At 46.8% G+C, this 70,548-nt stretch overlaps 4 protein-coding genes across 13 annotated transcripts; 1 reads left to right on the forward strand and 3 right to left on the reverse strand.

Moving 5' to 3' along the window:
- Positions 1–26,220: 26,220 nt before the first annotated feature.
- On the reverse strand, positions 26,221–26,976 carry LOC119275408 (signaling peptide TAXIMIN 1-like). Its single transcript, XM_037556232.1, has 2 exons — positions 26,719–26,976; positions 26,221–26,628 (listed from the first exon to the last, which is right to left on the reverse strand). The coding sequence occupies exons 1-2, from the start codon at positions 26,850–26,852 to the stop codon at positions 26,505–26,507; spliced, it is 258 nt and encodes an 85-aa protein (XP_037412129.1). The 5' UTR covers positions 26,853–26,976; the 3' UTR covers positions 26,221–26,504.
- A 677-nt stretch (positions 26,977–27,653) lies between these two features.
- On the reverse strand, positions 27,654–31,001 carry LOC119275409 (uncharacterized protein HI_0077-like). 7 transcript variants are annotated; one of them, XR_005135672.1, is made up of 8 exons: positions 30,511–30,900; positions 30,185–30,426; positions 29,932–30,028; positions 29,586–29,769; positions 29,421–29,502; positions 29,295–29,340; positions 28,937–29,227; positions 27,654–27,970 (listed from the first exon to the last, which is right to left on the reverse strand). XR_005135672.1 is itself a non-coding variant. In XM_037556236.1 (8 exons), the coding sequence occupies exons 1-7, from the start codon at positions 30,898–30,900 to the stop codon at positions 29,165–29,167; spliced, it is 1,104 nt and encodes a 367-aa protein (XP_037412133.1). In that variant the 5' UTR covers positions 30,901–31,001; the 3' UTR covers positions 27,654–27,970; positions 29,134–29,164. The 7 variants fall into 7 exon arrangements, 6 of the variants coding, with proteins under 6 accessions (XP_037412133.1, XP_037412135.1, XP_037412132.1 ...); XM_037556236.1 differs by having other exon boundaries at positions 29,134–29,227; positions 30,511–31,001; XM_037556238.1 differs by having other exon boundaries at positions 27,654–27,925; positions 29,134–29,227.
- Positions 31,002–31,324: 323 nt separating this feature from the next.
- On the reverse strand, positions 31,325–38,810 carry LOC119275411 (transcription factor GTE3, chloroplastic-like). Its single transcript, XM_037556240.1, has 5 exons — positions 37,411–38,810; positions 37,238–37,328; positions 36,954–37,076; positions 36,756–36,831; positions 31,325–31,795 (listed from the first exon to the last, which is right to left on the reverse strand). The coding sequence occupies exons 1-4, from the start codon at positions 38,665–38,667 to the stop codon at positions 36,770–36,772; spliced, it is 1,533 nt and encodes a 510-aa protein (XP_037412137.1). The 5' UTR covers positions 38,668–38,810; the 3' UTR covers positions 31,325–31,795; positions 36,756–36,769.
- Positions 38,811–41,015: 2,205 nt separating this feature from the next.
- On the forward strand, positions 41,016–49,561 carry LOC119275412 (aarF domain-containing protein kinase 1-like). Of its 4 annotated transcripts, none has more exons than XM_037556241.1 (16): positions 41,016–41,216; positions 41,296–41,379; positions 42,116–42,256; positions 42,342–42,412; positions 43,157–43,250; positions 44,259–44,336; positions 45,119–45,185; positions 45,640–45,725; positions 46,181–46,231; positions 46,482–46,529; positions 47,003–47,123; positions 47,342–47,522; positions 48,377–48,514; positions 48,604–48,716; positions 48,890–48,958; positions 49,061–49,334. In XM_037556241.1, exons 1-16 carry the CDS (start codon positions 41,067–41,069, stop codon positions 49,177–49,179), a joined length of 1,611 nt encoding a protein of 536 aa, XP_037412138.1. In that variant the 5' UTR covers positions 41,016–41,066; the 3' UTR covers positions 49,180–49,334. The 4 variants fall into 4 exon arrangements, with proteins under 4 accessions (XP_037412138.1, XP_037412139.1, XP_037412140.1 ...); XM_037556242.1 differs by having other exon boundaries at positions 44,265–44,336; XM_037556243.1 differs by lacking the exon at positions 48,890–48,958 and having other exon boundaries at positions 49,196–49,561.
- Positions 49,562–70,548: the final 20,987 nt, after the last annotated feature.

Raw genomic sequence — 70,548 nt, forward strand, 5'->3', positions numbered from 1 at the left:
TCGGTGACCCGAACACAACTTCCAGTAATAAGGAGCCTGCGCACTTGGCGTAAGGGCCTGGCGTCACTCCTTTAAAGGAAGTGCGGCTATGTCGAATTTTAGTAAGGTCTATCCCCAACTTGCGGATTGTGTTCGGATATAGCAGGTTTAAATCGCTGCCTCCGTCCATCAGGACTTGTGTAAATTGTAGTCCGTCGATTATAGGATCCAATATCAGGGCAGTCCATCCTGCATTTCGAACACTTCTGGAATAATCCAGGTGGTCAAAGGTGATTGGTTTTGACATCCAATCTCGAGGTTCCGCTGGGGTGGACCGTGCGAGACCCATCTTAGCGGGTGCCGCATTGTTTTTTCGTATTATCACATGAAGTGAGTTTACTGCTTTGACTTCTTGTGGGAAAGTCTTTTGTTTTCCGGTGCCCGACTGGTGGGGTTCGTCATCGTCCTCGCTTGGTGCGTCGAGCCCCTTGTGTTCGGCGTTGAGTCGGCCGGACTGTTTGAAAACCCAACAATCTCGGTGGGTGTGGTTTGCAGGCCTTCCGGAGGTACTGTGGATTTGACATATCCGATCCAAAATTTTGTTTAAGTTGGATAGCTCGTCACTGTTGTCCTTAAGAGGCAGTGTTTTGTTGTTTGGCCGCGAGCTTTTGAATCCGGCGTGGACTGCCGTGTTCTTTGGGCTTTTCTCTTTATTTCGGCGCTGATCTTTTCTGCGCCATGATTTTCCATTTCCATCTCTGGTCTCGGATGTACTTGGGTCGCTGGTGCTGCATCTTGCTAGCCAGCTATCTTCCCCCGTGCAAAAGCGGGTCATGAGGCTTGTTAGCGCGGACATTGTCCTCGGCTTCTCTTGGCCGAGGTGTCTGGCGAGCCATTCGTCTCGGACGTTGTGTTTAAAATCTGCTAAGGCTTCGGCGTCCGGACAGTCGACTATTTGGTTCTTTTTAGTAAGGAACATGTTCTAGAATTTGCGCGCTGACTCTCCGGGCTGTTGAGTTATATGACTTAGATCGTCTGCATCCGGAGGGCGGACATAAGTCCCTTGAAAATTTGCTCTAAACGCGTCCTTAAGCTCTTCCCAACTTCCAACAGTGTTTTCTGGGAGGCTTTTGAGCCAATGCCGAGCTGGCCCTTTGAGCTTGAGGGGTAGGTATTTTATGGCGTGGAGGTCATCTCCTCTAGCCATGTGTATGTGTACTATATAATCCTCTATCCAGACTCCAGGGTCTGGTGTTCCGTCGTAAGCCTCTATGTTTATGGGTTTAAACCCTGCTGGGAATTCATGATCCAGCACCTCATTGGTGAAACATAGTGGGTGTGCGGCGCCCCTGTATTTGGGTGTGCCGATGTCTTTGAACACTTGGCGTGTTGTGTTGCTTCCTGGGGCCCTCTTTTTGGCCCGTAAATGGACCTGGCTGGGCCATCTGTTTTCCCAGGATCATGAGTCGGCTTGTGCGCGGCGCCGCTTGTAGATTTTGGCCTATCATCTGGCCGTCTATCCAGCCAGGCGGCCTCTTTGTTTTTTGACTGTGGGGGCTCTACGGCTTCCTCGTCAAATTCTGGCAGCAGCTTGCGCTTCGGGTAGCTCTTTGATTGATGGCCATTGCCGTATTTGTCTGCGGTTTTGAGCACTTTGCTCCACCTCACTCTGAGTATGTCTTCTGCTGTTTTGAGCTTCCGTTTTTCCTTCTTCAAACTTATTGCAGTGGCGACGAGTCTTTTCTGAAGGCTCTTATTCTCCGGTGGTGTGTCTGGCGTGAGGTCGTCTGGACTGTTGGTTTCGCCGGGCATGGATTGATTATCCAATTCGTCCTGTTCGGACGGTTGCTTGGCTGCATGTTCGTCGTCCACTGGTTTGCCCTGCTCTATTGCTGGGTCATTAGGAGCGCTGTTGTTGTCGAGGCGGGACTTAGGGCAGCGTCTGCGTCGCTGTTTTGGTTGTTTATCGGCGGGGTTATCCTTTTCCGTGCCCCATTGGTCCTCGTTATCGCTTCCTTTTGGGGTATCCACCATGTATACATCATGGGTTGGGGTGACCTTCCAGTGCTCTGTGAGCGCTGGTTTTTGATCATCTCCGGCATCGTCGTCCATACCGTCGATGTCTTCGGAGTCGTAGTCTAGCATGTCGGTTAGATCGTCGATAGTGGCTACGAAGTGGGTGGTGGGTGGGCTTTGAATTTCTTCGTCATCCGCATCCCAACCATCCTGGCCATAATCCGACCAGGGCTCTCCGGATAGTGAGAGATGTTTTAGCGAATTTAAAATGTCGCCAATGGGCGAGTGCTGAAAGATGTCCGCAGCGGTGAACTCCATGATCGGCGCCCAATCGGATTCGATTGGCAGGGGCACAGGAGGTTCGGAATCCGGTAGGGAGTCCGGCACCTCAGAGTCACGAGCTTTACAGGGGACAAGGTCAGTGTTCGGCTCTATCACCGTGGAAGGCGCAGCTCCCGAGGAGGTGTCCACCCACCAGTCCTCGGTCTGCGCGATCGGCTCCGAACTATGGGTCGGAGCGGATTCATGTGCGGCCTCCAAGGCACTGTCCGGCGGCAGAGCTAGATCGTGCCCATCGCGACAGTGCGGCACGCTCGGCTGCGGATCGGATCCATCGAAGATCAAGTCTCCGCGGATGTCCGCCGTGAAGTTTAGGCTTCCAAATCTGACCTGACGGCCAGGGGCGTAGTTTTCGATCTGCTCCAGATGGCCAAGTGAATTAGCCCGCAGTGCGAAGCCGCCGAATACGAAGATCTGTCCGGAGAGAAAAGTCTCACCCTGGACGGCGTTGTTTGAAGAAGCCATCGAGCCTATTGGTGACGACACAGAGGAACTCTCAATGAAAGCACCAATGTCGGTGTCAAAACCGGCGGATCTCGGGTAGGGGGTCCCGAACTGTGCGTCTAGGCGGATGGTAACAGGAGACAAGGGACACGATGTTTTTACCCAGGTTCGGGCCCTCTCGATGGAGGTAAAACCCTACTCCTTCTTGATTGATATTGATGATATGGGTAGTACAAGAGTGGATCTACCACGAGATCAAGGAGGCTAAACCCTAGAAGCTAGCCTATGGTATGATTGTTGTAATCGTTGTTGTCCTACGGACTAAAGCCTTCCGGTTTATATAGACACCGGAGAGGGCTAGGGTTACACAGAGTCGGTTACAATGGTAGGAGATCTACATATCCGTATCGCCAAGCTTGCCTTCCACGCCAAGGAAAGTCCCATCCGGACACGGGACGGAGTCTTCAATCTTGTATCTTCGTAGTCTTGGAGTCCGGCGGACGATGATAGTCCGGCTGTCCGGACACCCCCTAGTCCAGGACTCCCTCAGCCACGGTAGGGAAGCAGAGCAATGTCCGATGTATAGATACAATTGCTTCTCATAAATGGTAGTAACATTGTGTCAACAGCAGCTGGATCGCCTTTCACCTCATTGGATAGTTTTGTCCAAGTAAGAGTGAGTTTCCTTCAAGACTATCAATACTGAACCAGTGAGCAGGTGTTGGCGCTAGCACACTAGTATACATCCCGAATACCCTGCAATGGATGTTGGAATAGGTCTGGAGAGTGCGACTATGCGAGGCAAAACCTGCTTCCTTAGTATCATCAGTAGTGACCTGTACACAGACAAGAAGAGGTGATCCATCAGAATAAGTTGCCAGGCGCCACTGAGTATATGGGTTCTCGTGCTCGTCCTCATGCTCGCGATCATCACCATTGTCATCTCCCCCTTGGTATGAAAATTTTCAAGTATAGGTGGTGGAATGTTCACAGGACCTTGGAAACACAAGAAGGTTAATTAGTAAACAAAAACTAGCTAACCCACATGCATGTGGATGAAACAATTATAATTACGGTGGAAGACAAACGTACCGAAAGCATAAGGATCCCATGCAAAAACAGTGCCACAAGTGGTGGCAGCAAACATAAGACCCTTGTATTGAATTGCATCACAGTACTCATCCGTGTACAGAAATTATTTTTTGAGCAATTTCCATCGAGGCGTGGAAGTAAGGATGGCAACAAGCTTGTCGAAGATAGCAACAACTTCATAGTTCGTGTAATCCCAAGAGCGGTTGGGAACTCGACAAATTGCTATCTTCCGTAGACGACAGTCACCATGATCGTATTTGAATGTGCGTAGAATACCGGTGTGCTCAACCTCTAGGCAGTCTGAGATTTTTGGAAGTAGAATTCGGTGACGAGTGTACACATTCACAAGTTCCCACTCGCAGTTGGACCCAATATAAACAACCCAATCTCCATTTGCGCCTGCCCAAGCCTTACCCTCAAGCGATGGCATCTTAACATTACACGTATCATTATCAAGCGGCATCAACTTACACAAGGCGAGGCCTCCGTCGTCCGTGCGCCAGTCAGTAGGGTCACGGGGAAGAAGATAGGGGAGATCGAACCGCTCCTGGACCCTTGGGTTCCTTGTAATGATGTTATTAGTTCAGTCAAGAATGGTCTTGAACGAACCTGCCATGCTAGCCAAGGTGATGACGTCACACTGAACAATGAGTTCATCCACCACGTCATCTTTCAGATTAGGGCAAGAATAACGGGGTCGTTTCTTCCTTGTTCCCTCCATGGAGAAGACGATCGAACAATGGCAGAAGGAAGGGTGAAGGCAAATGGAGGAGGGAGGAAGAGCGTGCGACATCAGTTCCAAATCGAGAGGGAAAGTCCAAGAGGTGGTGGACGGTTGCCACGGTACACGAAGAGGCGCCCCGGCCTACATAGACGTCTGCTAGGAAATTGTACAAAAGGACTCTCCATCGTCTCATTGACATGTTGGAACGGGACCACATGTCAACGAAACATGGTGTGTAATTTCTCGTGCAAAATGCGATCTGGCCGCGTTGGCCCGAGGTGCCGCATTAGTTATCGACCTTTATTTTTTTAACATACAATCTGAGTGGATAGCTCCTGTGGTCATCACACGTGAGCGGATATATAGGTGGGCTAGGTGGGCAGGTGGCAACAATCTGAGTGCTAAAAGAGTTGATCCAATGCTTGGTTTTCTTTGGATTTTCCAACTATGACCATTGAATAGAGTGAATCAATGGCTTATGTTCAAAGTTATTCTCATACTATAGAATGGTATAGGAACGTGGAGAGATTTGGTTGATTTTATATTGCTGAATAATATAAAATATTATGAGTGCAGACGCTCCACCACGAGGTTTGTTGCTTCTTCTCAGTCGTCGAGAATCTATGTTCTTCCACTCTTTCATTTAAGACATGAGCTTTGTTCATCCTTTTGCCGACACGCGGGACATCTAGCATCAAGGTGGACGTGTCATGAAAGAAAATGGAGATTTGCAGTGCGTAAGTGAGTCGTGCACTTCGATGGCACCTAGTACTATGCATTTTTTCTCCTCGATGGCACGTGAATAGTGCACGTACTCAATGACAGAGCACGGGATGGTAGCCATGGACATGGTCAGCCCTTTTTGAAGAGAATACTAAATAACATTGATGTGTCCCGTCAACTCGACGATAAGCTTGCTTACTATGCCTTCTCCCTCGCCAACACGTTCGCGGTGGCTCGCAGCACGAGGAGAAACTTTTGCTTACAAGCAGTGGATGTGCAGCAGTTCATTTAGTGTCAGATTACTAGAAGTACTACTGTAGTACCATCATTATTGTTCGACTTCTGGAAGAGGAGAAGAGCCAAGCGCAAGGTGACCTACTAACCTAGTACAGTGTAGTATACTATAGCCAAAGCTGGTCCACCTTTTTAGAGCATGGTTAATTAATATAGGCGGCTCTTGCAGCGGCACATCATTTAGAGCAGTATAAAAAAGATATATAGGAAGTTACAATGGCGCTCCCACCCCCCACCACGGCGCTGTCCCCCTATCTGGCGATCTCTCTCCTCCTCCACTAATCCGTGGATTCTCTCCGATCAACATCTCCGGCGTCTTCTCTGGATCAAGTAAATACCCATCTTCTATGGGTTCTTCTGGTGGATCTACCCTTGGCTTGGACTTCTCCAAGGGTAGGGTTTTTTCTGATGAGGTTTTCAAATCTACTGGGCAATCGGTTCATCCTTTGGGACATAGAAGGCCTTTTATCTTAATTGTTTCATTCAGCCGCCATGCCTTCCGTCTCTCGGTGGATTCTGTGGCTGCGGCTTTCGAAGCTGCAATTGGAGGTTCGGCAATTGACCTCCATGTTGATCACATCAAAGGCAAGGTTTACTCTTTCCTTATTTCTTCCAAGCAAGTTGGTTTTATCATCATGGACCTCCGCTCCTTTGATTGTGATCTGTTCAAGTGTTATTTTCATTTGTGGGGGAATGGTGGCCCGAATTGGATTAGAGAGCTCAGGATCTGGAGGAAAGAATGTGATGCTGAATGGATTTTAGTTAGTCCAACTAAGCGTCGATCATCTTTAGGTCTTTTGGCCATGCATAAACCTCCCGTTAGATCGGCTATCAAGTCTGTTGCTTCTTCTAGGAAAAAACTTTCTTTTGCCACGTTTGAGCGCTATTCTGCTTGCAAGGGATATAGATATCCGGCTACGCAAAAGTGTATTGACACTATGAGGGATGTTGGGTATGATCTTCCTATTCATGAGCGTGTAGTCATACATCAATCTCCTCCCATGGACTTGCTCTGGACGGTGGCTTGTCCGCCCATTGTTTTTGGTTCAGTCACTCCATTGCCGGAGTTGGGTCGGCCGATTTCATCTGCTCCGGCGACTGATCTGGTTTCTGAGGAACTACCCTCCGTGCATGCGGGGATTACGCCCGCAAGTTTCGCTCAGGCGGGATTGCCTCCGATTCAAATCAATTGTCAGGTTTCCGACCCAGTTGATTTGGAGGCCTGCCAAGTTTCAAGCCCACCTGAGCCGATTAGCCCAATTGCTTCTGGGCCTTCCACGCCTCCGGATCTAAGCCCGTTGAACTTTGGTGAAAATATGCCCTCCTCTCAAGAGGCTGCGAGGCAGTTTGAAGCTATGGTCGATGACATGGTGGACCGTGTGATCACATGCACTATTTACTCACAGAGGGGCCACTTGTCAGCGGCATGTGGAATGCGAGCGGTCTGCTCGGCTTGCTCTCGCCCAGGTCACTCTAGCCGCGACTGTAATGATTTCGCACGCTCCAATGGATTGGTTTGGAAGCCAATTTCGGTGCACCAAAAAACGATTTTATCGGAATCTGCTGCCTGTCATGGGAACAGAGCCGGAGTTATTGGGATAGACTGTCCAGTCCCATCACCACCGCCCCCATTGCATCTTCCCTCTCCCCACGCCAAAGAAAAACCACGGAAAGCTTCTGCCTCTTCCATGGTGAACTACGAGCTTGATCCTCAGCGCTTTGTGCCTGTTGGCCACCACATCATCGATGGTGGCGATCGTCGGCTTCCTCGCACCTTCTTCACGCCTGCTGCTCGTCCGACCCGTCGTCATGAGGACTACATGGTCGCAGAAGTGATGCCCGCACCGGAGGGGCCACTTGGCCCGGTGCGTGAAGAGGTGGTTCAGTTTCTGCAAGATACAGGTATTATGGTTCGATCTGCTCAGCCGTGGTTCCATGGGGTGGGTTTGTTTCAAGTCAGAGATCCGTCAGTTAGATACACCTTGATTCAGCATGCACCTTTCCCGTTGGGCAACGATCGTTTTGTTAGATTTATGAAGCATGATGAGGGGGGAAATTTCAAAGGAACACATGGTTTTCGCAAGGGCTGGTTAATGTTCATTGGGATTCCTCTGGATTACCGCACTACTTAGTACATCTCGCAGGCTGTTGGTACTTTCGGAAAGTTTATTTCTTGGGACAGTGAGGATCCATACCTCATCCGGACTATGGTTGAGACTAGCTTTCCATATATGTCGTTAGTTCCAAGGGATGTTGTTTTTGGTGATTATGCGGAATGGGGAGGTGCTCAAGTGTCCTGGACTGCTGCATGCTATGTTCTTGGTGCTGACTTTGCTGATCAGATGCCAAACGATGAAGACCCAATGCCGCTAGATGGAAACCCCCACCCGTTGCCTGGTAATCTGGTTCCGGATAACTTGTCGTTGTTCTACCACCGTACCCAATGTTGGGATGGAATGATGCTCCTGTCGTTCCTCCCCCTCCACCTATAAATGATGATGCTCCTGGTTGGGGTAATGCAATGTGGGGAGATGATGCTGAGGATGAGCAGGCCTTGCAGCCGGCTGCTCCTGAATAGGATCAAGTTTCTATTGTGATTGACCAACCAGAGGGATCAGTTTCTGTGGACCAACCTGAACAGGGCATTCAACATGTTTTGCATCCCCCAGATCTTCAGCAGCATCCTGTCTTCAAGGAGAATCAGCTAGCAATTGTGCCTTACCAACCTCCTGTGATTCAACATCATGAGATATTCATTGGCATGGCACGCATTGTGCTGGCCCTCCTCTCCCCCCGGAAATGATTTGGAAGAGGTCTTTCCAGAACCTCATGTTTGATTTTTCAGTTAAGGAGGTGCCAAGGTCTATCTTCTTCAAGCCGATGGGCACAATCATTTATTCCAAGAGGACTTGGTCCATTGCTTTTGATGTGTCCAGGCAGATGTCTTGCTTGACTGCTTCTTTACCCATGGTTGCTGCTGTCAGAAGATCTGTTATGGTAAAGAGTCCTGTGGCTAGAGTTTTATTTGATAACTTGCCAGCGGATTCTCCTTCTGCTTCTGAAGATGTTGCACCTGCTAATTCTGTTGTTTCTGTTACTGTTGCGTCATCACCTGTTTCTGTCTCTGCTGCATCATCACCTGTGGTTTTCTCTGTGGAACAAACTACTATGAGAAATCGGAGAGAAAAGAAGAAGCCTCATGTTGTTGATACATCGCTGAGACGCTGCACTCGGAGCGTGGCAAAGTTAGATGGCTTCAAAAATGTGGTTTTTGAGCAGCTCTCGCTTCAGCCATCAAAGAAGCGCCCATGTGCCAAGCCCATGGAGGACAAGGCCCAGCCCACTACTGCGGATGACTCTGAAGATGCTCCGTCTGCTGCACCACCACACACACCAATTCATGTTCTTCAGGCGGTGGGCGTGGAGCTGGAGATTGAACCTTCCCTGCTATCGGTGGACAAGCTTATAGCTAATCCACAGGAGGATTCTTTTGCATCTTCAGCTTAATTATTATGTTAACCTATTTGCCTTGGTCTCGAGAGCCTGTTATGTGTGTTTTCTTTATGGTTGAACTGTGTCAGTTTAGGGAAATGGCACTTTGTGGCTCTGAACTATATTATCTTTTGGGTGGTATGGCATTCTGTGTCATGCTATATTTGCTTATCTACTCCTCGGTGATTAATGAATCGTGTCACAACGCGTAGTTGGAAAGTTTTATGTTGGAATGTTCGCGGTCTGAATTCAGATTTTAGGTAGCGTTCTGTCAGAGAGAAAGTGACTGAAAGTCAGTGTTCGATGGTTTGTCTTCAAGAAACTAAGCTATCCTCATGCTCGCGGGCAACTATGAAAACCATCTGTCCTCATGGTTTTGATCAATTTGTTGAGTCCCCATCTAGAGGTGCCTCTGGGGGTCTTTTAACTGCATGGCGATCCGACGTGTTTCATGGCACTCTTCTACAAGTTAAACCATATGCTCTTGTTATGCAGTTTACCTCTGTTCATAACAATGAACAGTGGTTTTTGGTAAATGTTTATGGTCCTTGTCAGGGAGAGCTGTAGGATGAGTTTGTTTCATGGATCTACAATTTGGACATCGACCCTGACCAAATGTGGATGTTGATGGGGGATTTCAACTTTATTCGATACACTGAAAATAGGAATCTCCCAGGTGGTGACATTAATGATATGTTTATTTTCAACGAAATTATTGGCCATTTGGGACTGCTCGAACTTCCTTTAAAGGGAAGAAAGTTTACTTGGTCTAACATGCAGGACATGCCTCTTTTGGAACAACTTGACTGGGTTTTCACCTCTGCCAGTTGGATTAACATATATCCCATGACGCAAGTGACTCCTTTGGCAAAGACTGCGTCTGATCATGTGCCTTGTCTGGTTACCATCAGTACATCAATTCCAAGGGCGCATATTTTTCAGGTTTGAAATTTTTTGGGTCCATCAGGCTGGTTTTATGGATTGTGTGCAGGAGGTTTGGACTCGTCCTTCTCGTAAAACCCATATTGCAGCAATTATTGTGGATAAATTAAAGGCTTTGTGGTTTGCTTTGAAGAAATGGCAGAAAGGTTTATCACATATTAAAGGGTTAACTGAGAAGTGTAACTAGGTTATTCTTTGGTTGGACAATCTGGAGGACATGAGATCTCTTTCCAGACCTGAGAGCAATTTCAGAAAAATCACCAAACTGCACCATGAGCATCTGCTGCACATGCATTATCTATACTGGAGGAAGAGATGTACCATCAGGTATATCAAAGTGGGAGAGGAAAACTCCAAGTTCTTTCAGGCCATGGCAACTGAGAGATACAGAAAGAATTCTATTGCTAGCCTGTTGTTGTCTGATGGATCTGTCACGTCAAATCATGAGGAAATGGCCAAAGAGTTCTTGATTTCCTTCAAAAACAGAATGGGGACGGTTCGGCCAATAGCTTTGGATGAGAACATTTTATCTTTAATACCTAGGGTTCAGGGCTTGGAGGTCCTTACCAAAACTTTTGAGCTTAAGGAGATTGATCAGGTTATTAAAGAAATGCCTACTGATAAGGCACCTGGGCCTGATGGCTTCAATGGACTTTTTCTAAAAAAGTGTTGGCACATAATATCTGCTGAATTTATTCAGCTGGTGCATAAGTTTCATGATGGCATAGTTCGGCTAGAAAATCTCAATGATGCTTACATTACACTGATACCAAAGAAGCAGACACCTGAGGGTGTTGGAGACTTTAGGCCTATCTCTCTCACTAGTGTTGGCCTGAAATTCCTTACAAAACTCGCTGCTAACAGATTTCACCATGAGATCATCAAATGTATTCATAAAAATCAATATGGCTTCATAAAATCAAGAACAATCCAGGATTGTCTTGCTTGGACCTTTGAATATATCCATCAGTGTAACCAGTCTAAGCAGCCCATACTTTTGCTCAAGTTGGATTTTGAAAAGGCCTTTGATTCTATACAGCATGAGGCTATATTAAGGATTCTTGTTGCAAAAGGTTTTGACAATAGATGGATTACATGGATTAAGCAGTTGTTGTCATCAGGCACTTCCTCTGTCTTACTCAATGGAGTTCCTGGGAATCATTTCAAATGTAAATGTGGAGTTAAGCAAGGAGATCCAATCTCTCCCTTGCTCTTTGTTATTGCTGCTGACCTCTTGCAGACTTTGATCAATAACCTTCTTCAGCAAGGTTTAATAAGCAGGCCTCTGCCAACCCATGATCCTGATTTTCCTATGGTCCAATATGCTGATGACACACTGCTTTTCCTAAAGGCTGACAAGGATCAATTGGGGGCACTGAAATCAGTGTTATATTCATTCTCAGAGGCAACTGGTCTTCAGATTAACTTTCATAAATCCTCCATGTATCCCATTAATGTGATTGACCAGGTTGCTAATGATCTTGCTTCCTTTTTTGGTTGTAAGTTAGGCAAAATGCCTTTCACATATCTGGGTCTGCCTGTTGGGACTACCAGGCCTAAGATTGTGGATCTACTTCCCTTAGTGGATTGTATGGAGAGAATATTGACAGCAAGTTCTTGGTTTTTGCCTCAAGGGAGCAGGTTGCAATTAGTAAACTCTGTCATTTCTTCTTTGCCTATCTTCTTCCTTTGCAGCCTGTCAATCCCTCAGGTATTTTGAAGCAGCTGGAAAGGATTCAGAGGCAGTGTTTATGGAGGAAATACGGTCAGGAGAAGGGCCATTCTCTGGCTGCTTGGCCACTTGTTTGCAGGCCTAAATCGAAGGGGGGACTTGGAATATTAAATCTGGGTTTGCAAAACAAAGCTCTTCTTCTGAAACATCTGAATAAATTTTATAATAAGATGGATGTGCCTTGGGTTCAGTTAATCTGGGATTCTTACTATTTCCAAATAATTCCACATGATACTGTTCTTTGTGGTTCTTTTTGGTGGAGAGATGTCTGCAAGTTGATGGATAATTTCAGAGCAGTTACTGCGGTTGATGTTCATAGTGGAGATATTGTGTTATTCTAGTCTGACTATTGGCAAATTGGAAACAATCATGTCCCTCTTCAAGATCGATTTCCTAGACTCTATTCCTTTTGTCTCCACAAAAACTTATCAGTCAAGGAAGTCTTTCAGGCTGGTAGCTTGCAAGATCTTTTTTCCTTGCCTCTCTCTGAACAAGCCTTTCAAGATTTACAGCAGCTTTCCTCTCTAATGGGGTCTTTCCATATGGACACTAGTTGTCATGGCTCTTGGGGGTGGAGGCATGGAAAGAAGTCCTCTTATACTTCAAAAAAGTTTTATGATTTTGCCTACCAGCCAATGGTAGCAAACCCCATCTTGAGGTGGATATGGAAGAGCTGTTGTACAATGTCGATCAAGATGTTTGCTTGGCTTGTTATAATGGACATGGTTAATACTAAGGACATGATTCAGAGGAGGCACTTGAAGATTAATGAGGGGGCACAATGTGTTCTCTGTCCAACTGGGATTTTGGAGGACAGAAACCACCTTTTTTCCAGTGCAATTTTAGTGCTCGCGTGTGGATTTATCTGCAAATTGTATGGAAAGATAGTGATGACATGGTGGAGATTGCCTACCATGCTAGAAAGGAGTTCAACAAACCTTTCTTTGCGGAGGTGGTTTTTACTGCCTGGTGGAATATTTGGAAGGTCGGGAATGACAGAGCTTTCAGGAACATCAAGCCATCTTTCAGAGCATGGAGAAATGGATTCATTCATGATCTCACTCTGATCTCTCGTAGAATCAAATGGAAGCATAGAGAGGCCTTACTTAAATGGATTGATTTCCTTCCTCCTTGAGGGGAGCTGCTTCTTTGTACTTTTGTATTTATTAGGTATAGTTCACTTGTATAGCTTTCTTTAGATGTTTCTTCCTCTACTCTTTTGTTTTTTCCTTTTCCTCACCTTGAGGAAACTTTGTATTGCTTCTGTTTCTTTTTCATTATTAAAATGTTGTGGGGTGCAAGCCCTGTAGTCTTCAAGGTCAAAAAAAAAGATATATAGGTTGGAGCTTCAGCGCTATCTTGCTAAGGGCTGCCCACTTGCTTCTCACACTATCACCCTCTCTCTAGATCTAAAAAAGACAGCCTCTCTCTCCCTCCTCACTGGTGGTCACAGATCCGCCGGGGAAGAAGAGGACGTGCAGCATTGACGCACTCGTCGGCGGCGAGCGAGGTCATGCACTAACGACAAGGCCGTCCTCTCAGACCTAGCACCCGTGCGGGATGGCCTCCATCCCCAAGCTCGCTGCCGTAGTGTGTGCGGAGGACGACGACCACGAGCGAAGCCACTTCCCACTGACCCTCAGGTATGCTACCTCTTTTCGAACCATACCCTTGTTTTGTTGCCCCATCTGCCACATCGCTGCATGTGGATCTTTTCCCACTCCACCATATTCCGAATTTGCTATCCTCTGCTCTGCTGGTCACGCAGATGAAAACCTTAATTTTCACTATTAAAGGAAACCCTACTTCATGCAGACTAATCCATGTCTGGGTTGAATAAGGAAAGGAAGGGAGACTATACTGTCCAAGAGAGCAGGCATCAAACCCGCATCCAGGTTGAAAAGGGGAAAATCAGTAGCTAAGGAACGAGTCTCGTGTCTCTTGGTTGAAGAAGGGTATAAAGGCATGACAACGCAATAGAGAATGACCAGGTCGATCGGTTTGTTGTCTTCACATAGGGAAAAGGTGGCTAAAGAGAACAAAAATGGGACGTAATCCACATATGTTGCCTGGATATTTGTTGTTGTGGGCAACCATACCTCCCTCACCACTCTATGCGTTCGTGGAGGTACATCGTACTAGTGCACCCACTGTCCGAATGGGCCTCCCATGTTCTTATTGCCACTTTTTTGTTGTTAGTATAATGCCAGCGGTCAAGTCAAGCAATGCTACTACTAAAGTGATGCCACATTTAACTAATGCTGCACTCAGTCTAATGCCATCGATAAATTTAAGCAATGCCATTTGATGTCACTGGATTATTTCAGGGTTAGCTATTGATTGTGGATGTATTAAAGATTTTTCAGCTAAGGCATTCTAATGTTGTTGCACAGTCAGTATACCAACGATGAATCTTGTTACTACCTTCAGATTTTTTGCACTCTTAATGCTTATGTTTGACCGCACAGTCTAATACCTCACTTTCATGAGATAAGTCAAAAAAAATTGTACAGTGTCAGGAGGAAAGGTCAAGAGTGGGCACCTCCTCCTCCGGCTGTTCTCTTGATTTGTTCGATCAAGTTTTTATGTTTGACCGATTATCAAGACTGGGATAGCAATTTTTAGGTCCCCTCGAGTTCGAAATGATATTTACCTTGAAGGTACATGGTTTGCAAATTTTTTATATTGACATTAGTTAATAATGCTAGTTACCTTCAGACTTTTGTATTTGGTTTAATGCTCTTCCATAGCTAGTATACAAATGCTGAAACTTGTTACCTTTACATTTTGTATTGTTAATTCTTATAGAAATCTTCCAGTGCTAGAGCTTATGGAAATCTGTTCAGTAAAACCATTGTATTGTACCCTGTAATAAAATGACTACTCTACTATTGCATTAGCCACTGGATTAGTGTATATTTGTACTTTCGAATGGTGTTGCATTAGCGTATGGACATATATAAAGTGTGGCAAGCTTTCCCAGATATGTGCTCAAGAAAACTACTACCTGTTTTTCTGAATACTTGATGTTTGGGTACTTTAAATTGAACTGTGAAAACGTCTTATATTAAGGAACAGAGGGTGTAGAGTTCACTCAAATTATCCCGGTAAAGCTAGTCACACCTTTGTTAAAATTAATGTTCAATATGTTATCGGAGGAGGTTTGTATGTTTGTCTTTAATGTCTGTCGACTACATACCTGACATCATGATGTAATGTTAAGTCATTTCCTTTTGTACAATGTCACTGAATTGTCAAGGCGGTGATGGCATTTCATTTTAGTCGAACTGCACAAAATATGCTTAAAAGAAGAGGAAATGTCTGGAATAGCTCAATTTTTCAGAAAAAACTATGTATGCCTTCCTGACATCAGCCGTTGTTGCCTTATTTATTCCTTCAAACAGGTGGTTAGAAACAGTCTTGCTACCTTTTCCCATTAAGAAATTGGAATGCTTATATTAGTGTGTCTATGCTTCAACTAGTGCCACTTTTATAGTAATCGCACTTTCAATATCTATGCAAATAGGGATGCTCGATTTTAGTGGAACTGCACAAAAAGTCCAAATGGTTCAACATTAGGAGCATGTTTTCTTCCAAACCTTTATATCCATGGTGGCACTATGAGCTATTCATTATGAAGGTACATGGTTTGCTACTATCTTGCTACTCTTTTTGTACTATAATTAGATAGTAATACTAGTGGTTTGCATGTGAATTTATTGGCAGGGTGAACCTACATTGGAGGTGTAGGACAGGATTCAATGATTGGGTGCTCAATTTCGGTTGTATCGATTTCACCTCTTCCATCACTGGAACATGGATATCCTTGGTCTGATGAAGAATAGGCGCCATATTTCTGCTTTGAACCAGCAAATTCAATATGAAATTGTCCAGGGCAAAACATGACTGTAATTGTCCAGTGCAAAACATGACAGATGCTAAGCGGAAGAGACGTGTTTAAACCAAAAATACAAGGTGGGGTATATGTTTACTAGCTGCTTGATATTTGTGCTGACAGAGATGTCTGCCCGTTGCTATTTGGCAAACAAATGAAGTGACCACAATTTTGGTTGAACTGCACAAGAGAATAGTATAGTCACTGCATGCAGTGCCATTTGAAACTAGACACAGAAAGATTGGATAGTCACTTCATGGACTGCAGAAATGTAGTATTGTACTATTTATTGGCCAACACTAGGTGCTTCATTGCTTTGGTCTGATTATACAATGGGCATCATTTTCCCTAAGTTAAAGTTTGTATTCTGAAAATAGTCTCCCTGTGTGATTGAGAGAAGACCAAATCATCTTGCAGTGGATGTTCCTCCATCATGTGTGGTTCATTCTCATGGTTCCAGCTGTTGGTGAAACCACTTACATTTGCAAGAGGAATTGTAGAGTTCACAAACAAATTTGTCTTTCACTCTGTACTGAATGTTGGCCAAGAGAAGCATCCATGTTAGTAGGAAGAACAGATGTTTTTTCTAGATCTTTGCTTTTGGAGCTACATATTTGTATATGATCTATGAATAATTGAGATGCATTAACATGTTGATCTTATGTATGGGAATCGTACTAGTTGTTTTTGAATTTGGGCTACTAATGTGAACATATTACAATGCCAGGCCTATGAGTCTCGTGTGAACATTTCGAACGGATCGACTCTTACTGTTGTGCACAACATGATCCTTATTTCTGTGTTCTCAGTGTTTACAAGTTACTAACAGTTCCTCATTTCTGTTTTCTCAGTGTTTACAAGTTACTGATCGATCACTAGCTAGCCTACTAATGCGCTCCTGGCAGTTTTAGTTGCGACGCAAGATTCAAAGTGGCAGTTTTTTGAATAAAAATGCCTACCTCTGAAGAAACTGACAAGCTGCTCTGAAGAAAATGCCATGCGAATCTGAAGAAACTGCCAGCAAAAACGTTCGCAAATGCCTTATCTCCCAGCGAACGTTCATCAGCTAATGCGATCGTACACGTACACCATCCGACCTACTCGATCCTACACGTACACTATCCGACCTACTTGATCCTACACGGATAAATAGCGGATCACGCATGTACTACCTCCTTTCCGGTTTGCAGGGCTCAATTCAAAAAATGACCTACTTGATCCTACACGAATAAATAGTAGATCACACACGTACTACCTCCTTTCCGGTTTGCAGGACTTAATTCAAAAGTCTCACCAACCTGCTTATGCATTCAATTTCGTTGACTGTGATGACCGTCCCGTTTCCCGCGACAGGCTGGTTCGCCTACCTTCCGGCGGACATGGATCCTCTGACTTTGTAATCCCTTCCATACCCTGCCATTGAGTCACTAACAGGTGGGCCACATGCTCTGTGGGACCCATGTGTCAGTTACTCAAAGGTAGGCTAGGCCACGGCAGGGGATTCTCGTCCCCTTCCGCCTATAATTACTGTTTCCCGGCCTTCTCCGGTGGCACCATCACCCAACTCGCCCTATCCTCATAAGCCCCCACCGGCCTGACATCGCTCACCACTTATCCTCGCTCTTGCCACGTCCACCATGCCCCCGCCCATCCGCGATAGGCGACGCCGGAGGCGGTCACCGCCGGAACTAGTGTTCGGTTTTTCACCGAAAGGCAGACGAAGGGAGGTGATACGTCCATTTTGCATCATGCTTTTATATCGATATTTATTGCATTATGGGCTGTTATTACACGTTATGTCACAATACTTATGGCTATTCTTTCTTATTTTACAAGGTTTACATGAAGAGGGAGAATGCCGGCAGCTGGGATTCTGGGCTGGAAAAGGAGCAAATATTGGAGACCTATTCTGCACAGCTCCAAAAGTCCTAAAACTCCCTGAAAGTCATTTTTGGAATTAATAATAAATATTGAGTGGAAGAAATACCTGAGGGGGGCACCCACCGTCCACGAGGGTGGGGGCGCGCCCTACCCCCCCTGGGCGCACCCCCCTGCCTCGTGGGCCACCTGGCAGCCCTACGGTGCCCATCTTCTGCTATATGAAGTCTTTTACCCTGGAAAAAATCATAAGCAAGCTTACGGGATGAAACTCCGCCGCCACGAGGCGGAACCAATCTAGGGCTCCGGCGGAGCTGTTCTGTCGGGGAAACTTCCCTCTGGGAGGGGGAAATCATCACCATCGTCATCACCAACGATCCTCTCATCGGGAGGGGTCAATCTCCATCAACATCTTCACCAGCACCATCTCCTCTCAAACACTAGTTCATCTCTTGTATCCAATCTTTGTACCCAAACCTCAGATTGGTACCTGTGGGTTGCTAGTAGTGTTGATTACTCCTTGTAGTTGATGCTAGTTGGTTTATTTGGTGGAAGATCATATGTTCAGATCCTTAATGCATATTAATACCCCTCTAATTATGAACATGAATATGCTTTGTGAGTAGTTACGTTTGTTCCTGAGGACATGGGTGAAGTCTTGCTATTAGTAGTCATGTGAATTTGGTATTTATTCGATATTTTGATGAGATGTATGTTGTCTCTCCTCTAGTGGTGTTATGTGAACGTCGACTACATGACACTTCACCATTATTTGGGCCTAGAGGAAGGCATTGGGAAGTAATAAGTAGATGATGGGTTCCTAGAGTGACAGAAGCTTAAACCCTAGTTTGTGTGTTGCTTCGTAAGGGGCTGATTTGGATCCATGTGTCTCATGCTATGGTTAGGTTTACCTTAATACTTCTTTTATAGTTGCGGATGCTTGCAATAGGGGTTAATCATAAGTGGGATGCTTGTCCAAGAAAGGGCAGTACCCAAGCACCGGTCCACCCACATATCAAATTATCAAAGTAACGAATGTGAATCATATGAGCGTGATGAAAACTAGCTTGACGATAATTCCCATGTGTCCTCGGGAGTGCTTTTCTCATTACAAGAACTTGTCCAGGCTTGTCCTTTGCTACAAAAAGGATTGGGCCACCTTGGTGCACTTTATTTACTTTCATTGCTTGTTACCCGTTACAAATTATCTTATCACAAAACTATCTGTTACCTACAATTTCAGTGCTTGCAGAGAATACCTTACTGAAAACCGCTTGTCATTTCCTTCTGCTCCTCATTGGGTTCGACACTCTTACTTATCGAAAGGACTATGATAGATCCCCTACACTTGTGGGTCATCAGGAGGAGGCATTATATCGGTCTTTAGATGGCAATGCGGAGTATGCTGTCGGGCACGCACGCGTTCGCGACGCCGAATTTTACTACCAGCTCGTCAAGTGTGTTTCCCGCTTAGAAGTTGAAGCTTCGATGGACCACGCCGGCATGGAAAGGGCCAACGCGCGCGAGCAACGCGCCCTATCGCACCTCTGGCAAGTCCGAGGCGAGGCGGAGGACGCCGGTGCTGGCGTTTAGCGTGTACCGCATATGGCGGCGGCATCGTCTAGTTAGCTAAGAGTAAGTTAGTACTTGTACGCTACTAGAGTATTAGTGGGAGTAGATAGTTAACTTGGCTACGATGGTTGTCAATGTGGAAGTTCAGTACTCTATATCTGGATCAGACCTGTTACTTTACTCTAAATGTTGAACTTTCCGTCTGAATGTACGGAATGGGTTGTTATTTTTTTAAATGGGTTGTATTTGTCCGCCACAGGTTTAGAGGCTGACTTGTGGGCCTACCAGGTTGACGCGTACACAATCAGGACATGATTGTACGTGGGGAGGATGACAGAGGGACCTACCAAGGTCATGGCAATACACAAGCAAGTGCCTCCTTATTTCAAGCCAATAAAAAAATGGCTCCTCCTAATGGATTTCTGACATCTGGGTCCCATGCCATTGTCAACGTAGTCAATAAACGAGAGAATTGCACAACGAGCGGCTGACACCAGGGACCCAGCAGCTCACCCAATTATTTTTGTTTTGGGTTAATTTGATAGATGCCACTCAAAATCTGGTGATTCCGAGAAATGCCACTGCAATTTCCAAACTTTGAAAAATGCCATTTCATGCCATTTCCAGTGGCATTTTTTGAAGTTTGGAGTGGCGTTTTTCGAAGTTTGCAAATTGCAGTGGCGTTTTCAAAGTTTACAAAAATTGCAGTGCCATTTTTCAAAGTTTGGAAATTGCAGTGGCATTTTTATGAATAGTCATAATTGGAGTGGCATTTATCTAAATTTTTTTGAGATGGAAGCAGGGTGTCAACTAGGTTGTGTGGGGCACTCTGGCCTGTCTAGATAGCCTTTTCTTTTATGTTTACCAAAGACCAGCATAGTATTTTTTTTCTTTCTGAAAATAGCTAGCCCAATTTTTTCGTGATTTGTCAAGTAAGTCGCTTTGTCAGGCCTGTTGGGCTACAAATCTTTCAAGACGAGGAGAGCTTCATTCAGCTGGCCGAGAAAATGGCCTATCAGTAATGAGAAATGGGTTGTACATTTTTAAAAAGCATCAAACCGGTAATTAGTTTCAAATTTCTTTTTTTCATTTCGAGATTTTAAATTGATTTGATTTTTATGTGTGGACAATTTGTTGGATTTTATATTGATATACATTTATTTTTAAAATCAGTCTGAGTATGACTCGAAATTTCAGGATTAAAAACAATTCGGACCACACCGAAATATGCAAAACTTCATATAATTTTTTAACCGTGGCCACAATATGAGCTGTAATGCTAACAAAAAGAATATGGGCTCCAAAAAAACCTTAAGAATTAGCAAATGGGTTGTAAATTATTAGAAATGATGGCAGATAGGTTGTATGATGTTTTCCACATATTTGAGGCTTTCCTAAAAAAAGGTTGATGCACAAGCAGTGAATGTTGGATGTCCATCCAACGGCCGTCGTGCTTCTTCAATCTCTGCTATTCTTGCTCCAGCCGCTCAAACAAGCGCCGGCGGGACTGCCTGCTCCCTCCTCCCGTGGCCGGCTGTGCTGCTGCGCAGACCTCACCGCCCCACCGTACTCCCATCGCTGATCTAGCCATCCCTCTACTCACCCACGTGTTGTTATTCTCCGGCGATGGCAGACGAACTAGTAAACCCTCGTACAGTCGTACTCCCCTCCGCGTGGGAAACAACTATCGAGTCTTCCCTGGCTCCGTGTCATTCCCTTCCTAGGCCTCGCCGTCGTCCACCGCCCTGGTGCTCTCAGCGCGGCATGGTCAACGTGGTTAACCACCGACATGCATCTGAAGTGGACTATACATGGAGAGGCTGGCAGCTGCGTCCACTGCCGCACGTAAGGAAATGCCTCCTTATTACGCATAAAATAATGATTCCTCCACCTGAAATCTGGGACCCACCAGCTCGAACCCACCAGCTATATTTCACGAAAAAAATGTTCTTGCCGCTGACAGCTCGAACCCACCAGCTATATCTTCGCACGCAAGGAAGTGCCTCCTTATTACGCACACAAAATGAATAATCCCCCTGCTAGCTAGGGCCTAGCATAGTGGGAGGCTGACTTGTGGGTCTACTAAGTTGAAGGGGATGGAGGGCTTTTTCAACCGAGTTAATATGAACGATTCTAGCTCCAGTGACCGTACGATGTCCATCCAACGGCTGTAGTGCTTCTTCAACCTCTGGTCTTCTTGCTCCAGCCGCCCAAAGCAGCGCCGGTCGTACCGCCTACTCCTGCCTCCCGTGGCCGGCTGTGCTGCTGCGGAGGCCTCACCATCCCCTACTACTCCCACCGCTGGCCAGGCCATCCCTCCACTCACCCACACCCTCTGTTATTCTGCACCGACGGCAGCCTCACATCGCAGCCGAACCAGTGAACCCTCGTACTCCTCTCCGCATGGGCATCCACTGCCGCGTCTTCCCCGGCTCCACGTCGTCCCCTTCCTAGGCCTCGCCGTCGTCCACCGCCTTGGTGCTCTCAGTGCGGTGTGGTCAATGTGGTCAACGATCGACTTTCATCGGAAGAGTACTGTACGTGGAGAGGCTGACAGCTGGGTCCACGGCCGTAGCAAGGAAGTGCCTCCTTATTATGCGGAAAATAATGATTCCTCCACCTGACAGCAGGGACCCACCGGACGGGCCACCGTATTTCATGAAAAAAATGTTTCCCCCTCTCCATGACTGCTGGGACCTACCAGCTACATCTTCGCATGCAAGGAAGTGCATTCATATTATGCGCAAAAAACGATTCACCCCCTGACTGTTGGGACCCACCAGCTACATCTTCGCACGCAAGGAAGTGTCTGGCAGTCGGGACCCGCCTGGTCGAAGCGTACGTACCGTTTTCATTCTGGTCGCGAACGTGTATGTACATACTGGTCAAGGAAGAGGCGCACACGTGTCATGGTAGAGGCGCGCTCGTGTCATAGTAGAGGCGCGCACGTAGCATGTACACGTACTACAGCGGCCTGGGTGCAAGAAAGTAAATACGGCCACGTACGTACATACGTGCGGGGTCTTGAACGCCTACTCGCGCATACGTGCGGCTAGGGCTCATGTACATGGCTGGGTCGGAACGGAGAAACTGCGTCGTCATCGTGTTCATGGGGAGGCAACAGAATGCGTCGTGTTCATCGGGAGGCAACGGAACGCATGTTGTTCATCGGGAGCCAACCGGCGGCTTGGACGGAACAGCCGATGGAAATGAGGCCTGGTGTACTGCAGAATGGAGGAAACGGCCTTGTGTTCGACCGGCCACGGTCGAAAAGGGATCCTGTTCATCGGGAGGGGTCTGGCGTACCGCAAAATGGAGGAAACGGACTTCTGTTGGACCTCCTACGGTCGAAACGGGGTCCTATTGATCGGGAGGGGTGTGGCGTACCACAAAACGGAGGAAACGGACTTTTATTGGAGGGCTACGGTCGAAACGGGGGTCTTGTTCATCAGGAGGGGTGTGGCGTACCGCAAAACGGGACTCCACGGGATACTGTTTGTCTCCACCGTCGACCTCCTCCAGCCTCCACGGGGCTACTGTTCATCCACCGTCGACCTCCTCCAGCCTCCACCTGCGACTGTTCATCCACGGGCTCCTGTTCATCTAGCCTCCACCGCACGCTCCTCCACCGGCTACTGTTGAACCAGCCCTCTCCACGAGGTCCTGTTCAACCACCCTTCCACGGGCTACTGTTCATCCAGCCCTCCACCAGCTACTGTTCAACCAGCCCTCCACCGGCTACTGTTCAACCAGCCCTCCACGGGGTCGTCCTGTTCATCTAGCCCTCCACCGGGTCCTGTTCATCCACCCCCAACCGGCTCAATCGGGGTCCTATTCATCTAGAGGCAACACCACAGGGTCCTGTTCATCCACCCACATCAGGAAATGTTCATCCAACCCCCCCCCTCCCTCCAACAATGCTCACTGTTCATCAAGGGAAGGAGGCAGCAGGGTTCGATCGGCTTCAGTTAGCAGCAGTAGCGAAGGAATCACTCGGCTTCAGTTAACAGCAAGGGATCGATCGCTCGGGTTCAGTAACGTAGCTAGTGCAATCGCTTGGGTTCAGTTAGAGCCCAACGCCTCGCTCGGGTTCAGTTATAGCCCAATGCCTCGCGCACCCCCGACCACCCACCGTGACCGGGAACTCCTCGAAATTTTCCTCGCCCTCACTTCTACCATGGTTTTTTTCGTCATGGACGGCCCAAAGAATGTCATGCAGTTGCGTCTCCGGCCCGCTCAGGACGAAAAGCCCATTTTCTGTCATGATTTTTTGTCATAGAGTAGGAGCCCACCACATCTATGATGATACTCGGTTTTGTCACAATTATCGTCATAGAAGTGTCATAAGCATGACAGAAAAAAATTCGTTTGGCCCAAAATGTCACGGATGTGTCTTTTTTGTATGCTTCTTCTTCTTCTTCTTCGGAAGAGGGAGCTCGCCCATTGATTGGATCTCTCTGTTGGCTTCTGTTTCTCGCACTGTTTACGGAGCCCTTCGTCGTTTCTTATATTCCTGGAGATCCGTAAGTTTGATTGACTGAATTTTTTTTATCTGGAAATTATCTTTATTGCAACGAAACAAGGGCTCCAACCGACCTACGAGGTTCCCATAAGGCAAGGGGACGCACCCATAGGGGTAGGGCGCGCCCTGTTGCCTTATGGACCCCTCGGGCACCATCTTGCGTTGATTCTTTTCCCCAAAAATCACATATATTCCAAAAAAATCTTCGTAAAATTTTACTGTGTTTGGACTTCATTTGGTATGGTTTTTCTGTGAAAGAAAAAACATGCAAAAAACAGGAACTTGCACTACGCACTAGACTCATAGTTTCAAATAGCCGGCTATAGCCCCGCTATAACTGTTTGAGCATGTTGCCACTAAATGATTTCATGTACAATTTGCCGCTATAGCCCGCTATAGCTGTTTTTAAGGGTTGCCGCTATATGCCATATCCCGCTATTTAAAACATTGCTAGACCAATAAGTTAGTCCATAAAAATTGTATTAAAGTGCACCAAAACCATATAAAATTATTGTAAACAAGGCATGAATACTTCATAAATTATAGATACTTTGGAGACGTATCAGAGGACCAAGTCAAACTCCTATACCGGCGGCCAGTCCACGATGTCGGCCAACTGCCGACCCATTGCACCCGGGAAAGGCGGACGCCACCCCACCAGATTTGGGCATCCCAGATCGAGACGAGGAACCGCTCATGGCAACCGACAACTCGGCTGCCGAACAGCCGCATCTGAGTGAGCCCCTCTCACCCCATCGACCGATCTCGTGAAGCCCCGCCACCCCTGTCCGAAGCTAGAGACGCCACCAATGACCACAACCCCGCTTCCACACGCCCGCGGGTAGGCCGTCGATCACCGCCGCCTCCAACACCCGCCGTCCGACGACCCAGGGTCACCAGGCTGCACGAACCACAGCCTGTCGTGTCGTCGCCGCACCAGCTCCACCTAACACGCCCCCACGACGCCATGCCACGGAGCTCGGCGCCGGCGCAGCGCCCCAGCCGGAGGGAACGGCCCGCGTCGCGCCACTACGAGCTGAAGAATGAGAAAGCCCCGCCTCCGTCGGCTTCAGTCAAGCTTTGCCCGGTCGAGCCCCTTCACGGACGAGGGAGGAGGGAGGAGGAGGGGGCTTGACGCGGAGAAGGCGAGACCTCCCATTTGCCGCGCAGGCAGCGGCACAAGAGGGGATATGGTTCGGGAGGGGGAATTGGGTCACGGGAAAAAAGTAAAAAAGGAAACCCACCTCCATTGCCTCAAACAGAAAAGAGAAGAGAGAAAACAGAAAAAAATAAAACAAGATTTGAAAATCAAGCCATTAATGTGCAATAAATCAATTATGAAATCGAGTCATTATTGAAATTAATTACTTAGTCATACACTTAATTCGGGATGCAAATAATTAATAGTAGTAAGTTTTTTAACCGTGTCTCTACCATTAAAGGAAAGTTGGGGACTGCACGTGGTACGCCAAACTCCCCTCCACTTGATCCCCTCTACAGAAAAAACCACCCCCCCTTCCCACACGCACAAAGAAAACCCACCTTCCTTGCCTCATGCAAGAAAAAAAGACACCATCTGCCCCTGTCTTTTTCTTCTTCGCGGCCCCCTCGACGAGAGCCGACGCCGCGGCCGTAGGTTTCCTAGCTCTGTTGCCATCGGCGGGAGCGGCGGGAGGGCAGCCGACAGTCGTCGAAGAGGCAGTGGCCACCACGGCGGACTTGGTCGCGGTTGGAGCAGATGCTTCTGACCAGTGAAGATTCCCCAACCTCTTTTCGGTGCGGGCAACAGCGCAGGGTTGGTTACCGGCGGGGACAAGCTGGCGGCAGTGGCCAGCGGGGTGGCGAAAGGGTCTTGGCAACCCATTTCGGCGACGGGACAGTCATTAGTGGCGACGGTGGCGCGTGGGGCAATGACGGCGGGAAGGAAGCAGCAGCGAATGCGGGAGAAAGAGGCGGGCCAGTTTTTACTCAGCAGCGCGGGCATCGGGTATATTTAGACTCCAGCTAAGTGCGGAGTGAAATTTTATTTCTCTGTAGACCTTTAGGGATCAGAGACCTTTAGGGGATCGACTAGAGTTGCTCTTGGGATCGACTAGAGTTGCTCTAAAAGAGCAGGATTGGGGGCCGGATTTGCGATGTCCGGTTGTAGATACTCTTAAGTAGTCCTGGCCATCTGAGGCACGGCCCTGTCGGCCCACCCAGGCCCTGCCCTAAAATCCAGGGCCTAGGCCCGATGGGCTTGCCCGTGGGCCAGGCTTGGGTCTGAGTTTTGAACCCACCAGCAGGGCCTGGACGGGCTTGGGCTTGGCATATCAGCATTTTAAGGAAGAGGCCCGGCCCACTACCCTAAGCCCTAATGGCTTTTTAGGGCTTATTACCAGATGGGCCGGGCTTGGGCTTGAAAAGTAGGCCCGATGGTAGGGCCTGGGCCTCATTTTTTTGCTGTGGGCTTTTTTAGGCCTGGCCCAAGCCCGGCCCGGCCCGGCCCATGGCCAGATATACTCTTAAGGCAGAAAAGCCCAGTGATCAACATCAAGAGAGCACACGGTAGACATCGTGTCCATAGCAATCGCCGACAAATAACAGCCGAAGAATCTGACGGAAACAGAACTACAGGCAGTCGCTAACAGTCACGAGAAGTAAAGTCACAATCATCAAACATCGCGGAAGGGATCACAGGAACGATCGAACCAAGGGGGGAAGCTAGCAGGAATCATCAGCCATGGTACGAAATATACGCCGATCAATCTGCGAACATATGTTTCGAGGTGAAAAAAACAACAAGAATCTGCGGACATGTGCAAGGCCGACTAAGCCATGAGCGAGGGGGGCGAGCGAGCGGTCCCTGATCAGCGAGGAATCAGCAGGGTATCTTGGAGGTGAACCACGTCATGACGTGGAGCGGCGCCTTGACGAGCTCCACCGCCGCCTCCAGCAGCAGCGTCACGCACAGGCAGCACGGGCAGATGCACGAGATGGGCAGCCTGTGTTACAGCACGCACCAAACATCAGACCAACAGCCAGGTTGGCGGTGGCAAATCGCGCGGAACGAGGAGGAGGAGGAGGAAACGTACCCGATGATCCAGATGATGGCGCCGACGATGGAGACGAGGACGGCGAGGAGCGCGAAGGGCAGGCCGAGCAGGAACCCGAGCGGCCGACAGCCGTGCTCGTGCTCGCGGTCGCCGCCGCCGCAACAGCAGCACATCTTCCCCTGATCCTCTTCCCTTTTCACTTTCCCTTTCCCCGGCGCGCGTACGAGGCAGGCGAAGCGAGGCTGGTCAGATCGGCGCCGGCGGCTGTCACGCGTCGGGGTGGTTAGGCGTGGGGAACACAGTACGAGTAGCTATATAGCGTCAGGGAGGAGAGGAGACGGGCCGGCTCTGCGGTCGCTTTCCGGCGCGGCGAGTTTTGATTTATCCGCGTGCGGCAAGGTCGGCAATAATGCGCCGCAGTGGGCAGGCGGCAGCGAGGAAATCCGGCAAGGGCGATCCCGGGCCGTCGGTAGGCGAACGGACGACCGAGATGGCCACGGAAGCTGCCCGGAAGGACCCTTGGGCAGCTGCAACGGCCCGGTGACGCGATGCGTTGGTGCGACGTCAGTGTTTGACCACTGAGGCGGCTCTATTTTGGGGGATAACGTGACGACGCCGGCGACCGGAGACGCGTGCCGGCGCGCGACCGGGTGGGTTTAGTCTGGGGGCATTGGACTAATCACAGTATGACACGGCGGGCGGGGTTGGAAGAACGGGCGGCGACCGATCGCCCGTGGCGGTTGCGCCACCGGCTCCCACGTGCCCGTTTGGTCTCTCCAGCCGTCAGCCGGTACACACGGCCGCTGGCCAGTTCATCCCAACTCAATAATTCCGCTTCCTTTCCAGACAGATACTACTCAACAAACTCAAATGCTCCCTGACAACATCGGAACACTACAAAATGGCAGAGGAAAGCTCAGTGAGACGGGATTTCAGGACTGTAAAGCTTGAACTTTCAGGGTGACAAGGGATCAGATCGGATCGACAATATCCTATATATTGATTTAATAGCATCGTGGTCAACTGTAACACATATCCGCTGATACATCACAGAATGTGAAACGTTTGGCCTTCCACTGAACTGTAGCTGACATGAACTGGTTACACTTTGTCCATTGTTCTTCGGCTCTTGCAGCTCAGGCCAACAACACCTCGCCTCCCAGCAGCAAATTATGCCTCAAGCAGGTAAGAGTCTTGATGACTACTGTACAGGTCACTACCGTGCAAATTTGAGGCGTTTGCGCATCTGTTGCCTTGGGGCGGCAACTTGGCAAACACCCCTCCAGCTATCCTGATCATTCACCAAAGTAAATACACAACTGAATCATCATTTTTCCGAACTGAAGACAGAAATTGGTGTTTAGCAGCACAAGTCTACGATGATTTGTTCAATTGTGTATCGTGTCATCAACTCATTGGAGAAACAGATGTGTACGTGACACGGAAACAACAAAACTGGATTTGCTTTAAGGGGCAATATTGCTCGGTACCATTACAAAGATCACGGAAGAGAATATCATCCATGGTGTCACTAGCATGTGGCCTCAGGCCCCACATGACGTCCTTACATTGGATGGTATTGAGCTAATGCTTTCTATTTTTACCACGAAAACATTAGGAGAGTTTCCTACTGCAAATGCTTTCTTACTTTAGTGAAGACTCAAACCTATATTGAGAAAAAACATAAGAAAAAATTACTACATGAGGTCTGCATGTTGCGTGTTGTGGAATGCGTATATACATAAAAAAGAATATACAAGTACATTTTGTCCTTGACGTTTGACCAGGTGTATATTAGACTAATTTTTTCAGGATCGCTATTCTGGCAAAGGGGATGAAAGTGGCTCAATCAATACATCCATCCATTTCATTCAATTGGTAGTATACTTCCTGCTAATTGCTGTCCATAGTCCTTGTATTAGTTGTGACTTGTGAAGCAAAATAACTAGGATGGCCTGCCCAACTTTCCTAATTATGGGTTATGGCCCATCAAAAAATTTGAGGCTAAGGAAACTTTGTGCGTCCCTAATCCCTGGCTTGTGAAGCCAACTGGCAGGCAGGACCCCACTGTCAACAACTTGAACACTTAGTGAGGTTTGTTTCCTACAATCATTCAAAGTGCACATATAGCTCAATCAGCTGATGCATACTAGCATAACAAAAAAAAAGTTTCTTATCTTTTTCATAGATGTGATCATGCATATCAAATTAAAAAGGTCCAATAAGTAGAATATAGGCAAAGGACAAGGTGACCAACCTAACCAAGGTTAGTCAGGGATGTAAGCAGCTTGGTGGCGGTTGGCATCAAAATAAACCAAGAAAAAGGTATCAGTGTGCTAGAATATCTGTGTAGTATCCATCCGTTCCAAAATAGATGACTCAACTTTGTACTAACTTTATACTAAATTTAGTATAAAGTTGAGTCATCTTTTTTGGAACGGAGGGAGTACCTACCAAGTCTCTCAAGTATTCGTCAGGTGAGATTTTAGCCATTCAAATTAGCATTCTCTTTCTCCATCTCAATAACACATGCTAGCCTATCATGCACCTGTGAGGTACATACCACAAGTTAGATACATCAAAACACACCGGATAAACAATAAATGGTCCCTCACCTCTGAAAGGTTGCTTGCAACTTCAGGTTTAAGCGTCTCATCATACCTGAAAAACATCAACAATATGACTTATTCATATATACACGCAAGACTTCAAGATTCAGTCACAGTTTAGTCAAAGCTTACCATTCTCGAGGTATACCAGCTTCATCACGAGACTGATAGTTAAATGGACCCCTCATTACAACATCATGCTCCTTTATCAGATCTGGGATGTTAAAGAGAACAATCCATGAATCAACATAATTTCATGAAATTGTATTTAGGTGGATCATAAAGAAGCAACCTAACCTCTAAAAGCAGCACCAGGGACACGGCCCATCATTTCGCACACTTTCAGAAACCAATATAAACCTACAGAAACATGTGCAAGCTCTTCCTCTGCTACTTTTGCCACAATGTCTGCAGATCTATGGTCCGCAAAGCCAATTAACTTTTGGACTAGTCTCGGTCCAGCATCAAGGCCTCTAGCTTCCTATTAAGGTTCTAATCATCAACATATTGGTCAAGTGTACTAAATCGAAATTCTTCACCAAATACTGTCATCTAAAAAGATTCGGAGACTCATGGTTCAAATTGAGCAGGTTATGACAATGTATTTTTGACAGTGCAACAGAGAAGGAAGATGATCTGGCACCTGTACTAGAGGTATAACTGCCATCCGTGCAGAAACATCACTTGAGGATTTTGCACACTCCCTCCACAGAAGATTGTGGACAGGCATATCACCATATCTGCCCACAGAAAACTGTTACAGATTTACAACAATCTGACATAGCTCATATAGAAAACTATGACATATGACAAGTAGACAACAGGTAGAACTATCAGTGGACAGAGATTTCGCATCAATTCAATATTCACACTTCCGCATTCTCTCTGCTGCTCACCTGAAGCCAAGCTCGGCAAGCCGCTGTGAATACCACCGAAAATGCCGGCTCTCATCGTCAGCCACACGCGCAAAGTCCGCAAAGAAGCCATCTCCCAGGGTGTCCCGGAGCGGCGAGAACCGCACCACAGTGTCCCAAGCAAGGTCGATCGCATTGAGCTCGACATGCGCCAGGTTGTGGAGCATGTACGCGTTTAGCGGTACCCCCATCGCCTTGTGCGTGGGGACCTCCTTCTGAGTCACCTGCAGCAGCAAGAGCGCCACACACCCAACCTGCTCGATGAAATGCCTCGACGAAGAGAGCAACAAGGTGGATGGAGCATTTACCGCGAGGGGCTTTTCCGGCCTGGCGGGGTGGTCGGGGGCCCGGGCGAGGCCCACGGGGAGCCCGCCTGCCGCCCACCGGGAGAAGGCGGCGTGGGTGAGGTGCGCCTTGGCGAGGGGGTCGGCGGTGGACAGCACGAGGGCGCCCATCTCGGCCAAGGACGAGCCGTCGCCGACTCCGGCGCCGGCTTCTGGCGCGCCCGCCTTGTCCGTGTTCGGGACGCAGGGGCCGTTGGGGCCCCACGAGCGGAGGTCGCTGGGAGGAGCCCGGCGCCAGGTGTGAAGGCCCGGCCATGGGAGCGGTGAGGCGGCAGAGGCCCCGGCGGCGAGGAGGCGGCGGCGCGTGGAGCCACGCGCTAGCGGCAGCGCCGGAAGGCGCCCAAGCGGGACCATTTGGCCGGTGGAGCAGTTTCGAGCTTTGGAGGTGTGGTGTGGCGTGTGGGAGGTTTACGGCTAGGATAGATAATGAGATGGATGAACAAAGGCCATGTCAAAGGCCAGGTCCTCCGTGAGTTGGGCTATTTTGCAGGAAAACAAACTAAAACCGGGTTGCATAGCACCACTTATTCACCGCATAAAGTGAATCAATTGGAATTGTGGGGAGACAAACTCAGAACCATGAGATCATCCTAGACGGTTACTGTTGAGAGCCAACAGTAAAGAACCAGTTACTCAGATCACTTGTTCACTGACGTGTAGGCTTCAGAAAAGCAAAACGACTGTGCTACTTTTCTACTGCCCCCACATTGAGGTAAAATGTTTCAGCTTCACCCGCAAAAAAAAAAAAAAAAGTTTCAGCTTAGAGCAACCAGAGCAATGGGGAAAATGAATTATCCATGCTATTCCGACGCAACATAAATTACAGACTAGCTAGTTCCAAAATAAAACAAAAGGAATTAACCAACTATAACAATTTTACAATCTTACAACAGGGTGAGGTCTCCAGGTTCCTGGTCTTCACCGGCTGTCTTTACTTGCCCAATTTGCAGGTGTCTTCTATCCAATTGTCAGATAACTTCCAGCGAATGACTAAGTAAACGCAGCACTCTACAATAGTTACATAACTGCAAATAATGGTACAGACGCATGAAATGCATGCGTGATCTCCGGCATCCACTATTTTGAGGCTAAAAAGACCAAACAGCAACACGGACAGCAGCAGTTGTCGTTAGGCTTCCCTACATGACCAAAATTTACAGACGGCAACATTGAATCGTGTCGGCAAATATCATGCCAGAATCTTTGGTGAACTTACAGGTTATCATCATCTTCTGTCTGACGTTAAGATCTGCAAACATTAAGGAAATCGGAGATGTTAGGTTCAACATTTTGGACCATAAGATTTCTATCGATCTAAAGACTGCACATAGGGCTAGATACATTTTAAATAACAAACGACACGCACTTTGTTGTGCTTGCGTCACAACATATGTTCAAAAAAATTAAATGCTCTGCTCAGATGTATTTTTGGACATTAATCTCGACAAAAGGGTTGAAATATGAAATAGATATGAAGAAGTAACACTAATTGCCAAGAATATTTGTTGTGAGATGAATCTATGAGCATGAACCATGTCATGATATTTTCATACAAAATCTCAAAAAGCAAAATTTAGGTGTCGTTTTGGACGGCACAAGTACGTCAATGCCACAGTTTCAAACTGTACTCCCTCAGTTTATAAATATAATAGACTGCACATAGGGCTAGATAAATTTTAGATAACAAAAGGCGTGCACTTTGCTGTGCTTGCGTCACGACATATATTCAAAAGAATTAAATGCTCTGCTTAGATGTATTTTCAGTAATGCAGTATGTTTGCCCTTTTGCAACCAGACTGTTTGGACTTTGGAGCACTAGTGTAATACTACCTCCTTTCCAAATATAAGAAGTTTTGGCAGTTCAATTTAACTGCCAAAACGTCTTATATTAGGTATTTTATATAGGATAATGAAAATCTCAAAAAGTATGCAAATTATCTACTCCCGCCGTCCCACAATATAAGAGCATTTTTTACACTAGTGGTAGTATATTATATATTTACATATGGCTTGAAAATAGTGTTCCATAGCACATGCTTTTTATCAAAATGAAGTAGGCCCACACCAAAATTGTTGTACTTAGTTTTGATGCCAGGTTTAGTGATTTTAACAAATCATATGCAGGCAAATTTGGATACATTACTTATTCTAATGCATCTAGGCTTTAGTCTAGTTCAATATATAGAAACAAGCCGAACAAAACAAAATGTGCCCTAGCTCAAGAAGATTCAGATAGTATGAAAATTATCCCTGTCTACTTTAACTAATGGGAAACGCTGCTCATCAGCCGGTCGATAATCACGCCCGCGTCCGCCTCCTCGATTCTGCGCCACGCGTCCCCTGTGCCCCCACCTCTGCGTCTTTTGCAACAGTGTCGTACCTTGTCCCCATCTCTCTCAATCCTTTCGTCCCGAATCAGCACCACATGGAGACGCTCGCCGCGTGCCAGTGCTCGCCACCGGCCCGCTTCGGCAGCCATCGTTCGCCGGCAAGGCCGGCCTTCACCGCCCCACTTCCATTCCTCCTTTATTTCTTCGCCGCCTCACTTGTCGTGGCTGGGCAGCCGGCTGCTCTGCCGCTCACATCTCTCCTGCCCTGCATCTAGATCGGGCGAGCCGTCACCCGACGTCAGTGACTGAGATCTGCACGGCCCGGTCGTCGTTCCAGCGGCGCGTGGTGCAGCGCACAGCGTCTTCGTCGCCGCTGTCGGTGTCGGGGAGCCCTCCCTGCTGGATCCGCCCCAGCCTTGCGCGTCATGTTTCCGAAACAAAGCTCTTATTGCAATATAGTCAACGATGTTTCTGAAACAAAGCTCTTGCTGCAAAGAGGGATCATAAGCAGAGATGCTTTGCAACGTCACCAATGTTTCTAAAACAAATCTCTTGTTGCAATAAGCACCGATGTGTTTCTGAAACAAAGCTTTTGTTGCAATAGTCACCATTGTTTCCAAAACAATACTCTTGTTGCGAAGAGGGATCCTACGTTGAGCAACCTAGATCGGACGGCTCGCGAGGCGGCGGATGTTTTAAAAAGATCCGCCGGCTGACGCATAGCACAGCCTTGAATAATTTGAGCAACTTCTCAAAAGTTCACCCGCAAATTAGGAATGTTTTATTGCAGTAGTCCAATACCAGTATTGAATGATCAAATTAACATTGCATTGATGCGCTTGTGACAGTAATTAGTGAATCTGCAGTGTGAATATCACAGCATGTTTCCTTTGGTTGCTACTCGAGACAAACATCGCCACAAACACTACAGCTGGATTCATAACAGTTTAGTCAAAGTTTACGAGTAAATTTATATTCTTGGTCCACAGTAGAACTGCAGAACGTAGCCACCGAAACTGCAAAACTAACTGCCACTTGGACGATACTAATGACAGCCACTACAACTATACTAGTAACAATAGGCTGGACCAACATGGCCATTTATAGAAAGCTCATGAGAATAGGGAAAAACATGTAGCTATCTCTATGTTATTTCGAAAGCCATTATCCATAATCAGCAAAGCTGGTAATGTTAAATGAACTCAATATTAATCCCTCCAAGTATTTAAACTGTATCCTGCAATTTCCAATGAGGACATTTTATAGTAGTTTAGAGTTTAACAAACAAATGAACTGGAGCCCCAGAAGATAACTGCTAATTAAGTTTAACAGAATAGTTAAAGACTGATACATGTTCGAGTATAAGCATTGTAATATGTGACCACTGTAATGTATAACTTGGACAGACTCATCCCAAATAAGCACTGTAGAAGTACTAAAATCCAACTTGTAGAAAAAAGCGTGCCATATTTTTTTTGTAAAAATTAAATCATTTTCAAACATTTCTAGTTGGAAAAGGAAAGAGTCCATAGCAGTAGACTATAGCAGAAACACATGGGAAATGAATTATAACTCTAAATACAATTTATACTTAAAATCATGTGATGGACTTGACACTTGACACCACTATTCAAGGCAAGTGATTCACATCAAATATCCCCCTTTTCAATAGGTGTTTGGGGATTGTGCCCTGGGCCACACTAGCCTTGCCAGAACGTTGCCAGGAGCGAGCCTGGATCATGTTTGGTTACCACCCTAGTTTGCTCCCCACCAGGCGCAGGCCACCAAAAACGGACACCTGGGGGCATGCACCATCCTTCCTCTTTTCGGATGGCATTTCCTCCTGCTAATCACACGGGTGAACTTTTCTCCTCCTTCGGAACTAGTCGCAGATGCCAACACCAAAGTCCCACCAAAATGAGTCGTCGCAAATGCAATTGAGAAGGCGTCAGAGTTAAGAAGTCCCTATCAGAATCGCTAGCCCACTGCCGGTGCAGATGCAATGGAGCCACTGCAGGTCGAAATCAGGCATCTGTGTTTGCAACTGAGAAGCCATGAGTCGCAACTCTGCAAGCAAACGACTGTGATCCTTGGTGAAGCAGATATCAGTGGCCGGTCTTGCTGTACTCGCCCGCTCATGCTGGCTTTGTCCAGAGGCAGGCAAGGGAGAGGGATCCATGCTCCAACGCTACGTCGAATGCGTCGAGAAGCTACCTGATGAGGAGCGCGTCCACAGGAGATATCAATTTAAACTACAGCTTTCTTTCTTTCGTCAAAGAGCATGTCATGTGGTTTCGCTATCTAATGTACATGCATTTAGCATAGTTATGCTTCCTCACCAACAACACACAGTTATGCTCTTTATGTGTTTTTCTCAGGCCAGAACTCTAATCGAACACCACAACTTCAACAGCGCAGGAATAGGCAAAAATCATTTGATTTTGGGGCTACCTTTAGGTACCTATTTTTACCAACCATGGAGTTGCATGGAGTCCAGCCCGCAAACCAAACAAGCCATAAGACCATCTGCAAACTTCTTCGACTTTCTAAAAATTATCAAGATGCCTCTTTTATTGAAAAGGAATGATTATTTCTTTCACTAATATACCATAAATTATTACGTGTCATAGATGATTTAAGATATATGAACCTTCTCAGCTAAATAATAAGATATATGAACCTTCTCAGCTAAATATTCTGCATCATTGCATGGCAATCCAATAATATACTTGTGATCCTACCTACTCCACGAGCATGTAAGGAAAGTTACTGCATCACGTCTTACCTATGACCAAGAGCAAGGTCATCCTCTAGGCTCTAGCATATCCATTTTATTTCTAACCTACAAGCTAACAGCAATAACGCAAGACTGGTATGGATGATGCCTGCTGTTTGTACAATAGGTGGTCTCAAATAGTACATCCAGCTATCTGCAGACATCAAACCATCACATTCTGGTTCTTCTTACTTGTTTCAAAGATGCACATGGCCCGAACGTCGTGAACATGATGAACTCTTGCGGCACGCGCTGCAACCACTTTGACATGTCTACCTTCGCCATCCAGGAAGGATCACCTGTGCTGGGGAGGAAGTGGGGATGTAGCTGTCCAGACTTTTGCATCGGGGTGGAAGGAGGAGGACTGAGGCCAGAGCCTGTTTATTGCTTGCTGCCACTGCCACCCTCCCGCATGCACTTCTGGCGCTGCGGCCTTCGGGGAAGGCAGCCGCCGCCCCATGGGGAGGGGTCCGGGACCATCGCGTGGGAGAGCAAGACCAGTGGCGAAAATAGACGTGTCAAAGTGGTTGATTTGGTCAGATTGATGGCTAGTGGCATCAGGGTAGGTTTTGTGCAAATAGGAGGGCCACTAAATTAGAAGAGATGGCCTTTGGGGGTGGTTTGTGCGAAATGTCACCGCATGGCAGTAGTCAACCTGCCACCCGTGCAAGTCAAAGCTGATGTAGCGTGGATAGGACTGCGAGTGACACTTAGCAAACTTTTAGGACCCAGATATGCATTTTCATAGTATTGGGACTAACTTGACACACCACAAATAGTTTGAGGACTTGCGGTGTAGTTTACTTAATATTGTATTATTGATAGTTAAGCCTAGTACAACACAACCGGTTATACTGGCTTGATCTACTTAGCTGCTTATTTATCAGTAAGTTAGCATCCTCTGCATGTCAGGTAACAAATCTAAGTCAATATAGTGTTTCCTACTAAACTAAAGGTTCAAAAGCTAAGCAACTTGCCAAAGCATGGATTTTCTCATTATGCTTGTTAATGCTTTGTGGCTTGGGTGTGTTTTGCATGCATTTCAAGACAAAATACAAAAACAAAATTATTGGAAAACAAACGTGAGGAAATATAAAATATACCTGGCCTATAGATGTTACGATTTGGGTGACTGTGCAGCATCAGATCCATCTGCTGATGAACTATCAGAATCCGTATCTGCACATGCTTCTCAAGGTAAATACCATGTGTTTTGCATATACTTCTAAAGAAAAGCTTGTATAGAATCTTGCACAGTTTATTATTCTTGTTATAAATTTCTGCCAAACGAGAGTGTTTACCACTGGAGGAAGACCCTGATTCACTGCTAGAGCTTCCAGAACTACTTGATCTACCGACATTGTCTCCTTTCTGATCTTCCAAATGAGCAGGTGATGATGAACCCATATATCTCCCATTGTCATCTGATAGGTGAGAAAACTTATGTGTTACACTTACACTGCACAAAAATATGCTACAAACAAGTAACCATAACATTTATAGTAGTAGCCGACACATTTGTTCTGATCTGGAAGGCAACAATAATAGTTACAAAAATGCTCTAAGGGTGTGTGTTTAGTCTTGCCTGCTGCAATTTCCTTATGTGGTTCAGCTTCAACCATAGGTGGTTCAACATCAACCACATCAACTACATCAACTGCTTCTGGTTCTGGGATCTGTAATTGCAGGACACTGGTAAGTACCCATATTGCTTAGCAATTCACAAACACCTATTATTACTATCTATAAAAAACATACCGTATTGTGTACTGTGCGCATCTGATCCTGCTCTTCCTCATCATGCCTTGCATGCTCAATCTTCTCCAAATCCGGCTCATGGTCGGACTCATCCTGCCTTACTACGGAAAGCTCGGCCTTCCGCTTATTCTTGGTTATACTTTTCTTGTAGTTTGTCACAAACCTATCAAGCTCCCATAATGTCTCAACATCAAAGCTATCTATATCAACCTCAATCTCATCGTCATGCTGATTGAGTGATGAGTTCCTCTTCTTTATGATCTGTACAACATTATCGAGCTTCTCAGCTGGCAAGTCCTGGAGGTCGTTACTAAGCCGCTGCTTCTCCCAGAACGTCATCTCCCTCTTATTAGGATCCCTTGCCTTTGGCTTCTTTAAAACTGGGGGTCTGGCGGTACCAGTGTGCGGCTTCGGGGGAGCCTCCAATGCTGCAGCATGCGCTGTGGAGTCAGACCTCTCTAGTACTCTAGCATTATCCATCTCCCTCTCTCTCTCCCTCTCCCTCTGCTTCTGCTTCTTGGGTGGGGCAGATGATGGTGTGTGTGGCTGCGGTGACAGCTGTGCCATCTCAGCTTCAATCTCTGGCCACTTCTCCTCGAACATATTTAGAAGCTGCTCGGCCATGAAATACACATCCTGCCCCTTGGGGTTGTACTTCATGGCGTTCTGAAAAGTCAGACGGACTTCTGTTGCGAACTCCCGCGGCGACTTGTAGTGCCCGGCGGCCAGCCGTGACTTGACGGTGCCGAGGTCCATGGGCTTGGTGATGATGGTGTGGTAATCGTGCAGGCCAAGCGCGCTGGCGTCGACCGGCACGTTGAACACCCAGCCGTGCTTGTGCTTCATCAGCCTCGCAAGCACCACGGCGCAGCTCCTGAACACGGGAGCGTAGAGCTTGCGCCGCGCCTCCGCCGAGCCGGACGGGTTCGGGGGACCCTTCTTGGACTTGTGCTTGGAGACGGACGGGTGCGGCGGGAGCGGGGTGGAGGGGTCAGTGGCGGAGAGCGCGGAGGAGGGGGCGGGAGCGGGGAGGGAGCTTATGCGCTTGTAGGCGGCGCGCACCTGTGCGAGCTCCGCGGAGAGGCGGCGCCGGAGCTCTCGTCGCGTGGCCGGCGTCGAGGGGAGCGAGAAGGTGACGGTGGGGATCAGCGGGCCATTGTGAGCGTCGAAGGAGCGGGCCTTGGAGGATTTGGGGCCGGGGCCGTGAGATTTGCGGGAGTAAGCCTTGCCGGAAGGCGACGGCGGGCCGGAGGTCATTTGCGCGGGTCAACGGCGGCGGCGAATCGGGGACGGCGGCGGATCGGGGGCTGCGATTTGGGGATTTGGCGGAGGACCGAGGCGAGATGGGAACACAAAGCCAAGGGGTTCGGTGAGGGCTTGGTGTCGTTGGCCGCAGGTGGTGGGGGCAGCTCCTCTCCTGCTACTGTGGGAGGGAGGGGTCGGCTTTTTTCCCAGTCCAAAACGTTTTTTCTTTTCTTTTGCTTACTTATTTTTTTCTATTTTGATTTGGATGAAACTCCATTCCTGGCTGGAGTGCTGTTAAAAAATCGGTTATTTTTACCTCGTTTTTGGCGTGTGCCGCAGTGGATGAAACGAGATAAGTGCGGATTTTGTATACCACCCGAATTTCAGAATAAGAAAAATGGGACCATTCGTGCATCATGTAAGTAATCACCCATATTATCTTGTGTAATTATTTTACTAATAAATATTGATTAGTATTTTGTTTGCGCGTAAAATTTCATGATGAAATGCCATCGGTTTTGTTAAGCTATTAGAGCATCTCTAGCAGACCTCTTAGAGCAACTCTAGCAGACCTCTTAGAGCATATCTACGGGTTCGCGATGCGTTTGCGGGTCGAAACCCTATCCCCCGCCGCCGCCGAGCTCCGCAATTTCCCACTCCCCTCCTCACATTTCTCGCCGTCGGCGAGCCCCTTCCGCCTCCAGCCGCCATGTGGGGCCACATGTGGAGCTCCGGACGTGGCTCCGGGAGCAGATCCCGCGGCGGCAGCGACCCCGAGCGCGAGTGGCGCGTCCGGTTCGGACGGCGCGAGGAAGCACGGAGCGAGGAATTGGACCAACCACGGCCGCCGAGCTTTCGCGTCCGTGAGACGGACGAATACGACCGTCGGCACGGCCTTACGCCGTCCTCTGCAGCGAGATCTTCCTACGCCAGGAGCTCCTCCTCTTCCGGCGTGGGCCTTCTCCCCGTGAAGAGGGAGTGGTCGGAGGAGCCGAAGGAGATTGAGTTCGTCCCCATCAAGGAGGAGACCGAGGAGCTCGGTCGCCGCGGAGTCGTCGGGCCGGAGGACTTCGTCGCCGATGTCGACGCGGTCGCGGCCGCCATTGCCGAGCAGAGCTTGCGCGAGGAGGCGGAGTGCCGGCGCCATCAAGAGGAGCTCGAAGACCTCGTGTTCTAGCAGGCGGTCGCGGCCAACCTCACCGCCAAGGAGAAGGGCGACGAGTGGCGGCACATCCACGAGGAGCAGAGGGAGAATTACATCGACCTCGGCAACTCCGACGAGGAGGATTGAGCTCCTCCACGGCGTCGTCCATGGCCGCGAGCTCGCCGCCGTGAGATCCTCACCCCCTCTAGTACTAGTACTGATGTAGTATGTAGTATGAACTAGTGTTTGTAGTGTTTGATCATGTAAATATATGTAGCATGTGCCGCGAAACTGTTTTTTCAAATTATGCAGTTTCATCTACGGTATCTGTTAAGCCGTGCTCGTTCTCGACCCGCAAACTGAATCTTCGTCAAACTACAAACGCGTTTTGCACGTCGGGATTTTGCGGGGTCTGCTAGAGTTGCTCTTATAAGGCTAGCCCTTATAAGGGGTTTACTCGCGATTGCCCTCTCACAACATCTTAGCAAACCCTTTATATCGCGCCGACTCGCGAAATAACTGCCAGTTTACGATTTTGGGCGAAAAAAATGGTCCGAACAGCCACCGTATCGGACCGCGGCCTATAAAAAAATTTGCGGGGCGCGCAAATCTTCGCCCTCAACCTTTAGATACACGAGATGGGAGGCCGACCCGAGCTTGACCCTATCGGCAGCGATTTTTGGCGGGACAAACATTTCCGCGCGGCTGTGCCCGCTCCCCCTTCCCTCCATCGCCATCGACCTCCCTCCGCCCGCTCCGGACCACCTTGCCCGACTTTGTATTACTGCCATGGAAGCCTGCCAGCCGTCGCCCGTTGCCGTTGAAGTCATCCATGCGCCAACCCCTCCGGCAGATCTCGTCGTGGGCGATGTCGCGCCCGTCGTCCTTCAAGACTCCACCGCTCCACCCCGCAAGCACGGGACAACGTCCTCGTCCAGGGAGGCGCTCCCGCAGGCCCCGTCGGGAAGGCATGCGCACCCACCGCCGCCGCCGATGCAAATCTGGTCCGACTCGCGCTGGCGAAGATGGGGGAGGGTGTGAAACACAAAAAGCCCACCGCAAGAGCTACCCCGACAACACCTCCCCCAATTGTCGCGGCAAGAGCTACCCTGGGGGTGCCCATATGAAGCAGATGGAATCACACCTGCTAGTTTTTTTTTTTTTTTTTGGAGGCAACCTGTTGCTCCGACCTTTACCAAAGCTAGCTTGGATCCAAGCAACCCACCCAAAAGGGGCAAAACCATAATAAATCCTGCTGCTCGCCCCGATGCTCCGCCGCCGCCGCGCCCCACTCCTCCTCGCGGCCGCGGCGGGCGCGGCCCTGGCGGCCACGTCCGCCACCTCCCCTTCCGCCGACGGCCTCGGCGTCGCCTCCACGCTCCACGGCGTCGCCCGCTCCTCCCGCGCCATTTACACGGTTTGCGAAATGCCACGATTGCTCTGGAACTGCCAGCGGCTGCCCATGCTCACTTTTGCCGACTGACTGGTTGCTTCAGATTGGCTTCGTGGCCATGGACTACAAATACTCGCTGCGGGGGCTGCTTCCTGGGTCGGCAGATTACCGGGGTAAGCTGTCCGAGGTATGTATTCTGCACGGGATGGTGGCGTGCCGCCTGCCTGCAAGCTTGTTCCAGGCGAAGGGCATGTGCAATTTCGTTTGTTCTCATGCTATGATTTTCTTAGGAAAAGAAACTGATTTAGGATTGGTACGTTTGCGTTAGATGGTAGGCTACTACAGTGATTACATTTCTTCAATCTCCCAGCCAAATAATTCTGGTTATATTGTTGAGAACAGGACCCCATTTCATTTTGATACGACATAATACTTTGGACTAGCAATTCACCATATGAATGTTACCGCTGCTGCTGTTCAGCGGGCCCTTGAGCCCTCTTGGTTGGTAAAGGAAGGTGACTTAAGATGGTTTTGTGGGCAAAGTATGTGTTGCCGCTTAATTGCGCTAGATACCCACATCATATGAGCTGTTTGTGCACCACTTGCCTATTTGGGCCACGAATTATCACTTGTGCCAAACAACATCATGAGGTAGCCATGGGTCATTTCAAATGTCATCGCTTATTTTCCCTTGGTTTTGGATGAGCTATCATGACACAATTTTAGTTTTTTCTTACGCAAATGTTTAGTTGCATATAGTATTTTGCTATATGTGTAGACCTCTTCCTTATCTCACTCAATTTTGGAAACCAAGTTGCATAATATGGTGCACTGACGCCCATATGAGTAGACCATGTATTATGTACTCGAGTTTTGTCAGATTAAAGTTACGTGATGTACTGTATTTTCCTTGCCTGTTGTAGGTTCACTTGAGGTCAGCAAAAAAGCTGCTTAGACTATGTGAAGCGAATAGAGGCTTTTATGTAAAAGCTGGTCAGTTTGTTTCATCACTAAGACAAGTACCAAAGGAGTACATATCAACTCTATCCTGCCTGCAGGATCAGGTTTACTATAACTTCTACCCACCTTATTGTTGGTGCATGGTCATATATATTCACTTTTATATTTACATTGTTTTTAATAACTCAGGCAACTCCATGCAAATATCAAGATATCAAAATAGTGATCGAACAAAATTTGGGCAAGGATTTACATGGCATGTAAGTACATAAATATCATGCTTTTTTAGTCGTCAGTGCTGTGATCATTGGAAATTGCGTTGTGATCTGTTTTACTTCAGAAGAAAAAATGTTGTATTTGCTCACATTGTTATTCAGTTGTCTATTTAGAATGATTATGCAGGCTCAAGAATTCTTGTATGCATTATGCATAGCTGAAAACACGCTTGAGCAGAAAGGGTTTCACATCCTTTCAATGTAACCTGTGATGACTAGCTGGCTACTCTGTTGTGGGTCTCTGTAATCAGGATAGAATGTGCATGTGCTTGCCACTGTGTGATTTGCCTGTTCGAATCTAGCCATGCTGGGAGTTCTACTGTTCACTTACTGCCTTTTGGCCAGCCTGTGCTGTTGATTGATTGTTTCTAGCTTGTGTACAATCATAATTCAGATGCTCAGACAGCGATAAGTATGCCTAGTGTTTACATTAATTTAGTGTCAGTATCAGCTTCGTGCCATTTGCATCATTTGATGACTGCAAAATGCACTGAATTTATACAGTGCAGTCGGCCAATTTGGCCGTGTTTAAATTAGTGATGTTGAGTTTAGTGAACCGTCCATACGGACTAGATTAATCTTTTAGGATAAGCTTGTGTAATTGTACAATCTAGATTTCCCCTGGGCTTCCAATGACACCAGCTCTAGCTCATGTTTGACTGACATATTCTGTTTATTTAGCACTTAATTTTTACAGAAAATGCTTAAAAATTAATATGTGAGTACCAGATTCCTGGAATTTGATGAACATCCGATCGCTGCTGCATCAATTGCTCAGGTTCATCGAGGTCGGTTGAATAATAATCAGGAAGTAGCTGTAAAGGTTAGATTACTGTTGACACTGCACTTGTTTCCTGTTTTGCTTTTGTTTTGTTTGAACTGTGTAGTTTATTTTAGGTCTTACAATTGGTGTATTTTCCTTCCAAATGAAGTTCAGTGTAATGCCCTGTCGTCCACATGAAATACCAGTTATGTAAACAGGTGAGCTATGTCCAGAAAGACATCATCACACTGTAATTCTCATGGTTCCAACAGTAACTAAGCAGAGACATAGCATTTGTGCAACATGCCCACCATCCAGAGTTCTAGCTTGTGTATGAACCTGCCAAGTTTATGCCCGCCAGCAAGATTTCTTTCTTGCTGAGGCACCTACCATATTTAGGTGTATTGATGTGTACGAAATTCTGAACATGAAATCGCTGCAACGACAGCCAACTAATTAACAACTTCTCACTTTCATCAGGAAGTGGCAGCTTACATATTGTATTTTTTTTGAATCTGCAGTATTCATATTGTAGTCATTTATCCAACGTTTATCTAAGCTTAAATTCATGCTTTCAAATTTCTCACATTTAAAAGTATAATAATGATGATCAGATGTGTCAAGTCAAAACTATAATTGTTACATTAGGTCATAATTTCTAACCTTTACCTCTATGAAACTTTTATGAGCTGGTTTTCCATGTAAGCAGCTAAGGACATCCAATGGTATAAACATGAATAATTGTTAGTTGTCACAGTTCTTTTTTAGTCAAAAGATAAGTGTGGTATGCTGATTTCTTGCAAAACAAAAAGAGTTTTTTGTTTTTGTTTTAACAAGTCAGTAAGAATAACAACCTAACATAGTTTTATAATGGAATGACGAAATATGCTGCATCAAATATTTGTCCTCTTTTTTAGACATATCCTGCTATTACTATATGCCATTTTTAGTTGATTTCGAACTTGCCCTGTAGAAGCTGTAAAGCCTGCATCGATCTAAAAAGTTATCTTGGTTGATTACATGTGTATTAGTATGTTTGAGGAATTTCATCCTAATTTTGACATCTAGGTTCAGTATCCTGGGTTGGAGCGGCGAATGAAGCTAGACATAATGACTATGTCCCTCTTGTCAAAATATGTCTCTTTGGTATGTTACAGATATCAACTTTGGGCTTTCATTTTATTATGGCAAAGAGAATATTTCCTACTTGGGGCCCTGTATTTGACTGGCTTAGTTTATTCACTTCTGTTTGTACCTAGTGTTAAAGAAGGCCTGGGCTCTGCCTCTGGATACATTTCATCCAGAATTGTAATTCAACAGCTGGGTTTGTTAACGATCAAGATTGTTGTTAAAAAGCAACCTTACTTAAAGTGCTGCTCCGTGTAGCAAAGTTCTTGTAATGGAAGCGAGACTTAACATAGTTTGCACTCCAGTGAAGTCCTTGATTTTCGCCGACTAGCTTTATGCTAGTATTTCATTAACTGTTTCAGAGGGTAGTTGCCACAATTGGATAACTTAAAAGCTCATTGATGAAGAAAGACATGTGCCGCTGCATGTTTTAGGCCTGACATGTTCTGCTGCATGTTATAAGGAGGGATGTATGCATCAGTTTCTTTTGTGGCATCATTGATGAAATAAAAGACAAATATATTCTTCTATTCAAATCAAGTCATTGCTTTTACCTTGTTATCATGCCGTTATTATGCATTAGGCATCATTGAACCGTTGGTGGTTTGCCATAACTGGACAACTTAATAAGGAAATGGTTGAATGATTATTGTTGGCACCATCATTGTGCTCTCCATTATGATTGGATTTAATTATCATGCTTGTCTGTTTTGTTCACGTATTTAGAACAATGTGTTTTCCTTGAAATACTTTATTAGTGTCTCGTTGTTGAAGTCTAAATTTGAGCTTTTTTTTGGCAGATCTTTCCTGATTATAGGTTTGAGAAAATATTACTTGAATTTGAGAGAACCATGTCAATGGAACTGGGTAAGTGCTTGAACATTTCCTCGCTCACAGTTCTGTGGGGGCATTGTTGTAGAACCATCAAATATTGCATTCATTAAAAATAGCTACTGTTGTCTATCCGTTAGTTCTCGATTCTCTCATTGAATCAAAGAACAATAGTCTAGTTTCTCCATAAGTGGGCCTACTTACATAAAAAGGAAAATTTCATGGTATATAACATGAGTTAAAAAAGGAAACATTCATGGTATATAACATGAGTTACCTCGGTTAACTGCATTACAAGTTTCTCCTTTCAATTCTTTAACTGCAGCATGATAGATTAAAAGTTGGAATGTTAAGATGCATCCTCGTCCCTCACCTAGTCCCCACAAGTTTCTCCTTTCAATTCTTTAAATGCAGCATGTTAAGATGACTTTTGGTCATCTGGGACTTTGGAGCTTACAGACATTATAGCACGTGCATTGATGCTTTGCAGATTTTACCCAAGAGGCTAAGAATTCCGAGAGAACTGCAAGCTGCTTCAGGAAAAATGATGTTGTCAAAGTACCTCATGTTTTTTGGGTATCAAGCGTCCAACTGTGATCCTTACTATTTTATTCAATCAACTATAAGTCAAGGAACAAAAAAACAAACCTTACACAAGTAGACTGTAGTCTGTTGTTGACACAAAGCCCAGCTAGTGTTTAATTAAGCTGGTAGAGCCTCTCTAAGAAGTGTTGCACATCATTAATTTGTTCAATTCTCCACGTTGCATGGTCAAAACATATACTGACTGAACTAAGGTTGTACTCCCTCCGTAAAAAAATATATGAGTGTTTAGATCAATAGAGTAGTGATCTAAACGCTCTTATATTTTTATTACGCAGGGAGTATTTGACAGTTGGCAGTCATTCAACCTCATGCTGATAGTTTAGATGCCTCACTTGTGACTTCTTTTATTTGAGTTTGCTGGTGCATAAGATGTTAACTGTTTAGGTTTGTGTATAGCAGTTTGTGACTAGTTGAAGCTGTTGCAGGAACTGACAACCAAGGAGGTCTTGACAATGGAATTTTGTACTGGCCACAAGGTAGATGCTTACTCCTTGGCTAAATCTTACGGGCTGTTTTGGGGCTTAATTTACAAATCGTTGGATACCGTCTATTATTGACAAATAATCCTTGAACTGCATTGAATATACTGGAAAGGAAAGGGGGGGTGGGGGGGGGGTGGCATCCAAACATAAGAGAGAGGAGAGCATTACCTCTAGTTAATGGAATATCTGAAGTGACTAATAATGAAGTACATTTGCATAACCTCTTGTGTTACTGTTGTGACAGGTTGATGACTTGGACTTCCTAAGGAAAGCCGATATCAGCCCTACAAAGGTTGTCTTAAGACCCATAGCTAAAATGAATGTATTTATTGTCCAAGTAATGTTCTTGCGCACATGCTTTGACAATAACTAGAAGCAAACTTCAGACACACAAACACGCCACCAACAAACAAGTGTTCCCCGATTTCGATAGTTCTCATGTATCATCATTTTCGTTCACTATGCTTTGTATGTCTGTTCTTTGTTCCATGCCTTGCAACGGAAAATGGGGGTGCTCATTTGTATTCTTGTACCTCTGTATAGTTGACACTTCTTATTAGTTACAAAATTAGCTAAAAAGGAATTATAAAAACAAGATTAAATTTCCTAAAGGATGCAAAATAATGCTTCTTCTACTAACATCATCTATTCTGCTTACCCCTTCATGCTCATTTATTTGATGTTGCACATGATATAATTTTTTTCTCACTGACCTGCTATTTTGTATGCGGGTGTTCTCTTACCTCTATATGTACCTTCTTCCAGGTAGCTAAAGCATTAATCGAACTGTTTGGTGAAATGATATTTATACATGGTTTTGTTCATGGTGATCCTCATCCTGGAAACATATTGGTTTCTCCTCGAGGCCAAGGGAGATTTTCATTAGGTGCTCCTTTTGTTTTGTAACATGATATTTTCTGCTTGTCTATATTCATTAATATATCATAATGGCCGGGTTTAGTATATTGTATGCCTCGGAAACATTCTGTTAAGAACCTTATGCTTTAATGTTTCAATTATTACTAGATCCCTATTCAGCTCTTCCTATTTGACAGAATGAGCTTGAATTGTTTTTAATTGGTAAAATGGTGCATACTTTTACAGTTTTGTTGGATCATGGTATTTATAAAGAATTGGACCCAAAGTTTAGACTGGACTACTGTAAGCTGTGGAAAGCATTGATATCGCTGGATGTGCAAAAAATTCTGGAGTTAGGTGAACAGTTTGGTGTCGGGAAATATGCGAAGTACTTTCCTTTAATATTCACTGGAAGGACTATAGACAGGTAAACCTTTTTTCACTTCCACTATAATGCTCAAATATTGTAATGTTCTGCGGACTTCTCTCATTATGGGGTGAAAACCATGACAGAACTCATGTTCGACGTTAATAGGGATAATGCTTATAATACACCAATTTTCTTAAGCAACTGGATGCATACAAGTCCACACTTGAAACTTTGGAAATTATTTCTGATCAGGTGGTTCATACAAAGACATTAAGTCTTTTTTTGTTATGGCAATCAAGAATAGGCAAAACTGTTGGCTTTGTATTTATTTACATCAGCCATGCATTGGCTTCATATTTGCTAAGTACTTCTGCAATGCATTAGCTTGTATTGCTAGACTTCAGCCATGCATTCGTTACATACGCTTAGTACATCAGCCGTGCATTGAGTAAAGCCAGCTTGGTATTTCTCATTTCTCAAGAAAATGCAAAAAACATGGCGCCTCATTGTATTCTATAGAGCTAGAAGAAGTTAATGTACAATTCCAAGTGGGTGAGAGAAAACCAGAAAAAACAGTAGCAACTGCTTTCCACCTTTGATAATCCAGTGCATTGCTTTGGATTTGATCCTGAGGAACAAAACCAGCTAGGTGTTTGTTCTATACCGTAAAATTTATTACATATCCATGTTCTGGTTTGCAGCAGTTCTAAAGTTCAGTGATTACCAATGGAATAACTAGTGGGCTAAATAGTAAAGTCTAACCTTTTCCAGGGAGTCGATTTAAGTTCTAGAATCCCGGCCCATTGCTTAAAACATATTGTACTGAGCTCAGTTGTTACAGTTTTTACTTTATGGGCTAGGCACGTGCAATAAGTTACTCTTTATTAAACTGCCTCTCATGTACTCACCAGCAAATCAGCTCTTGGAACACAAATATCTGGTGAAGAGAAGACACGTATAAAGCAGGACTTGAACTCTCTTGGAATGGATGATATATCTTCATTTATGGAATCCTTGCCGCCTGATTTTCTGGTCATACTTCGAACAGAGTAAGGCAAATCTTTGTAGAGAGCATAACCTTGTTACTATTTTCTCACTCATTATTGTGTTCATAATGCTATTTGTGATCTCAATTCAGTGGACTATTGAGGTCCATTTTAGGGAATCTAGGGGCGCCACGTCATGTTCGACTTCTTGCTTATGCAAAGTGTGCCATATACGGCCATGAGGAACAGTCCAGATTGGGGTCCGGTATGTCTCAATCAACTTTGTATGCTTGTCAAAACTGGTTGAGCCCTTTTTTTTAGAGAAAACTGGTTGAGCCCTTGGCTCTTGCCAACATCCTAGTTGTCTTTTTTCTTTTTTTTCTTCTTTTTTTGCGGGGACATCCTAGTTAGTCCGATATTCTAATTTCTCTAATATAGGTGCAATCAACCGTTTAATGTTGCAAATCAAAACAAGCATTAGCTATCTCCATCTGAGGATACTCATTGGTAATTTACAACACCACTGCCCCACCCTACATCCACCTGATGTCACCAGTTTGCCTAGTGCATGCTAATCTGCTCTGACCTAGAAAATCATTTTTTTTTCAGAATTAGCGAGGTTGTTGGTGCAATTTAATGACTACAAGCATAAGGCCAAGGACAAATTGAGTTGGATGCTCCAGAAGATAAGTAGAGAGGTTTTGGGATGGTACAAAGCTCTGATGTGAATGTGATGTCCTGCAGCTCCTGCAGCTGGTGAAGTTTGGCAAATGGGGCTCCAGGAAGGAGGTCATGCACGTCTCAAGGGAACTTGCAGCTGGATTCAGCAAATTGTACAATTAGATGGTTGGACGCTGGTGCTACTAAGTTTGTGTTGACATGAGTGTCAAAAAAACATCTTACATTATGGGACTGAGGGAGTAGTTCATAGTAATCTGCTAGGAATTTAGATACTTATTAGGAGTAGTACTCTGTGACACACTATTAAGAGAAAATTCACATGTTCGTGCAGTCTAGATATTGTGTATGAGAGTGACTGGGAGTGGCAAGTATCGTGTCAGTGATTAATGTTGCCTCATTTTTCTTATTCATTAAGGCGCATTTCTCTCATGCCAAAATTGCAGATTACCTTCTCTTTTTTTTTTGAAAGACCTTCTCTTATTTATTATTTTGTTATTCGCAAGGCTTTTGTTGAAACAAGTGTAATTTGAACATGGGCTGAGCCCATAAGCCACAACTCCACTCAACCGAGAGGATGTTCCTTCATAGCTACGTTTTATAGCTCTCGGGTCTTCAATTTGAGATTTGGCTCACGATTTGACTTGGTCAATGGGCTGTGCTTTACTCCTTCCGTCTAGTGAAGAGTGTATGTTTGGGTTTAAAATTTGTCCACAAAAGAGTGTACTTCTATCTTTTTAATGCATTTTAAAATATTTTCTCTCATCACACGGTAATCAAGACTAATAGCATTCTATACATAGTCTTCTTAATTTCTACATGCACTTAGCTCATTGAGGGTTGAGTAATTAAAGAGGTAAGAGATGATGGCTTACAGCTTTCCAATACATTTTTTACTCCACTTCATAATTTATCCTAAAAAACTCGAGAGCCTGCAGCAATCCGGAGTCTATTTTGCTCATTTTCCCATTGGTCACACGATGTTGACCACGTCTCGCACGCCTTGGCCTGTCTTCATTCGTGTCATGTGTTTTCCTCGCATCGCGGCTCTAAGAGCAACTCTAATCGGACGACTCATTTCGTTCTTTCATGTCCGTTTGGTCGCAGCGGACATAAACGACGGACCAACGCAGCGACCCAAACCCAAAATGTGTTCGCTTCATGTTCGAGCAGACGCATTTCAGGCCCAAACGCAGACATGAAGCGAACGCGTTGCGGGTCCCCTCGATGTACGCCGCGGCCCTACTTGTCGACCGGCCAACTACCGCATGCGGTCGTAATTAACTTGGCCACCTACCGAGGGGCCGCCTGGCAGTGTGTGGAAGGTTCGCGTGTTCGTCCTTTTTAATGGAACCGTGCGGCAAGGCCGTGAAGGAAATATGCCCTAGAGGCAATAATAAAGTTGTTATTTATATTTTCTTATATCATGATAAATGTTTATTATTCATGCTAGAATTGTATTAATCGGAAACTTGATACATGTGTGAATACATAGATAAAACAAAGTGTCCCTAGTATGCCTCTACTAGACTAGCTCGTTAATCAAAGATGATTAAGTTTCCTGACCATATACATGTGTTGTCATTTGATGAACGGGATCACATCATTAGAGAATGATGTGATGGACAAGACCCATACGTTAGCTTAGCACGATGATCGTTTAGTTTGTTGCTATTGCTTTCTTCATGACTTATACATGTTCCTATGACTATGAGATTATGCAACTTCCGAATACCAGAGGAACACTTAGTGTGCTATCAAACGTCACAACGTAACTGGGTGATTATAAAGATGCTCTACAGGTGTCTGTGATGGTGTTTGTTGAGTTGGCATAGATCGAGATTAGGATTTATCACTCCGATTGTCGGAGAGGTATCTCTGGGCCCTCTTGGTAGTGCACATTACTATAAGCCTTGCAAGCAATGTGACTAATGAGTTTGTTACGAGATGATGCAATACGGAACGAGTAAAGAGACTTGCCGGTAACGAGATTGAACTAGGTATGATGATACCGACGATCGAATCTCGGGCAAGTAACATACCGATGACAAAGGGAACAACGTATGTTGTTATGCGGTTTGACCGATAAAGATCTTCATAGAATATGTAGGAACCAATATGAGCATCCAGGTTCCGCTATTGGTTATTAACCGGAGATGAGTCTCGGTCATGTCTACATAGTTCTCGAACCTGTAGGGTCCGCACGCTTAACGTTCGATGACGATATGTATTATGAGTTTTGTGATTTGATGTACCGAAGGTTGTTTGAAGTCCCAGATGTGATCATGGATATGACGAGGAGTCTCGAAATGGTCGAGACATGAAGATTGATATATTGGAAGGTTATGTTTGGACACCAGAAAGGTTTTAGATGAATTCGGGCATTCTTCAGAGTACCGGGGGATTACCGGAATTCTCCGGGGAGTTAATGGGCCTTCATGGGCCATGGTGGAAGAGAGGAGGAGGCAGCCAAGTGGTGGGGCGCGCCCCCCAAGCCCAATCCGAATTGGGGAGGCCCCCCCTTTCCTTCTCTCCCTCTTGCCTTCCTTCCCCCTCCTAGTTGGACTAGGAAGAAGGGGAAACCTACTCCTAGTAGGAGTAGGAATCCCCCCTTGGGGTGCGCCCTAGGAGGCCGGCCCTCCCCCCTCCACTCCTTTATATACGGGGGAGGGGGCACCCCATAGACACACAAGTTGATTTTAGCCGTGTGCGGTGCCCCCCTCCACAGATTTCCACCTCGGTCATATTGTCGTAGTGCTTAGGCGAAGCCCTGCATCGGTAACTTCATCATCACCGTCACCACGCCGTCGTGCTGACGAAACTCTCCCTCGGCATCAGCTGGATCTAGAGTTCGAGGGACGTCACTGAGCCGAACGTGTGCAGATCGCGGAGGTGCCGTGCGTTTGGTACTTGATCGGTTGGATCGCGAAGACGTTCGACTACATCAACTGCGTTACTTAACGCTTCCGCTTTCGTTCTACGAGGGTACGTGAACACACTCCCCCCGCTCATTGCTTTGCATCTCATAGATAGATCTTGCGTGATCGTAGATTTTTTTTGAAATTTTGCGTTCCCCAACAGTGGCATCCGAGCCAGGTTTATGCGTAGACGTTATATGCACGAGTAGAACACAAAGAATTGTGGGTGATAATAGTCATACTACTTACCAGCATGTCATACTTTGATTCAGCGGTATTGTTGGATGAAGCGGACCAGACCGACATTACATGATCGCGTTCATGAGACTGGTTCTACCGCTGTGCTTCGCAGACAGGTGGCTAGTGGGTGTCTGTTTCTCCAACTTTAGTTGAATCGAGTGTGACTACGCCCGGTCCTTGTTGAAGGTTAAAACAACACACTTGACGAAAAATCGTTGTGGTTTTGATGCGTAGGTAAGAACGGTTCTTGCTAAGCCCGTAGCAGCCCCGTAAAACTTGCAACAACAAAGTAGAGGACGTCTAACTTGTTTTTGCAGGGCTTGTTGTGATGTGATATGGTCAAGACGTGATGATATATACATTGTTGTATGAGATGATCATGTTTTGTAACAATTATCGGCAACTGGCAGGAGCCATATGGTTGTCGCTTTATTGTATGAAATGCAATCACCATGTAATTGCTTTACTTTATCACTAAGCGGTAGCGATAGTCGTAGAAGCAATAGTTGGCAAGACGACAATGATGCTTCGATGGAGATCAAGGTGTCAAGCCAGTGACGATGGTGATCATGACGGTGCTTTGAAGATGGAGATCAAAGGCACAAGATGATGATGACCATATCATATCACTTATATTGATTGCATGTGATGTTTATCCTTTATGCATCTTATTTTGCTTAGTACGACGGTAGCATTATAAGATGATCTCTCACTAAATTTCAAGGTACAAGTGTTCTCCCTGAGTATGCACCATTGCGACAGTTCGTCGTGCCGAGACACCACGTGATGATCGGGTGTGATAAGCTCTGCGTTCACATACAATGGGTGCAAGCCAATTTTGCACACGCAAAATACTCGGGTTAAACTTGACGAGCCTAGCATATGCAGATATGGCCTCAGAACACTGAGACCGAAAGGTCGAGCGTGAATCATATAGTAGATATGATCAACATAGTGATGTTCACCATTGAAAACTACTCCATCTCACGTGACGATCGGACATGGTTTAGTTGATATGGATCACGTGATCATTTAGATGGCTAGAGGGATGTCTATCTAAGTGGGAGTTCTTAAGTAATATGATTAATTGAACTTAAATTTATCGTGAAATTAGTCCTGATAGTATTTGCATATCTATGTTGTAGATCAATAGCTTGCGATATAGCTCCCTGTTTATTTTTTGATATGTTCCTAGAGAAAAACTATGTTAAAAGATGATAGTAGCAATGATGCGGACTTGGTCAGTGATATGAGGATTATCCTCATTGTTGCACAGAAGAATTATGTCCTTGATGCACCGCTAGGTGATGGACCTATTTGCAGGAGCAGATGCATACGTTATGAACGTTTGACAAAGCTCGGTATGATGACTACTTGATAGTTTAGTGCACCATGCTTTACGGCTTAGAACCAGGACTTCAAAAATGTTTTGAACGCCATGGAGCATATGAGATGTTCCAAGAGCTGAAATTGGTATTTCAGACTCATGCCCGAGTCAAGAGGTATGAGACCTCTGACAAGTATTTTGCCTAAAAGATGGAGGAGAATAGCTCAACCAGTGAGCATTGCTCAGAATGTCTGATTACTACAATCTCTTGAATCAAGTGGGAGTTAATCTACCTGATAAGATAGTGATTGACAGAGTTCTCTAGTCACTATCACCAAGTTACTGGAACTTCGTGATGAACTATAATATGCAAGGGATGATGAAAAGGATTTCCCGAGCTCTTCGTGATGCTAAAATCGGCGAAGGTAGAAATCAAGAAAAGCATCAAGTGTTGATGGTTGACAAGACTAGTAGTTTCAAGTAAAAGGGCAAGGGAAAGAAAGGGAACTTCAAGAAGAATGGCAAGCAAGTTGCCACTCCCATGAAGAAGCCCAAAGCTAGACCCAAGCCTGAAACTGAGTACTTCTACTGCAAAGGAAATGGTCACTAGAAGTGGAACTGCCCCAAATACTTGGCGGATAAGAAGGAAGGAAAAGTGAACAAAAGTATATATGATATACATGTTATTGATGTGTACTTACTAGTGTTCATAGTAGCCCCTGGGTATTTGATACTGGTTTAGTTGCTATGATTAGTAACTTGAAACAAGAGTTACAAAATGAACAAAGACTAGTTGATGGCAAGGTGACGATGTGTGTTGGAAGTGATTCCAAGGTTGATAAGATCACCATCGCACACTCCCTTTACCTTCGGGATTAGTGTTGAACCTAAAATAAATGTTATTTGGTGTTTGCGTTGAGCATAATATGATTGGATCATGTTTATTGCGATACGGTTATTCATTTAAATCAAAGAATAATTGTTATTTTGTTTACATGAATAAAACCTTCTGTGGTCATAAACCCAAGGTGAATGCTTTATTGAATCTCGATCATAGTGATACACATATTCATAATATTGAAGCCAAAAGATGCAAAGTTAATAATGATAGTACAACTTATTTGTGGCACTGCCGTTTAGGTCATATTGGTGTAAAACGCATGAAGAAACTCCATGCTGATGGGCTTTTGGAATCACTTGATGCTTGCGAACCATGCCTCATGGGCAAGATGGCTAAGACTCTGTTCTCTGGAACAATGGAGCGAGCAACTGACTTATTGGAAATAATACATACTGATGTATGCGGTCCGATGAGTGTTGAGGCTCGCGGCAGGTATCGTTATTTTCTGACCTTCACAGATGATTTGAGCAAATATGGGTATATCTACTTAATGAAACATAAAGTCTGAAACATTTGAATAGTTCAAAGAATTTCAGAGTGAAGTGGAAAATCATCGTAACAAGAAAATAAAGTTTCTACGATCTGATCGTGGAGGTGAATATTTGAGTTATGAGTTTGGTATTCATTTGAAACAATGTGGAATAGTTTCGCAACTCACGCCACGTGGAACACCACAACATAATGGTGTGTCCAAACGTTGTAACCGTACTTTATTGGATATGGTGCGATTTATGATGTCTCTTACCGATTTACCACTATCGTTTTGGGGTTATGCATTAGAGACAGCTGCATTCACATTAAATAGGGCACCATCTAAATCCGTTGAGGCGACACTGTATGAACTGTGGTTTGGCGAGAAACCTAAGATGTCGTTTCTTAAAAGTTTGGGGCTGCGGTGCTCCTGTGAAAAGCTTCGACCTAATAAGCTCGAACCCAAATCAGAGAAATGTGTCTTCATAGGATACCCAAAGAAGACTGTTGGGTACAACTTCTATCACAGATCCAAAGGCAAGATATTCATTGCTAAGAATGGATCCTTTCTAGAGAAGGAGTTTCTCTCGAAAGAAGTGAGTGGGAGGAAAATAGAAATTGATGAGGTTCCTGCTCCCGAATTGGAAAGTAGTTCATCACAGAAATCAGTTCCAGTGATTCCTACACCAATTAGTGAGGAAGCTAATGATGATGATCATGAAACTTCAGATCAAGCTACTACGAAACCTCGTAGGTCAACCCGAATATGGTCCGCACCAGAGTGGTACGGTAATCCTGTTCTGGAAGTCATGTTACTTGACCATGACGAACCTACGAACTATGAGGAAGCGATGATGAGCAGAGATTCCGTGAAATGGCTTGAGGCCATGAAATCTGAGATGGGATCCATGTATGAGAACAAAGTATGGACTTTGGTTGACTTGCCCGATGATCGGCAATCCATTGAGAATAAATGGATCTTCAAGAGGAAGACGAACGCTGATAGTAGTGTTACTATCTACAAAGCTCGAATTTTCACAAAAAGTTTTCGACAAGTTCAAGGTGTTGACTACGATGAGATTTTCTCACTCGTAACGATGCTTAAGTCTGTCCGAATCATGTTAACAATTGCCACATTTTATGAAATCTGGAAAATGGATGTCAAAACTGCATTCCTTAATGGATTTCTTAAAGAAGAGTTGTATATGATACAACAAGAAGGTTTTGTCAATCCTAAAGGTGCTAACAAAGTGTGCAAGCTCCTGCAATCCATGGACTGGTGCAAGCATTTCAGAGTTGTAATATACGCTTTGATGAGTTGATCAAAGCATATAGTTTTATACAGACTTGCGATGAAGCCTGTATTTACAAGAAAGTGAGTGGGAGAACTACAACATTTCTGATAAATATATGTGAATGACATATTGTTGATCGGAAATAATGTAGAATTTTCTGGAAAGCTGAAGGAGTGTTTGAAAGGAGTTTTTAAAGAAAGACCTCGGTAAAGCTCCTTACATATTGAGCATCAAGATCTATAGAGATAGATCAAGACGCTTCATAAATTTTTTCAATGAGTACATACCTTGACAAGTTTTTGAAGTAGTTCAAAATGGAACAGTCAAAGAAGGAGTTCTTGCCTGTATTGCAAGGTGTCAAGTTTAGTAAAGACTCAAAACCCGACCACGGCAGAAAATAGAAAGATAATGAAAAGTCATTCCTTATGCCTCAGCCATAGGTTCTATAAAGTATGCTATGCTGTGTACCAGACCTATTGTGTACCTCACCATGAGTTTGGCAAGAGGACACAATAGTGATCCAGGAGTGGACCACTGGACAGCGGTCAAAATTATCCTTTGTGGAATAAGGAAATGTTTCTCGGTTATGGAGGTGACAAAGAGTTCGTCATAAAGAGTTACGTCGATCCAAGCTTTGACACCGATCAAGATGACTCTAAGTCTCGATCTAGACACATATTTAAAGTGGGAGCATTATCTAGAGTAGCTCCATGCAGAGTATTGTAGACATAGAAATTTGCAAAATACATTCGGATCTGAATGTTGCACACCCGTAGACTAAAATTTCTCTCACAGGCAAAACATGATCATACCTTATTACTCTTGGGTGTTAATCACATAGCGATGTGAACTAGACTATAGACTCTAGTAAACCTTTTGAGTGTTGGTCACATGGCGATGTGAACTATGGGTGTTAATCACATAAAGATGTGAACTACTGGTGTTAAATCACATGGCGATGTGAACTAGATTATTGACTCTAGTGCAAGTGGGAGACTGAAGGAATTATGCCCTAGAGGCAATAATGAAGTTGTTATTTATATTTCCTTGTATCATGACAAATGTTTATTATTCATGCTAGAATTGTATTAATCGAAAACTTGATACATGTGTGAATACATAGACAAAACAAAGTGTCCCCAGTATGCCTCTACTAGACTAGCTCATTAATCAAAGATGGTTAAGTTTCCTGCCATAGACATGTGTTGTCATTTGATGAACATGATCACATCATTAGAGAATGATGTGATGGACAAGACCCATCCGTTAGCTTAGCACGATGATCGTTCAGTTTGTTGCTATTGCTTTCTTCATGACTTATACATGTTCCTATGACTATGAGATTATGCAACTCCCAAATACCGGAGGAACACTTAGTGTGCTATCAAACGTCACAACGTAACTGGGTGATTATAAAGATGCTCTACAGGTGTCTCCGATGGTGTTTGTTGAGTTGGCATATATCGAGATTAGGATTTGTCACTCTGATTGTCGGAGAGGTATCTCTTAGCCCTCTCGGTAATGCACATCACTATAAGCCTTGCAATGACTAATGAGTTAGTTACGGGATGATGCAATACGGAACGAGTAAAAAGACTTGCTGGTAACGAGATTGAACTAGGTATGATGATACCGACGATCGAATCTTGGGCAAGTAACATACCGATGACAAAGGGAACAACATATGTTGTTATGCGGTTTGACCGATAAAGATCTTTGTAGAATATGTAGGAACCAATATGAGCATCCAGGTTCCGCTATTGGTTATTGACCGGAGATGAGTCTCGGTCATGTCTACATAGTTCTCGAACCCGTAGGGTCCGCACACTTAACGTTCGATGGCGGTATGTATTATGAGTTTTGTGATTTGATGTACCGAAGGTTGTTCGGAGTCCCGAATGTGATCACGGACATGATGAGGAGTCTCAAAATGGTCGATACATGAAGATTGATATATTGGAAAGTTATGTTTGGACACCAGAAAGGTTTCAGATGAGTTCGGGCATTTTTCAAAGTACCGGGGGGTTACCGGAATTCCCCGGGGAGTTAATGGGCCTTCATGGGCCATGGTGGAAGAGAGGAGGAGGCGGCCAAGTGGTGGGGTGAGCCCCCCAAGCCCAATCTGAATTGGGGAGGGGGGTCGGCCCCCCTTTCCTTCTCCCCCTCTTGCCTTCCTTCCCCCTCCTAGTTGGACTAGAAAAAGCGGGAAATCTACTCCTAGTAGGAGTAGGAATGCCCCCTTGGGGCGCGCCCTAGGAGGCCGGCCCTCCCCCTCCTCCACTCCTTTATATACGGGGGAGGGGGCACCCCATAGACACACAAGTTGATTTTAGCCGTGTGTGGTGCCCCCCTCCACAAATTTCCACCTCGGTCATATTGTCGTAGTGCTTAGGCGAAGCCCTGCGTTCGTAACTTCATCATCACCGTCACCACGCCGTCGTGCTGACAAAACTCTCCCTCGGACTCAACTGGATCTAGAGTTTGAGGGACGTCACCGAGATGAACATGTGCAGATCGCGGAGGTGCCGCGCGTTCGGTACTTGATCGGTTGGATCACGAAGACGTTCCTACATCAACTGCGTTACTTAACGCTTCCGCTTTCGGTCTACGAGGGTACGTGGACACACTCTCCCCGCTCATTGCTTTGCATCTCATAGATAGATCTTGCGTGATCGTAGGATTTTTTTTGAAATTCTACGTTCCCCAACAAGCCGGCCTCGTCCACTTCCCGTCCACATCTCACCACCTTTGCTCCCCCGCCGACGACCAGAAAACCCTAGCCAGCCCAAAACCCAGGCAAGCAAGCCATGGGCTTCTTCAGCGGTAAGGGGAAGGGGAAGGGGAGGTTCAGCGCCGGCACGAGCTCCTCCCGGGGCCTCCCTCCTTCGTCGCCGCCAGCTAGACACGACACACCATCGTGGGAGTGAGAGCGGCTGTACATACCGGTCCACCAGGCCTGGTGGCACTGGGAGTACTGCCAGCCCCTGCAGTATCCGAATGTGAACCTACCGCACGGCTGGCATCTGGACCCGCAGCGCATCCCCATTCCGACAGTGCCGCGGTTGGCGCGGGCGCATGCGGAGGAGGTTCGCCGTCAGCACGAGCTCCTTACGCCGGAGCAGCGTGATGTCGACTACACAACCTTCTTTTTGTAGACGTTGTTGGGCCTGCAAGTGCACAGGTTTGTAGGACAGTAGCAAATTTCCCTCAAGTGGATGACCTAAGGTTTATCAATCCGTGGGAGGCGTAGGATGAAGATGGTCTCTCTCAAGCAACCCTGCAACCAAATAACAAAGAGTCTCTTGTGTCCCCAACACACCCAATACAATGGTAAATTGTATAGGTGCACTAGTTCGGCGAAGAGATGGTGATACAAGTGCAATATAGATAGTAGATATAGGTTTTTGTAATCTGAAAATATAAAAACAGCAAGGTAACTAATGATAAAAGTGAGCGTAAACGGTATTGCAATGCTAGGAAACTAGGCACAGGGTTCATACTTTCACTAGTGCAACTTCTCTCAACAATAATAACATAGATAGATCATATAACAATCCCTCAACATGCAACAAAGAGTCACTCCAAAGCCACTAATAGCAGAGAACAAACGAAGAGATTATGGTAGGGTACAAAACCACCTCAAAGTTATCCTTTCTGCTCAATCTATTCAAGAGTCCGTAGTAAAATAACACAAAGCTATTCTTTCCGTTCAATCTATCATAGAGTTCGTACTAGAATAACACCTTAAGACACAAATCAACCAAAACCCTAATGTCACCTAGATACTCCATTGTCACCTCAAGTATCCGTGGGCATGATTATACGATATGCATCACACAATCTCAGATTCATCTATTCAACCAACACAAAGTACTTCAAAGAGTGCCCCAAAGTTTCTACCGGAGAGTCAAGACAAAAACGTGTGTCAACACCTATGCATAGGTTCATGGGCGGAACCCACAAGTTGATCACCAAAACATACATCAAGTGGCACGTGATATCCCATTGTCACCACAGATAAACACGGCAAGACATACATCAAGTGTTCTAAAATCCTTAAAGACTCAATCCGATAAGACAACTTCAAGGGGAAAACTCAATTCATCACAAGAGAGCAGAGGGGGAGAAACATCATAAGATCCAACTATAATAGCAAAGCTCGCGATACATCAAGATCGTGCGATAGAGAGAACACGAGAGAGAGAGATCAAACACATAGTGAGGGAGTCCTGGACTAGGGGGTGTCCGGACAGCCGGACTATCATCGTCCGCCGGACTCCAAGACTACGAAGATACAAGATTGAAGACTCCGTCCCGTGTCCGGATGGGACTTTCCTTGGCGTGGAAGGCAAGATTAGCAATACGGATATGTAGATCTCCTACCATTGTAACTGACTCTGTGTAAACCTAGCCTCCTCCGGTGTCTATATAAACCGGAGGGCTTTAGTCCGTAGGACACAACATACATCACAACAATCATACCATAGGCTAGCTTTAGGGTTTAGCCTCCTTGATCTCGTGGTAGATCCACTCTTGTACTACCCATATCATCAATATTAATCAAGCAGGACGTAGGGTTTTACCTCCATCAAGAGGGCCCGAACCTGGGTAAAACATCGTGTCCCTTGTCTCCTATTACCATCCGCCTAGACGCACAGTTCGGGACCCCCTACCGAGATCCGCCGGTTTTGACACCGACATTGGTGCTTTCATTGAGAGTTCCTCTGTGTCGTCACCGATAGGCTCGATGGCATCTTCAATCAACAACGCTGTCCAGGGTGAGACTTTTCTCCCCGGACAGATCTTCGTATTCGGCGGCTTCGCACTGCGGGCTAATTCACTTGGCCATCTGGAGTAGATCGAAAGCTACACCCTGGCCATCAGGTCAGATTCGGAAGCCTAAACTTCACAGCCGACATCTGCGGGGACTTGATCTTCGACGGGCTCGAGCCAAAGCCAAGCGCGCCACATTGTTGCGATGGGCATGATCTAGCTCTGCCGCCGAACAGTGCCTTGGTGTCCGCGCACGAATCCGCCTCGGCCTTTAATCCGGAGCCGATCGCCCAGATCGAGGACCGGTGGATGGACACCACCTCGGGGGCTTCAACTTCCACGGCGATGGAGCCAAACACTAACCTTGTCCCTCGCGAAACCCGTGATTCCGAGGTGCCGGACTCCTTGCCGGACTCCGGACCTCCAGCGCCCCTGCCAATCGAATCGGATTGGGCGCCGGTTATGGAATTCACCGCCGCGGACATCTTCCAATACTCGCCCTTTGGCGACATCCTAAATTCGCTAAAGCATCTCTCGCTATCGAGAGAGTCCTGGCCGGACTATGGCCAGGATGGTTGGGATACGGACAACGAAGAAATTCAGAGCCCACCCACCACCCACTTTGTAGCCACTGTCGACGATCTTACCGACATGCTAGACTACGACTCCGAAGACATCGACGCTATGGACGATGATGCCGGAGACGAACAGGAACCAGCGCCTATAGGGCACTGGAAGACCACCTCGTCATACGACATATACATGGTGGACACCCCAAAGGACGGGGACGGCGAAGAAGTAGCGGAGGCAGATTCCTTAAAGAAACAGCCCAAGTGCCGGCGTCAGCGGCGCCGCTCTAAATCCCGCCACAGCAAGAATGGAGATTCCGGCATAGGAGATAATAATACCCCAGAGAGTGCCGAAGATAATCCCCTCCAGCAAGACTCAGCGCAGGAGGACGCAGAAGCAAGCCCCCACGAGAGGGCGGCAGACGAGGAGGTCGAGGATTATAACTATATACCTCCCTCCGAAGACGAGCCAAGCCTCAACGATGACGAATTCGTCGTGCCCGAGGATCCCGTTGAACAAGAGCGTTTTAAACGCAGGCTTACCGCCACGACAAATAGCCTAAAGAAAAAGCAGCAGCAGCTTCAAGCTGATCAGGACCTGCTGGCCGATCGATGGACCGAGGTCCTCGCGGCCGAAGAGTTTAAACTCGAACGCCCCTCCAAAAGCTACCCCAGACGCAAGTTTCTCCCCCGATTAGAGGAGGAAACATACATACCTTCATCACCAGCGCACGATACGGCCGACCGACCACCCCGTGGTCGCGACAGAGAGGCATCCAGACCCTCCACAAAGACCGTACCCCGGCATCGCTCCAAAAGTACGAAGCCAAGAGGGAACGCGCCGGACTTGCGAGACGTATTGGAGGACAAAGCAAGGCAATCCAGATCCATCTACGGATCATGAGGGCGCCCCACGACCCGCGACGAATACCATCGCGCCGGATACAATAACCCTGGCCGGGCCGAACACAGCAGACAACGCTCTCTCGAGCTGCGTCGTGATATTGCTCAATATAGAGGCGCCACACACCCGCTATGCTTCACTGACGAAGTAATGGATCATCAAATCCCTGAAGGGTTTAAACCCGTAAACATCGAATCCTACGACGGCACAACAGACCCCGCGGTTTGGATTGAAGATTATCTCCTTCACATCCATATGGCCCGCGGCGACGATCTCCATGCCATCAAGTACCTCCCACTCAAGCTTAAAGGACCAGCTCGGCATTGGCTTAACAGCTTGCCCGTAGAGTCAATTGGGTGTTGGGAAGACCTGGAAGCCGCATTCCTCGACAATTTCCAGGGCACGTATGTGCGGCCACCAGACGCCGATGACCTAAGCCACATAATTCAGCAGCCAGAGGAATCGGCCAGACAATTCTGGACACAGTTCTTGACAAAGAAAAACCAAATCGTTGACTGTCCGGATGCAGAGGCCCTCGCAGCCTTCAAACATAACATCCGCGACGAGTGGCTAGCCCGGCACCTGGGACAGGAAAAGCCGAAATCCATGGCAGCACTCACATCATTAATGACCCGCTTTTGCGCGGGAGAGGATAGCTGGCTAGCTCGCAGCAACAACCTCAATAAAAATTCTGGCAGTCCGGATACTAAGGACCACAACAGCAGGTCACGTCGAAACAAAAACAAACGCCGCATTAACGGCGACGATAAGGAGGATACGACAGTCAACGCCGGATTCTGAGGCTCTAAACCCGGTCAGCGGAAGAAGCCATTCAAAAAAACCACTCCGGGTCCGTCAAACTTGGACCGAATACTCGACCGCTTATGCCAGATACATGGCACCCCTGAAAAGCCAGCCAAATACACCAACAGAGATTGCTGGGTGTTCAAGCAGGCAGGCAAGTTAATTGCCGAAAACAATGACAAGGGGCTAAACAGCAACGAGGAGGAGGAGACCCGACCGCCGAACAATAGAGGACAGAAGGGTTTCCCCCCACAAGTGCGGACGGTGAACATGATTTACGCAACCCATATACCCAAGAGGGAGAGGAAGCGCGCACTACGGGACGTCTATGCGATGGAGCAAGTCGCCCCGAAGTTCAATCCATGGTCCTCTTGTCCGATCACTTTCGATCGAAGAGACCATCCGACCAGCATACGCCATGGCGGATTCGCTGCATTGGTTTTAGACCCAATCGTCGATGGATTTCACCTCACAAGAGTCCTGATGGACGGCGGTAGTAGCCTGAACCTGCTTTATCAGGATACAGTGTGCAAGATGGGCATAGACCCCTCAAGGATTAAACCTACAAAGACAACCTTTAAAGGTGTCATACCAGGTGTGGAAGCCAATTGTATGGGCTCAGTCACACTGGAAGTGGTCTTCGGATCCCCGGATAATTTCCGGAGCGAAGAGTTAATCTTCGACATAGTCCCATTTCGCAGCGGCTATCACGCTCTGCTCGGATGAACCGCGTTTGCAAAGTTCAACGCGGTGCCGCATTATGCATACCTCAAGCTCAAGATGCCAGGCCCTCGTGGAGTCATCACGGTCAACGGAAATACAGAACGCTCCCTCCGAACGGAGGAACATACAGCGGCTCTCGCGGCAGAAGTACAGAGCAGCCTTTTAAGGCAATTTTCGAGTCTGGCCGTTAAACGGCCGGATACAGCAAAACGCGCCCGAAGCAATACCAACCAAGACAACCTGGCACGATCAGAGCACGCGTAGCAATGCGGCCCTAACCCCCGCCCTCGCATGATTGCAAGAACAACTCTCCGCGTACATCATTACGCTTTGGAGATACCATGGGCGCAGGGGAAGGGGCACGATCACAATGGACCCAGAGTGCGGCTCGACCACACCATGGGCTCGCAAGTGCGCCACCCTTTATTATTATTATTTTCCTTCTTTGCATACACAGGACTCCTTTAACCAGAGGCCCTGTCCGGCGGTGAACCTGCCGAACTTACGATGCAACAGCCAGGAAAGAAAGAAGGCTGCAACGAACACTCAGGTGGTCTCAATTACGAGCATTAAATTCGATTATATACACCAAGTCCGCAGCTCATCCCTGGAGGGGGACATGTTTAATTAGTCCAAATCCCTTGCTTACCGCACTATTTGTATCAGTCCGCACTCATAGCAGACTTCCTTTAATAAATAATGCAGCACTTTTCGACTGCAATTACATTACTTTTCATATATGTTCATTACAGGACATCTTGCACCCGTATGTTTTGGTACGGTCTAATACACCAGGGGCTTATGTTACCCACATTATGGTGTGATAAGTCCGAACACTTTCATAAGTGCGGCACCCCGAACTTATAGCATTATATGAATCGGCTCCGAATCATGTCTTGGGTCAATAGTTGGGTTTGCCCGGATCCCACGTTTTGGTGCCTTACGTTCCGTTCTGTCGGCTAAGGTGGCACTGGGAGAACCACTGCGATTGCGCCCCGGTTGAGCCGGGCGAGCGCCTCAGTGGAGAAAGCTAAAACTGACCGGCATGATAGGGCGAGAGACTGGTCGCTGTTCGAGAGGTCTTTTCGAGTCCTTAAAGACTCACGCCGCTTCGAGCGAAGTTCCGGATTAATGTCCGACGAAGGCGTGGATAGCGCCCCGGATTCGGTCTTCCGAATACCAGGGGCTTCGCCAAAATTTAAAATTATAGAATTCTATGGCTAAGTGAGAGTGTTCAAGCATTATAAGTCCGGTTGCCTTGTTCGTTGTGTTGAGCGCCTCCCTAGATGGACCCAAAAATGGGAACAAGAGTGCTCAAGTTTATCCCGAACACCCCAGCACTCGCGGCTCGGGGGCTGAAGCCAACGACTTGCCATCTCTCAGATTTTATAAACGGCTGCACAGAAGGTAATATTTTAAATTAAACAAGCGTTGCTTAAATGCGCATATGAACAAAGTTTTCAGCGCACAGGATAATACATAGCAAGTTTACTCAAAAATTACATCTCTGGGGCATTCATCCGCAATATCGCGGGCTCCTTTCAGGACAGTTTTATAATACATTTCGGGCGTACGATACTCCTTGCCCGGTGGCGGCGGGTCAGTGAGAAGCTTCTCCGCATCCAGCCTGCCCCAGTGCACCTTTGTGCGGGCAAGGGCCCGACGAGCACCTTCAATACAGGCGGAGCGCTTGATGACCTCCACCCAGGGGCACGCATCCACCAGCTGCCGCACGAGGCCGAAGTAGCTCCCGGGCATGGCCTGTCCAGGCCACAGTCGGACTATAAGTCCCTTCATGGCCTCCTCAGCTACCTTGTGGAGTTCGACCAGCTGCTTCAGCTGGTCGCTTGGGGGCACCGGATGGCCGGCCTCAGCGTACTGAGACCAGAAGACCTTCTCCGTCGAGCTCCCCTCCTCGCCACGATAGAATGCGGCGACATCGGACACACTATGCGGCAGATCTGCAAACGCCCCTGGAGAGCTCCGAATGCGGGTAAGTGTCAGGTAGTTTACATTAACATGCTTGCTTTGCATGAAAAATGCCTTACCCGCCGCTATCCTCTTTACATCTTGAACCTCCTGATGGGCCTTACGGGCCTCGGCCTTGGCAGACTTGGCACTTTCGAGAGCTGAGGTAAGCTCGGACTCTCGAGTCTTGGAGTCACGCTCCAAGCTCTCATGCTTCTCCATGAGAGCCTGGAGCTCTTGCCATACTTCCGCCACCTGTGCCTCCTGCTTTTCTCGCTCTGCCCGTTTCGCGGCCGCACTGCGTTCAGCCGCGGACACAGCCTCCTTCAGGGCTGCCACCTCGTTCGTGGCCCCTGCAATACCCATATTATCCTTGTTAATTTTATTGCAACCAAAATCCTTTTCTGTAAGGTAACTATTCAAAGTGGTGTTACTCACCTTCTTTGTCCTCGAGCTGCTTCTTGGCATGGCCGAGCTCTTGCTCGGACCGCTCGAGATCCTGCTTCAATGCACCGACCTCCGCAGTCAGTGCGGCAGAGTATTGACATATTTTAAGCAACCCTGCGTATATCTTCTTAGATCCTCAGTCCGGCTTTTCTTTCCGAACACCGAACTGAGCATCAGGGGCTACTGTCTATGCGGTATTACATTACATAATTATAACTTCTTACCTCAAAGCCTGTTAGAAGGCTGCTGCAGGCTTCGGTCAGCCCGCTCTTGGCGAGCTGAACCTTCTGAATCACCGCACTCATGATAGTGCGGTGTTCTTCCTCGATGGAAGCGCCTTTAAGCGCCTCCAACAAGTTGTCCGGCGCCTCCGGTTGGACGGAGGCCGCCGGTGTCACAGTCTTGCCCTTCTTTCGAAGGGGCCGCCTGCCGGACTCTGGAACCGCTGCAGGTTCCGATGTAGAGTCCGGCACAAAGTCCGGGAGGCTGCCTGGCGGCGCCTCCGGAGCCTCCTCCTGATGGGTCCCTCTCTAGGATCCCACCTCGGTGTTCTCATTGGCGCGGGGGGTAGAGGCAGTCGGAAGTGAATCCACATCCGACGGGGCCAACGACCCGCTCGATGAAGCGGGGAGATCATCATCGGCCGGACTGCGGACAGTATGCGGCATTAGTAGGACACTAGGTGACGCGAAAGAAATTGCATATCAGGGATCCGGATACTTACGATCTCGCTGGAGGCCTGGCCCTTGAAGGCCACTCCTCCTCGCCAACGTTGGTGTTGGCGGAGCTGTCCGGGGGGATAGTTCTCCCCCTCTTGGACCCTTCGACCTCCCCTATTGGGGAAGCCTTCCTCTTCCTCTCTCCCTCCTCCGGGATAGAGTCTTCTTCCTCCTCCTCGTCTTCGGGGGAGGAGTCCTCCTCGTCGTCGGACGCTTGATTGCGGGAACTCTTTCGAGTCACCGTGGCCACCTTCTTGGCCTTCTTCTCCGGCACCACGTGCGGTGCCGGAACCAGCAGCCCTACTAGACGGGCGTTCACTGGGTCTTCTGGCATGGGAGCCGGACAGATGAGTTGCTCGGCCTTCTCCATCCATTCATGCCAAAGGAAAAGAGAGATTGAAACCCTCTTAGAATCAATCTGTTTACCACAAGTGTCCTGTAAAGGGGTTGAATCACTTACCTCGTCAACTGGATGCTGCGAGCGAAATCCGCGATCTTCCGTCGCGGATGTGGGGGCTTCGGCACCCTTAAACAGCACCCTCCAGGCGCCTTCGTATGTCGTGTCGAAGAGCCCGCTTAGCGCCTGGTGCTGTTCCGGATTGAACTCCCACAGATTGAATGCCCGTTCTTGGCATGTGAGAATCCGGCGGATGAGCATGACTTGGATCACGTCGACGAGCCTGAGCTTATTGTTCACCAGCTTCTGGATACAGCCTCGGAGTCCCGTCAGCTCCTTCGGATTGCCCCACAACAAGCCCTTCTCTTTCCAGGAGGTGAGCTGCGTGGGGATGCCAGATCTGAACTCGGGGGCCGCCGCCCATGTGGGTTCGCGCGGCTCGGTGATGTAGAACCACCCCGATTGCCACCCCTTAACGGAGTCCACGAAGGCCCCTTCGAGCCAAAGGACGTTGGGAAACTTTCCCAACATGGCGCCTCCGCATTCCGCTTGCGTGCCCTTCACAACCTTCGGCTTGACGTTGAAGGTCTTGAGCCACAGGCCGAAGTGGGGCTGGATGCAGAGGAAGGCCTCGCACACGACGATAAAAGCCGAGATGTTGAGGATGAAGTTCGGCGCCAGATCGTGGAAATCCAGGCCGTAATAGAACATGAGCCCCCGGACGAAAGGGTGCAGTGGAAAGCCCAGTCCGCGGAGGAAGTGGGGAAGGAAGACGACCCTCTCATGGGGCCCAGGGGTAGGGATGAGCTGCCCCTCGTCGGGCAGCCGGTGCGCAATATCACTAGAAAGGTATCCGGCATTGCACAGCTTGGTGATGTGCTCCTCCTTGACGGTGGAAGCCAACCACTTGCCTCCCCCTCCGGACATGGTCGGGGAAGGTTAAGACGAGATGCGCGAGCTTGGGCGTTGGAGCTTGAGTACGCGGAGGTGGATGAGCAAAGGAGGAAGAAGGCGTGGGTGAAAAGGTGAATCCTTATCCCTTATATAGGCAGGGCGAAGACTATGCGCCCCCCACCAGCCTGGTAAAACTCGCTTGTCTCTCAAGCGCCACCGTCAATGGCGCGGTTGGGTTACCCACGTCCGTATTGATGAGAATCCCGGAATAAGGGGAACACGATCTCTGCTTCGACAAGACGTGCCAAGGAAACCACTTCGCTAAACGTGTTGAGGTGGTATAATAAAAAAACGATTCAAGTAAAAGCCTGGTAGCGGTGTGATGTCATGCCGCATAATACGTCAGCAGATTGGACTTGTGTACAATTTATTCTCTCTACAGTGGAATGTGGAATTTATTTTGCAGAGCCGGACACTATCCTGGTGTTCATGATCTTCTCTGGATTATTCAAGGGAGGAACCCGCCTTGCAATGCCGAACATTATGCGCGCCGGACTTATCGTCATTGAAGCCTGGTTCAGGGGCTACTGAGGGAGTCCTGGACTAGGGGGTGTCCGGACAGCCAGACTATCATCGTCCGCCGGACTCCAAGACTACGAAGATACAAGATTGAATACTCCGTCCCGTGTCCGGATGGGACTTTCCTTGGCGTGGAAGGCAAGCTTGGCAATACGGATATGTAGATCTCCTACCATTGTAACCGACTCTGTGTAACCCTAGCCTCCTCCGGTGTCTATATAAACCGGAGGGCTTTAGTCCGTAGGACACAACATACATCACAACAATCATACCATAGGCTAGCTTTAGGGTTTAGCCTCCTTGATCTCGTGGTAGATCCACTCTTGTACTACCCATATCATCAATATTAATCAAGCAGGACGTAGGGTTTTACCTCCATCAAGGGGCCCGAACCTGGGTAAAACATCGTGTCCCTTGTCTCCTGTTACCATCCGCCTAGACGCACAGTTCGGGACCCCCTACCCGAGATCCGCCGGTTTTGACACCGACACATAGCTACTGGTACATACCCTCAGCCCCGAGGGTGAACTACTCCCTCCTCGTCATGGAGAGCGCCGGGATGATGAAGATGGCCACCGGTGAGGGATCCCCCCTCCGGCAGGGTGCCGGAACGGGCTCCCGAGAGGTTTTTGGTGGCTACAGAGGCTTGCGGCGGCGGAACTCCCAATCTATCTTCTTATTCGATGTTTTTAGGGTACGCAGGCTTATATAGGCGAAAGAAGTCGGTCGGGGGAGCCTCGAGGGGCCCACGAGAGGGTAGGGCGCACCCAGGGGGTGGGCGCGCCCCCCTATCTCGTGGCTTCCTCGATGCTCCCTTTACTTCAACTCCAAGTCTCCTGGGTCATAATCTTCCCAAAAATTACGCAGCCGAAGGTTTCATTCCGTTTGGACTCCGTTTGATATTCCTTTTCTTCGAAATACTGAAACAGGCAATAGAACAACAATATGGGCTGGGCCTCCGGTTAGTAGGTTCATCCCAAAAGTAATATAAAAGTGTATAATAAAGCCCATAAACATTCAAAACCGATAATAAAATAGCATGAATGCTTCATAAATTATAGATACGTTGGAGACGTATCAGCATCCCCAAGCTTAATTCCTGCTCGTCCTCGAGTAGGTAAATGATAAAAGAAAGAATTTATGAATTGTGAATGCTAGAAGGTGCACAAGTTTGATCATTGATAATTTCAATCACCTTTTCTAGCATGATTATATGTCATAACAGTAGTTCATCTCATAAAACTTCTCAAGATCAAGTAACAAGTTATTCACATGTTAAAGCACAGACCATAAACTTTCTTGAAAACTAGCAAACTTCATTCTTACTCATCAAACAATTGCAATTCATCTTATTTTCAGGAATAGCAAACTCCACATACTCAACTATCATATAGTCTTCTACAATTGCAAACACTCACGCAATACTAATGGTTATGGACTTTTAATCGGACACTAAGAAAGATAGGGGCTTATAGTGTTGCCTCCCAACG

The sequence above is a fragment of the Triticum dicoccoides genome, chromosome 3B (genome assembly GCF_002162155.2).
Source record: "Triticum dicoccoides isolate Atlit2015 ecotype Zavitan chromosome 3B, WEW_v2.0, whole genome shotgun sequence".
Lineage (NCBI taxonomy): Eukaryota > Viridiplantae > Streptophyta > Magnoliopsida > Poales > Poaceae > Triticum > Triticum dicoccoides.

Bases quoted from the DNA above. Each gene is read 5' to 3' on its own strand.
- LOC119275408 (XM_037556232.1), bottom strand. From the start codon at position 26,852: ATGTGCTGCTGTTGCGGCGGCGGCGACCGCGAGCACGAGCACGGCTGT. The intron at 26,629-26,718 runs GTACGTTTCCTC...GCTGTAACACAG, and splicing joins GCCATCATCTGGATCATCGG to GCTGCCCATCTCGTGCATCT.
- LOC119275409 (XM_037556236.1), bottom strand. From the start codon at position 30,900: ATGGTCCCGCTTGGGCGCCTTCCGGCGCTGCCGCTAGCGCGTGGCTCC. The intron at 29,503-29,585 runs GTTAGGTTGCTT...TTAACATCCCAG, and splicing joins CCCTGGTGCTGCTTTTAGAG to ATCTGATAAAGGAGCATGAT. The intron at 29,228-29,294 runs GTGAGGGACCAT...TGTACCTCACAG, and splicing joins TTGCAAGCAACCTTTCAGAG to GTGCATGATAGGCTAGCATG.
- LOC119275411 (XM_037556240.1), bottom strand. From the start codon at position 38,667: ATGACCTCCGGCCCGCCGTCGCCTTCCGGCAAGGCTTACTCCCGCAAA. The intron at 37,329-37,410 runs GTATGTTTTTTA...CTGCAATTACAG, and splicing joins TGCGCACAGTACACAATACG to ATCCCAGAACCAGAAGCAGT. The intron at 36,832-36,953 runs GTAAACACTCTC...AAGCATGTGCAG, and splicing joins ATCAGGGTCTTCCTCCAGTG to ATACGGATTCTGATAGTTCA.
- LOC119275412 (XM_037556241.1), top strand. From the start codon at position 41,067: ATGCTCCGCCGCCGCCGCGCCCCACTCCTCCTCGCGGCCGCGGCGGGC. The intron at 41,217-41,295 runs GTTTGCGAAATG...TGGTTGCTTCAG, and splicing joins CCTCCCGCGCCATTTACACG to ATTGGCTTCGTGGCCATGGA. The intron at 48,959-49,060 runs GTAATTTACAAC...TTTTTTTTTCAG, and splicing joins CCATCTGAGGATACTCATTG to AATTAGCGAGGTTGTTGGTG.